Raw genomic sequence first — 72,089 nt, 5'->3', positions numbered from 1 at the left:
TTTGAACAAGGGGCTTGGATAATGACCCTTTCCCCCAAATTTTACATTGGGCTCGTGAAAGTCTTCTCCAGCACACATCACTGGGCATGTCCATATAACGGTCTTGGTAATGAAATTAAAATAAGTAATTATTATTATTAATAATAATACAATGAGTAGTTACTGTTTCCTTCTGCAATATTTCATCAACATATCTCTCCACCACAGCAAGAATTCTACACTTGCTTGCTAACCTGATTTCCAGATCAAAAATGGAATTGAATGTTGTATTCATATTGTATTCATTTCAGGAACTTCATATAAAAATTATGATTTATTTATTATTAAACTTGTATGCCGCCCATCTCCCCCAACGGGTGACTTAATATGCTGTTTTTAATTAGGCAAAAGGCAACCAGAAGTGCATTATGTAACACTTGGTTCTTCCTGATAATGTTGATCAAAACTTCCTGTTCTTGCTGATTTCTTGCCAGAAATGGACATACCCACAAGCTTATGCCCTCAGATTTATCTCGAGAGGGCCATGAGATGGCTTTAAGGGGAAATATTCAGAAGTCATTATCCTCCCCTCCAAGAAAGGGGGGGGGGGGGCAACGCAGAAGCATTGTTTGAATCCTGGGAAAGGAGATAGTATTATGAAGAAACTCAGCTGACTCCTCCCTGACTCAGAAGGTAGGAGCAATAATACAATCAGACTTGTAGGATCCTGTTAATACAGCTGATCTCAATCAAGCTTAGCTCTACTCTTCTTGTGGAGTCAGTTTCCTGGTCCAGACAACCTCAAAGGGCTGACATTACTGGATGGAAACTTGCAAACAGTCCTAACAAAAGTTGATGAGACTCCTTAGATTCTGGTCTGAACAAATCTGAACAAACAGATTTTCAACAAACTCTGATGAGACTCTTTAGATTAAGCTGAACCCATCACCCTTAGTAGCTGATATCAAGAAGTATATTTTGTTTTTAGTGCTGGAGATAATAGCCTTTGTGAGTACTAGTCCTGTGGAATATTCAGTCTTCCTACTCCATTCAAACTGATTTGTAGCTTCAGATTTATTCAGGCTGCTTCACATCTTAAATCTGTCTGAATCGAATGAGGTCCAGTTTGAAGAATCAGTCCAAATTGATTCAGACATCCAAATCTAATTTTCCAGACCAATTCCAATGTTCAAAGAGGATTTGATTCATTTGTCCCTAACGCATGAATGCCTTTTCTCCTTGGAAGTTATTTGAAAATAAAGAGTTCTATCTACATGTTGACTATTACATGGTCACTAGTGTTGGGTTAAGTCTCCAGCTTTATTTTCTAGGAGGTTCCATTCAATGTGATAAAAGGGATGTTGCTTTCAAATTTTCTTGCAAAGGAGAAGATCATTTTGGAGAAATTCTCATAGCCAGAGTGTGATTTCCTGCTTTTATTTCATTATGAGAGGCCCAAGAGGAACTTCAGGAAGGGGTGTCAAAAAAGTCAAGATGGCAGCTATGACTATGCAATTGAAGTCTCACTCCTTTTTCATTGTATCACATGTGCAACGCATGAAAAAGTAGGAAGGGTGGTGGATAAATTGCACGATAGGTGGTGGATAAATTGCACAAATCATAACAACAATAACAACCTAGGAGTTAGTCTCCTTGACCTTTTCTCCACCCACACAATTTCAAGGCCATCCAAGTAAAAAAAGGAATTATTCTCCTCTCACATGTCTTCTATAAGCCAAGTGGCTTCATTGTCACAGCAGCTGGGGAAAAGGCGTCATGCGTTGATATCCTGACAGTAAAAATACAAGGATGAGGTAAGGAATGGGAACGAACAGTTGGCTATCTTGTGATGAAACCTGAAATCGACAACATGAGAACATTCTAAGGTAATGGTGGGATGCCCACAAATTACTCCCCTGCCCTGTGATGGAAGTCAAAGAGTCACTGGCAAAGCTGGACAGAATCTGAAGATGCAATTATGGGGTTTGAAGCAGCAAAAATGGTTATACTTTGACCCCCTTCTTCCCTTGGCAAGTTGCATTCTGTGGAGCTTCACAAACATTCTGAGAATAAATATTACTAAGCTGGAAATTTAGGTGACTCTTGATTGGATTATGTGCTATCAAGTTGTGGCTGATGCTTAGCAACTACCTAGACAGATTTTCTCCATGATAGATATAATATTACCATGTATTAAATTTTATTAAATGATTTGCTGCTGAATCATTCCAACTCCCAGTGGCTTACAACAAATACACTAAAAATATCCACTGTAAGAAATACAAAAACAGAAATATTACAGAATAAGAAAAGAAAAAAAACAAAACAGCAGGGAATTAAATTTTACAACAGAGGCCAAAGCAACTTAAAAAAAGATCAAAACCAACAGTAACAATAGAAAAATGAAGTCACAAAAACATCTAAAAGTTATTAATAACATTTCTATGCCACTCCCAAAAGCTCAAAGTAGCTTACACATGCAAAAAAAAAAAAAATCAGGTAATAAATAATAATTAACAATATCTATTATAATGCCACTAATCAACAGAGGCAGATACCAAAATCTAACATTTCCTAAATGTTCTTTCCCAGAGCCAAATTTATAGTAGTTTACCAAAACTCAATAGGGAAGAAGTTCCATAAGAGGGAATAATGAAAAACAAACTGAGATGGCAAAGCTTTGCATCCCAAAAGTCTTCTGAAAGAGTTCTGCCAGCTTCTGAAAAGCCATCACCAAGGGGCCAGTCTAACTTCTAGAATGAGGTACTACAAGAGTACAAAGTCAATTAAGCTGGAAAACTTGGATAATTTCTGGCATCTTGTCAGGTAAAAGATTTGCAACAAAATGTGCAATCTGAAATTGAGGCAGGTGTGGGTCTTCCGGGCTGTGTGGCCGTGTTCTGGAAGTTTTGTTTCCTAACGTTTCGCCAGCACCTGTGACCGGCATCTTCAGAGTGCAGGAGCACAGCAGGAGCAGGAGCACACAGCCCGGAAGACCCACACCAGCCATCGTATGCCGGCCGTGAAAGCCTTCGACAATACATTGAAATTGAGGCAGTTAATGGGAGCAAAAGCATTTTCCTCTCTTTTCACCACTTGTCTTCTCAGTCTGATTTCTTGAGTGAGTTTCTGCTGCCAGGAGAAACTTCTTACTCCATGGTCTGGGTAAACCTTCCCAACTCAGACTGCAGTGTTCTGTGGCGGCTCTGTCTGTGAAAATGACTGTTAGCAGGTGGCCCAGTCCGTTTTTGTAGCATCTCAAGGCACCACAACACATCACAGTTTGACAGAATACTTGCCCATAACCCATGTTTCTGTGGTTAGGTGTACCAGTCAAATGCAAACTTGTTTTCTTCTTTTGAACTTCCTATGACGAGAATGGGACCTGCCCAGTAGCAATAACAATATCCAATCAACTGCCTTTCTTTTCCTCTCTGAATCACACTCTGAAAGAGAACAAGGTGAGAGTTTGCTATCCAAGGCTGACTTTTCTGCACACCCCGCTTTTGCTGATGTTCGAAATGAGGTAAGGCTTTCAGAATTTGAAGTGTGGGATACCAGGCAAGAAACATTTTAGCAAAAAAAAAAAAAAATTGCAGTAAAGATCTTGTTTTCTGTGATCCTTTGGGCTGTGCCAGAGGACTGCTCCTGTGAAAATTGGAAAGAGCAAATATGCCAATTTATGCCTCTCCTGAAAATTTTGAGAGACTGTCAACAGGTTAACTAAATGAGTGAAATGGTTGTTTGGTTGAGGTACAAAGGATAAAAATATGGCAGAGAGAATTTACTCAGTGTCACTGTAGGCAGGAGCAACTTCTCGGTTCCTTCCTGAAGTTATTACTGGACTATAATTGGCAATGTGTTAAGAGGAGCAAATCATCAGTACCTGGGCCATAAGCATATCAATTGCAGTATTTGATTTAGTGTTAATTACACTGAAATCAAATCAAATCTATATTTGTCCTCTCTCCCCCTTCTGGGGTTGTGTGCCTCCAGTATACCCTTCTAAGGTCCGTGAGATCCCAAAAAGGCAGGGTACCCCTATTTTGGAAGGGTGGGTATAAACCAAGGAGATTACATAATGAGGAAAAGGGTTTTCCTGGAACATGAGGAAGGCTTCCATGGCTAGAAGTTTTCTAAAGCAAACGTTGGTTAGCCATTCAGCAGGTGGATCTCAGCTGCATTTCCTGCCTTGGTAGGACCGCATAAACACCCAGAGTCCTTCCACTCTAGAAAGCCACAATGAAAGAGGTGTCTTGGTGCCCCCCAGCTTTTTGAAAGATCTTGGTGGCTCTAGAGAGTAAGGAAGACAACCTTGACAGAGATACCCAGGCTTCATTCCTAGGCAAATGAGCTAAAGCATTTTTAAGTCCAGAGAAAACATTTGGAAGTGGCCCCCGACAGACACTAATTCACGGAACTCTAAGATGGAGGAGGAGGTCCAGCACAATCAAACTTGCAAGAGTCTGTTGTTATAGCCAATCTCAATAAAAATAATTTTAGCTGTCCTGTGGAGTTGATTTCATGGCCTGGTCTACCTAGTGGGGCTGACAGGACCTGATTATCAGGGCAGAACAGGAACAACTTAACCATTAGGCACAGTAGTGCCTAAGTGTGGATAGTAAAGAAGACGTCCTTGATGGAGATATGCAGGTTCTGTTGCCTAGGCAACAGCACCTTGATGGAGATATGCAGGTTCTGTTGCCTAGGCAACAGCAGCTGTTTATTTCCATCATGGCCATCTTCCTTACTCTCCACACTAAGGGCCCACGAAAACGTTTAAAAACAAAACAAAACAGGAAGAATAAAAATGAAGACGTTATTTACTTTCATGGCTTTTAATAAATACTTATTTTCATGCCTTTTAATTTAAAAAAAAAACAGGCAAGAAACACGCCACATTTGAACATCAAACTGACAATCTTATTTGTAACTCGTAGGTATACCATGAATGGTAATTTTAATCATGTTTTATTGTGAACCGCCCAGAGTCACTTTTTCGTGAGATGGGCGGTATCTAAATTTGAAATAAATAAAATATAAAATAACTGTGATGATACACAACGGACCTCCTGATTAATTAGCACACAACTGATTATTATTCTAAAATAACACAGGTAGTATATTATTTATTATTCCCCATTTCTCTGTAAAAATACAAAGAGAGTATGGAAAATCATATGAAATAAAGTGTTTAATACTTTTGTTTTATGGAGGGAGGGGCCCATGAAGGCAAGAATGCCTAGGCCCCACAAAAGTCCTAATGAATCCCTGGGTCAAACTCATCTGGTTCTACTGCACAGCCATATCACCTTCAGGAGTTTTTCTCACCGGTTCTGATTTATTTAGTTAGTTATTTTCAAGATTTATATGGCTGCACATCTTGGAAGACACAACTTTGGGCAGCTCACAACAATAATAAAACCAGAAAGAAGAAAAGCAGGTGCCTGACCCACAATCACTAATCCATCAGATCATACAATCCTCAGCCTCCAACCTCACCCCATCTCAGCACCTGGGGGAAAAGTCAACCCTTTATAGCTTTCTGGAAGGCTAAAAGGATGGGGAGAGCCAATTGGGTGTAGCATTTAAGGCTAGAACCTGGGAGACCATGAGTTCTAGTCCTGCCTGAGGAACAAAACCAGCTGGGTGACCTTGGGCCAGTCACTTCTTCTCAGCCCTAGAAAGGAGGCAATGGCAAACCACTTTTGAAATCTTGCTAAGAAAACTGCAGGGATTTTACCAGGAGACAACACTGACTTGAAGGCACAAAAAAAAAAAAAAAAAAGGATGGGGGGCCTGCCAAACCCACTGGGCAGGGGCTGTTATGGAAAAGGCATGATTCATAAGTCCTACTAGATGACTTTAAGGGAAGAGATCTGGAGCACACCCACGAGAAGTCCAGTTCTTTGGAATAGATGCTCACCAGGACTGTGCTTTGCATTTCTATGGGCAGAAAAGCACACCAGAGGAAGGCTTATAGTATGTGGCACAAAATTGGCTCTTTCTGTCCAAAAGCTACATGCAGACCTTGCTGTATTCCAAATGAGAGGTCTGCAAAAGTTGCCTGCATCCCCAGTTTCATTGCTCCTCCACTTCTCACTTTGAGGCATGAACTGATTCCTGGAAGAGAGATTTTGAAATTAAACTGCAACTTCAGTTAGTTCCTGTTTTAGAAAATAAGCGTGCCTTGGGCACATATCCTGCCTGTAACTTACATCTTACAGAAAATCTCTGTGGGTTGATGCTTGAGGTAAGGCCATCTGTGCCTACTTGCTATTCAAGGAGGCATGACTCCATTTCTTTCTCACTTCTGCTGGCTGAGCCTTTGTACAGTAGAAACTCTGAAGCACATGATCGTGCTGACACTGTAGCTCGGCTATTGGTAAAACCAGCTTAGAAATAAACTCAAGCAGGAGACATTTGCGGTCAATCCCCAGGGTAGGCTTTGACGACATTGAAAGTATTCATTATAATTTAATGCTCCAGGGGTGGAGAAACCACAGAAGCCCTTTCACCAAAATGCACTAAGAGTCATTTTCCCCAGAGATGTCTTTATGTAGAGCAGAAGCTGAAAATCTGATTTTACTGACTTTCTGCTTGAGTGAAGGAGATGAACTGCCGACTTAATAGGAATTAATTGGCAAAGGATGCTAGGACAGGAAACCATTGAGCAGGATGAAGGAGCTTCTGGATTTGCCCTGTGCAAGAGCAGTTAAGTAAATAGGAAATGTATGAACCAGGCAGTGCAACAGAAAGGAGGGTTGCCACGGTTCACAGGCTGGGCAAAATAACTCCCCATTCTCAAGCAGCAAAGGGGTTTTCTTGCAGAACTGAATGGCAAGAAGAGTTCCTAAGGGACTTTTTTTTTCTTTTTGCCCAAATTTGGAAGCTTCATCTCAGAATGGTCACTGACAATTTCATGAACGTGTTTGATCTCCCAGGAAGTTGTGTTAGTGAAGTGCCCAACTTTGGGCAGTGATTTTTATGACAGTCTCTCCGATCTTGCGCACAGACCATGGATTAACCCATCCTCTAGGAAATATGCTTCCTTGATGACCAAGTTTGAAAAGAAGCCAAAGACTAAAACTTTTTTTTTTTTAGATTTTTTTTAATCCTGTCTTTATTAGTTTTATAAATAACTCAAGGTGGAGAACAAACCTAATACTCCTTCCTCCTCCTATTGGCATTGTCTCCTCTTTGCTGCTGCTGCTTCCTCTTCTTCATTCTCCTTGAAACAGTTTTGGCTCCTCCAGTGAAAGGGCAGGAAGGCAGGTTGTAACTGTGTTACCCAAACACAAATTTCATTTACAAAGCATTTTGCAATTTAATAATGCTACCAAATAATATGCCATCTTTTCATTGCAGGGTACAGAATTACTCAACGGGAGTGACCTTTCCAGGTCCTCCTGATTTCAATGCAACTGAGAAGAATTGCTCTGAACCTGGGATAAATTTCCAACACACTTTTTATGCCGCCGCGTACTCCATCATTTTCATCCCGGGCCTCCTATCCAACAGCATAGCTCTCTGGATGATATGGCTCGTCATCCGAAAGCAAAACAAAACCATCGTATTCCTGTTGAATCTGGCCACCGCCGACTTCATCCATGTCCTCTCCCTCCCTCTGCGGATTTATTATTACATCAACTACAAGTGGCCCTTCGGGTTCTTCCTTTGCCAGCTTTGCTTCTACCTGAAGTATCTCAACATGTATGCCAGCATTTGTTTCCTCACCTGTATCAGCCTACAAAGGTACCTTTTTCTGCTCCACCCATTCAAAGCCAAAGACTGGAAAAAGAGCTATGATGTCGCCATCTCTGCTGCCATCTGGCTGGTCGCTGGAGTCGCCTGCCTGATATTTCCATTGCTGAGAAAGACCCACCATTCCGAGGCTTGCTTCTCCGATCTCAGCATTGCAAAATTCCAGAGCCAATCAGCTTTGGTTGGGATGCTGGTGGTCGCTGAATTGGTTGGGTTTCTGTGCCCTCTTGGCATCATTGTCTACTGCACTTGCAAGATTAGAGCCTCCCTTCAGGAAAACCAAATGCCTTTACAAAACACTAGTGAGAAACAGAAGGCGTTACGGATGGTGGCCATGTGTGCTGTTGTGTTTTGTGTGTGTTTTGCCCCTTATCACATCATGTTTTTCTTCTTTATGTTGGTAAAAGAAGGTGTTCTGAGCAGCTGTGCTGTAAAGCAAAGTATCTTGTATCTTCACCCCTTTTTTTTAAGCCTTGCAAGCTTTAACTGCTGCTTGGATCCATTCCTATATTTTTTTGTGACATCAGAATTCCGTGATCGGATATCAACATACAGTAGCTTGTCCTTCAGAAGTCGTTTGTTAAGCAAGGAAAGTGCTTCTTCTATGAAGGAATAAATTAGTTGGGCTTCAAGTTGGACAAAAGATTGGAAGATCTACAGGAGCTTCCTTAGGCTCCTATAGTTCAGAGCTGAATTCTCTTATGTCTCCAGATCTCCTGTAGCACAGGAGTGGGCTCACATACCATACTAAGGAAAAGTTTGCTTTGTTCTGGTTGGTTGATTATACAATAGTTGGTTGGGTTCATACAAAATGATAAATCAGTGGTTCCTAATCTGTGGTCTGGGGACTACTGGTGAACCTTGACTGTTCTGCAAATGGTCCTGGTACAAGTGCCCTAAATTAATATAAATATATTCAAGTGATAAGCATCTCATTATACTGCTAAACCTTACAGGATTTAGGGGTTCTAACTTGAAATCTTGCAAGATATTGGTATTCTCACTTGAAATCTCCAACTGCTGTTTACAAATCATTCAAGATTGCAGGCAACAACATCAACGACTTGTAAGATATGATGATCTTCTGAGCTTGCAACTATTTAATTCGGGGGTCTCATGGATGCCATCTTATGGGAAGTTCCATGAACCAAAGTAGCCATATGTGCTACATTGCTGGCCCTTAGCTAATGTGGTGGTCTTCAAAAGCTTTCAGTGACCATGTTTTACAAATCACAAGGGTGGGATTCGCACAGCTAAGTCATAACATGATCTGTTTTGTTTTCATTTTTTCTATGAACTCAGTCTGACACTCATCGTTCCCAACCAGCAATTCCAAACTGGGTGGGGATCATCAAGTGTTAAGCTACCCAAACCAAAAACAGCTCTTCAGAGACAGGAGTTTCTTTTTCCCAGACCTGTCTGAGGTAGACAATGGCTGAATCTGTTTTATTTTGCTTTATCACATCCTTTGGAAGCACTAACACTTTTTGCTGCTCCTACTAATGCGCAATAGGACATTGCTTTGGGGGTGCAATTTCTGACTGATTTCTAGCTAGAATCAAAGGTGTAACTTGCATTAAGCCTTCAGATAGATTTAGCATACTGAAAACTTGCAAAAGAAAATTGGAATAAATTGGAATAAATTCCACAGTTATAAATAGAAGTTCTCTGGACTTCTCTTGATCTGCAACTTTCAGCTTATGGGTCATATGAATTAATTGCATGGGGGGGGGTGGTTCCATTAAAAAGGATAATTTAATCAATGAATTAACTGATCACATCTTTATAAATATGTACATACCCTATAAGTAAAGTAACTGTTCTGAAAGGGAAATGAAACAAGGATTCTGCTTTCAGTTATGTTCACTGCTTTTCAAGGAAGAAGATTCCTATTCAAGTATTTATTTACTTTATTTGCATGCTGCCTATTTCCAAAGGCTCATTTAGTGCAAACCTATATTAAACTAAGTGTGCAGAGTTATGTGCAGATGTGCATCGGAACTGATTCAATGTTCTTGAAGAATCTCCCTTGCCTGCAACTACTCTCAAAGACCAGGTGGCAGCTGTGGCCAGGAGGGCCTTTGCCCAGGTTCATCTTGTGTGCCAGTTGTACCCTTTCTTTGATCAGGAGGCCCTTCAGACATGCCCTGGTCTCCTCACAATAGGATTATTGCAATGAGCTCTACATGGGGCTGCCCTTGAAGACCACCCAGAAGAGGCAGCTGGTTCAAAATCCAGCGACATAAGCAGTAACAGGCACCTTTTGGTAGGCTCATGGATCACCACTGCTACGTGAGCTGCACTGGTTGCCAATCAAGGTGCTGGTTATTACCTATAAAGCCCTGCATGGCACAGGGCCTGGATAACTGAGGGAACCTTTGTCTCCAATCATTTCTGCCTACCCAGAATGTTCTAGCAGAGTGGGTGCACTCCTGCATTAAATATTGTTGTCTTGGGGACCAAGGACATGTGCCTTCTCTGTTGCAGCCCCTGCCCCCTGGAACGGCATCCCCTCAGAGGTAAGGACTGCACCCTCTCTCCTAGGGTTCCAGAAAGCTCTGAAAACCTGCCTTCGGCCCCAGGCCTGGGGTTGACATATTAATGTACCATTGTATTTCTGGGAGAGCCGATTTTGTTTGATTGCCGTTGTTTATGAGGTCGTTGGGTGCTTACAACAAATTCAAATAAATAAATAAATAAATAAATAAATAAATAAATAAATGCCTTCTTTTTCTCGACGTTTGCAAATTGTTCAGTAATCCAGAAAGAGACTGAAACTCTGTTCAGTGAAACCACAGCTGGACACTTGAATAATTAGTGTCCAGTATAAGAACTGGTGCCCCTGTCCTCATGCCTATGGAGGTTCTAGTTCTAGTTCTAGCACAGTCTGACTTAACGTGATGGGGTAAGCCAGTGATGGCGAACCTTTTGGGCTCGGCGTGTCAAAAATTCGGAAAATGCCTAAATTGACTCTGCTGGCAGGCCACCCCCACCCTTGAACAAAAGAGAAACAATTCTTTACATATTCATTTATTTAAAAAAAAATACAGGCCAATCATGCGTGGTGCTATATGTTATATAAAGAAACATCAAAATAATTATAAAAATGAAATACCAGTAAAACAAACTCAGTTTCTTTGATAACTCAAACAGGGAGAATAGTTGTTGGGTGTTGGTGAACGCCGGTGTGTCACCCCAAATGTCGTGGCATGTCACCTTTGACACGCATGTCATAGGTTCGCCATCACTGGTGAAAGTGATTGTGAAGACTCTGTGAGTCTTTCAGATTGAAGAGAGAGAGAAAGAAAACGTTAAAAATATAGGAGATGCAAAACTCCCATGACTAGGAAAGTTTGCATAAGCTGACAATCTAGTCCACGTTGCAACAATTCATCCCTCTCTTAATAACGTGATCTGGATAACAATGCACTTTCAAATATAGAGATGCATTCTGATTTCTGTATGTTTGCATTTGTGTGTCTGTGTGTGGGTGGGTAGGGGGTTGTCTTTTTTTTTCCATTCAGGTGCATCCTGTTGGCTATTTTTATCTTTTCATAGCCGACTGTTGGCAGGAAATACTTGCCATCTTGCTTTTACAAAGAAAAAAAGTCACATTTTTTGCATCCCACTGCTTATCCATAGCCAGAACTTTTAAAAAGCAAATCCAATCAGTGACAATGGTTTAATATTATGAATATACACCAATAGGTGAGAAAAACTGAAATTCCAATGTCAATATTTTAAGAAAACCTGATTGTTATCTGTACCAAAATTAGCAAATCATGGAGAATACTCTGAACCAGTGTTTCTCAACCTTGGCAGCTTGAAGATGTGTGGACTTCAACTCCCAGAATTCCTCAGCTAGCATGGCTGGCTGGGGAATTCTGGGAGTTGGTCCACACATCTTCAAGCTGCCAAGGTTGAGAAACACTGCTCTGAATGATGCCACAAACCTACATCATGCCTATACAGGGGAAGTAAAAGATCATACAAGGACTTTATTCCTTTAGATAACTTAGACTCTGAACTACTGACTTATGGGGAACCTATTTAGACAAATACGTTTTACTTGGACATAAATCCTGATCGATTGATTGATAGATTGATTACACACCTTAAGCTTTTTCCCACTAGTGTTTGACCCAAACACCTGGCTGCATCCTTTTTCAGCTGAATTAGATGACCTCCATATGATCCCCAGCCCATGAGTAAGATAGCCTTAACTCAACCTTACCCACCTTTCATATTGCCATTCTTCTGATTCCATCCAAGGGCGACCACAAGATTTATAAAATATGGGGGTCTGGAGAAGTCTCCTTCGTTCATCAAAACAATGAAAGGCATCTTGCACTGCAAATTCTGCCCCTTTTAGAGGTGTGTGCAACATTGCGATGCACATCCAAAAAGGGTGGGGTTTCTTACTGGGTGGGCCAAATGCTGTTCATGCCCTCCCACCCTCCCCTTTCAGACACCACTGGTGCCAAATGTTAGGTTTCATCATCCATTGACTGGCATTGACTAGGAACAGAGGAAACTGAGGCAGGAGAGGAGTAGTGATGGGGACCACAAATGTCATGCCTTGTGGAGGCAAGCTGAGCACCGATTCAGCAGTGGGGAAAGGACCACAGACCCAGATGCATACCCAGTTCTCTGCTGTGGTGAAAAGTATTGATCCTGTCCTTGGAGAAGACTGTCCCCTTCATTCACATTCTCTTTGGGTCCCATTACTTACAGAGGGACCTGGAGTTAAGATATAAAGTGGAATTATTGCTGTCCACCAAGCAAAACAAGAATGCCAGTTTGGTGTAGTGGTTAAAGGCAGAAACCAGGAGGCCGTGGGTTCTAGTCCCCCTTTAGGCACAAAGCCAACTGGGTGACCTTGGGCCAGTCCTTCTCTCTCAGCCCTCAGGAGAAGGACGTGACAAGCCACCTCTGAAAAGCTTACCAAGAAAACTGTAGGGACTTGTCCAGGCAGTTGCCAGGAGCCAAGACTAACGTGAAGACACACACACAAGCAAAACATAGGGGATGTGACATTTTTCAACCTTTATCCATGCTCTGTCCTTGGTGCATGTCTTTGTGCGCTAGAGATCAGAAAAATGCCTGGAAAGCCGTGTTGGGCTTTTCTTTCTAAAGCTAAAGAGACTAGTCTTCTGACTTTTTTTAAACACCCCCCACCCTACGCCGGTCCTGATGACAGAGAATTCTTCTGGAGTTCTGTTCTATGCAGGTACGTACTTAAGAAATATTTTAAACTCCCTGTATGACCTTGTTAGTGGAAGTTTATCTCTACCCTATTGAAAAAAAATCCCAGTATCTCTGATTTCCCCCCTTCTTGGTCTTCACTGAAAATAAAAGCCCAAACCAGGGGAAAATAATTTTTACGGACTTCTGCTTTTTCCTCCCAGTGATACTTCGATGCTTTTTATTTATTCAGGATGGGGATGTGGAGGAGAAAGAAGTTTGGGAAGGCTTTAAAATATTGGTGATATTTTCCTTTCTATTCTGCAGTTACAAGAAACATATAGATATAAATTAAGCATTGATTGATTCATTGGTTATGTGCCATTAAGTCAGTGTCAACTCTTAGCAAATACATAAATAGATTTTCTTCAGGAATCAGTTAATTTCATTATGACAGTATTAGCAAAAGCAAACATTTAGAAGCATATCTCTTAAAAAAAAAAAATCTTCTAACTACTTACAGCAAGCCCAGAATCAAAACAAATCTTACAGGATGCTAAGATTTCTGTTTGGACGTCCTGATTAAAATAGTCATTTCAACAGGCTGAGAAACAGTTCCAGCTTTCAAAACAATGTCTTATTTTACTTTTCCTTCTCTCGTTTCCTGGAATCCAACTAGATATGTAACACTGACTATCTGAAATATTCCAGAAAATGTTTGGGACACCTTCTGTATTTATTCCTAAATTAGGTTTCCATTTCTTTGTTACTACAGTTTCTGCTGTTATCCTATACATGAATATAGTAATATAATAAACTTGTTTCACTGATATAGACTTTTATGTTGCCAAAATGGTGCTGTTCATGCAGAAGAGAGTAGAGCCCTATTGTTTCTCCTATAGTTTTGAGATGACATTAATTAAATTAATCACATTATTAAAATAACAAATATTACATTATAATTGTTTCTTGATGAGAAGCAATTACATTTAAAAAAATTATTGCCATTGCTTACTTTTCCTCACAGTAATCCAGAATCTGCCCAGTGTTTGTGGTTTTAAACTATGGCTAAAATAAAGGATAACTTAAGTCTATGTGTGAACCAAGCCAGTATATAATACAGCCTTCTTCAACCCAACATTCTCAAATGTTAGACCATCCTAGTTAAGAGATGATAGGAGTAAGTCCAACATATCTGAAGGGCATAAGGTTGGGAAAATCTGCTCTAACATTTCCCAGATGTGTTACTCATTCCATGGATAACTTTTCAGTGGTTTTCACAACTGGAGTGGGCAACCCGTGATCTCAGGGCTGCACGCAATTATGAACTTCATTTCTGTAGCTTCTGAAGGCCCTCTTCCAACTACACTGATGAAACTTGGCAACAAGAATGCTGAACATTGGTGGGAAACACCCCCAAAAGTTCTCAACTAGGTTTAAAAGCCCAGCTGGTTGGCAACGCTTAACCAACCCTGAGGGATTTTGATAACAAAGCGTGATCTGGTGAGTACTTGTCCTTAGACCAGCAGAAATCCCAGTAATGTAAGCCAATCTGGGCAGTCAAAGAAATAATCCCTGAATTTCAAACCATTTCTGATTCATGCCAAGAAACCTGCAGGAATGTGTCTGTATAAGCTATCAAGGCCAAACGATGACTTAATTTTTCTAATTAATTAAATAAAAAAGAAAAAATGCCACATCCAGAACAAAACAAAACCCAACCAGAGAAAGTCCTAGCTTCCCCAAGGAATTCAACGGCAGCTCTCAGGCCCTAAAATGTTATCCATCCTTATACAACAGCCCTACAAGTTCCACCTGCATTCATAGACCAGATTTCTATTTCTCTTCCTCCAAAGAGCTCACAATGGCAGGCGTGATTCTCTCTCTCTCTCTCTCTCTCTCTCTCTCCTGCTTTCCTGTAGCATCGCCAACCTGTGTTGCAAATTAGATTGAGAGACAGCCCCTGTCTCCAAGTCTCCCAACAAAATTGCACAACCTCAGAGAGCAAGTCTGGAAGATGAGTGGCTGAAGGTGGCCAGATGGGCCTGTGTTTGAAATGAGATGTGCCATTCGTAAACACAGTTCCTCTCTCTTGGGCGGGCTCTACAGCACAACCCGCTTCTAATGAGAAAATAGGCAGAAACTGTAAACTTGGACATTGCGTGAAGAAGCAGGCAGCTTCTCAAGGCTGGTGATGTCATCTGTTATTTTGTCTCCTTTCCAGAAAGCTGTGGCCGTATTTTAAGTGGAGCAGAGAAACGAGAACCAGGATATCCTTTCACAGAGTCTCAGCTCTGTGTGGAGCACCACTCGCCTTTCTGAAGAATTTTCAGGATGATGTTCTGCCTGAGGTTGAAACTGCATGAGAAATCTCGCAACTGAAACAAGTAAAACAGCCAAGCTCAGAGGAAGCGTCTTTCTTCTTTTTGTTTCTCATTCCTTTCTGCGGTCATCAACCTTTCAAAGAATGGAAACTGCTATGAGGTAAGGTTGTTCTCCCCGAATCTAGAATGGGCTTCCTCTGGTATCAAAGGTCCTGATTTCAAAGTGAGTGTGCAGGACTGCAAGCAGGAAGGAATTCTGTTCCTGGATACACAGAAATGTGATACAGCATTTCTGAATACACTACAAATCAAAGGCAAGCCCCACCCTCAATTAATTAAATCCATATCATAGCTTTAAAATGGAAAACAAAGTTTTCCTGCCAAGGAAATCAGCTGAGCAGCAAGGTTGTTTCTTTTCTTCAAAAAGATTGCCCATTAGCAGAGACTGCCACATGTCACTCTTTCACTTAAAAATGTCCTGTTTTAGATTACTATAATCGTTATGATTTTCTTCAGTTGTTGTTTTTTTTTAATCTGGTGGAAAACAGCACTTTACAAAATAAAAGAGGAATCTTTACCAAACCTTTAGAAAGAGTTCTGTCCCATCCTTGTTGGAATAAATAGTTAATTGTGACTTCTGTTTATTGAGCATCAGAGGAAAAGTGGCATTTGGCTAGAAACGATTCTGGTTTATTATTTTCGTGGCAGTTAATGTTAATTTAAACTGTGTCTCACTGAGCTTCTAAGGTCTACCAGATTTGGGGTGCAAAAATGCAGAAGGAAATATTAGACAGCAGTAGAAAGAAAGAAATTATACTAATTCTCTTCTCCCTGTTTAGTGGCTCTGGATTTTTGTAGTCCAGATGTGGTAGCCCTGTCCTAAAATGTCTGATTCATGCAGGGTTGATCCTTGAGGATAATGGCCATGACTAGAAGCTATCACAGTCCTTACTGCTGTGATCTTCTTAATTCAAAGGATCCAGGAACTATGCTTGGAATGGCTCCTACGGCTTGATCCTTCCTCATGCGTGCAAAATGGCACTTCGGCACACGTCCATTTCTTCTTTTGAGTTTCTTTTGCTATGTGGTGGTCAAGGAGGTCTGAAAGTACCCGGAGACACAGCCATACAGCTGTATTAGTGCTTTTCTCCTGTGAGCCAGCAGAAAACTCTGCTGGTTTGATTTGCGGCACCTTCATTGCTAATCCCCATTCAGCCTCCGTAATGAGCTGTAGAGAGTGTAGAAGGACAGAGGGAAGATCCATTTCCAAGGCAACGATCAGATAAATGTGGCTTGAGTCCAGACCAAGAAAGTGGTTAATGAAAATGCCTCAGACAGCACCCCCCTCCCCTTAATTCTCATAAAGATGAAGGAGAGAGAAAGGAAAGCACATTCAGACTTACAAGACTTTGCTACTATAGCTGTTCCAGTAAAAGTAGCTTTAGACTCACCTCTTTCTCGAGGATCTCGTCCTGCCTGCTTGCTTAGGTTGAAATCATACTGAGTTTCATGAGCCCTGAGTTTAGGTCAAGGTTCATCAAGTTCCCATAGTTTTCCTGAATCTTTGTCATTATCTGAGTCATCATCTTTTTGGAGGAAGGGGTATACGACTGTTTATTTACACACTTTTGGAAAAGATCATAACCCCACATTGCAGAAGAGAAGCTATCTCCCAGAGCGGTTGCTGATCAGGCAAGTGGGGGAAAACATCTCTACAAACAGTACAGTGAAAAACATGCCGCTACGAAAAATATAAACAAATTAAAACCATCCATAGAAATCTAAAAGTGAAAATAGCAGCTTAGAAATGTCAGAGCATTGGGCTATTTACCAGAAAAGAGATGGGAGGACCCTTCAAGGTTAAGCCAACCCCCAACTGTGGCTTCTTTGCTCTTGAAGGGTTTGAATGAATCAACAGCAACAGAAAGAGAAGGAACAGAGGTAGAAAGTTTCAAGCAATGCTGAACCTTTAGACTCACATGCACACAGCACTGAGATACGAAGGTATAAATATAGTCTGTAAACAGACCCAAATGGAAATGGGTTGACTTGGATGATCCCTGCAAATACAAAGGACCTCTGCTTCTAAAGGCATTTTTATTTATTTTTATTTATTTATACATAGACTTATCCCTGCCCATCTCCCCACAATGGGGGACTCTGGGTGGTTTACATCAAGTTAAAACAATAAATACATCATTAAAATTTATAAAAAGACAAACCCATCTACACAGATTTTATATATTTATTACATTTATATGACCACCCATATCACTTGCATGTGATTCTGGGCAGTGTACATAGTTAAAACAAACACAAATAAAATCATAATTGTCTACCATTAAAAAAAAAATAAAATTAAAAGCTACATTTAAAAACACAATAATAAAAAACAGAGGAGAGTCCACTTTAACTATATACAATATAACTATTTAACAGTCTCCACTCTTGGGATCCCCAAGCCCGATGGCACATCCGAGTTTTGAGGGCCTTCCGGAAGGTTGGTGCCAATCTCATCTTGGGGGGAATGATGTTCCAGAGGGCAGGTGCCATGGCAGAAAAGGCTCTCTTTCTGGATCCCGCCAAATGAAAGTCTTTGGCTGATGGGACCCACCACTTGCCTCTTCTGCCAGACCTGATGGGATCGGTAGTTGTAATTGGGGAGAGGTGAACTCTCAAATAACCTGGCCCCATGCCATATTATTATACTTTTTCCAGAACAACTTCAAGTAGGGATGGATAAGCTTCAGCCCCAGGACCACATGAGACCCCTTTTTGTGGCTTCTGAACCCCCCTCCCCTTGACCATGATGATTGACACTTCATGGCAAACGTCCTTGCAAAGTTGAGATGAGCAGCACCCAAAAGCCAAAGTGTAATTCAGGGTTCAAAAATATCTACACTTGTTCCCCAAAAAACTAGAAAAAGGAAAAGACCACTTCTACCCATGTGTAGAATGTGGCTCCACATTCTGCAATCTCTATCCTTCAAACAGTAAATGAAGTTTTCAGCCATCAATAGACAGAACAGAAAGAGATCCTTCACCACAGCTGAGAGTGCAGGCTAGCTTAGAGAAACTCCAGTATAATAAGAGAATAAGGAGAGCAAGGCTAGATCAGATTAGAGGCTGATCTTGTCCAGCATTTTGCTCCCACACTGGCCAACCAGATGTCTTTTGGGAAACATATAGAGAGGACACAAGGGTAATATCATCATTCAGGCCCAGCATCACAGAGAATGCCTGACTTTTATAGAGGAGATGAAATGTAGGCTGATTAACCTATAGCCATCCATTGCCTTAACCTCCATGGATTAGGTGGTTGAGAACAACTGTCAGGCCCAGCCCAAGAACAACGATGAAATGGTCCAGTCCAGTCCAGTTCCTTTATCAGCTTACACCCTAGAGAAAGAATCTTGCCAGACTAAATCTATACTACGGCAACTAGTGGATATACCCTGGGAGTTTCTACAGAGTGGCTATCCTGAACCTCTTTCGCTTCCCGCGCTCCCCCTGTGGACTCTGCTGCCTCTTGCCTCCTTCCCCCTCCTGGAATGCACCCCTCCTTCCTGATAGCCTTGATCTCCCACATCACTCTTGTCCTTGTAGATACATTCCATCACCACAACTCTTGCCTCCAACAGTGAAGAAGAGCCATTTTACTGGTTGGTTGGCTGGTTGGTTCATTGGTTTAATGATTGATTTTCAACTCCTAGCGACCACAAAGGTTTTCTCCATGATGATCTGTCCCCAGCCTGGTCTTTCAGGTCTTCCAACAGTGCACTGTAATGGAATCCTTGCTCAGTCCTTGCTCGGTCCCCTTGCTACTGGCCATCCTCTTCTTCTCTTTCCTTCCACCATTCCCAGCATAGAGCCTTTTCCAGAGAGGTAGGTCTTCACATAATGTGTCTGGATGCTTTGTTTAATACCCCACCTTATTTTATACAACTCAAAGCAGTGTAGATAATGCTCCTTCCTCCTATTTCCCCCACAACAATCCCCTTTTAAAACTGGATTGGGCTGAGAGAGAGAATAACTGGCACAGGTACCCAGATGGCTTCCATATTTAAGTGAGGAAGGAACTTGCAGTCTTCCAGCTTCTAGTCCACCACCTTAACCACCAGCCACAACTTCCCATGTCCAATATCTACCAAGCCATTTATATTATTTTGCTTATGCTGGCTGGGGAATTCTGGGAGTTGAAGTCCACACATCTTCAAGCTGCCAAGGTTGAGAAACACTGGTTTAATAGTTGGCTGGCCCCAGATGTGTGTCCTGATCCAAACCAGGCCACTTGAGAGAACCTTATGTAAGCATCTGAATCAGAGCTTTGCTGACATTCTGTGAAAGTTTCCCCGCTTCAAGAGGATTCAGAAAGGCTGGTAACGGTATTGCTTTTGCTTTTTAATGGGTTTCAAGAAGAAAAGGAAAGAAAAAATGCAATTTATTGTAGCCCAGGGTAGGAGGAGAGGAATGGAAACGGATGAGTCATACGGGATGGTTATCAGCACTCGTTTTCTGCTTTTGTAATTTTTTTCTCATTGAAACAGGAAAGATGGAAGAGATTTGAGCTTATCAGTGGGATATGAGGGCTTGAGAGGTTTCTTTTTGCTGGCTTCTGACCCTCCCTGAGTTCTTAGCCTTCCAGCCAATTCCTATGCCAAAGTCCCACTCCCTTTTTCTAAAATCTTTCTTTTTTGATTTCAGCCCACTCATTCAGACCTAATTGTTCCATTAGAACAAGGGTAAAAATTCTTCAAGTGATCAGGAGTCATAGCACACTAGGTGGAGGGAGCAAGATTCTCAATGGCTGGAGCAACGTTCTTGTGAATGCTGAAATAGTTAATTCTTTTATTCTTAAATTAATGTGGATGCACTCATTTTACCCTGGATACTTTAACGGTAAATGGTATATGGATATTATAGTGAATAGGTTTACCATGGACATTTTACCTTATGGTATATTTTTATCATAAAAAAGTGATAAAAATGATGCTTCTACTAAAGATAGTTTAACTGGGATCCCAAAAGCTGCCATAAGTTGAAATGGATTTGGTAGCATATAAATTGAGTACATAAATAACTCCATAATAAGCAATTTAATGTGAGTGGGGCTGCATTACATGCTTGGGTAGGGCAAGGATTTTCTGGGTTTTTTTCCCAGATAACTTGGGGAGGGGGGTGTCTATTTTCTAAACTCTGTAAATGTTATTGTAGGGCTTACCACAGCCCTCAACATCCATCAGCCTTGAATTTGATGGCTAAAGCTGTTGAGAATTTTAATTTGACAGTAACTAGAAGACTACTATCAGTCCTGCTTATTTGGATTTGAAAATGTTGTTCCAAAGAGGAAGAGCAGAGTAGAGAGTTGAAATGTTCCCCTCTCCCCCCCACCCCACCAAAAAAAGACAATTTGATTGACTGTGTGCGTTTTGCTCCATGTATTTTTCTGATAGGGGCCATCGTCTCTATTGTGCTGATTCTTCTGATGAGAGTTTGAGACTTCTGCTATATTACTCATACAGCATCCTCAGGAGGAAAAATCATTACAGCATCTTAGAATCAGCAGACAGGAAGGAAGAGAACTTATTTAAGGCTGGCTCATCTGGAAATGAATGAACATGCCTGCCATTCATACTCCACCCGTTGACATATAACAAGATTTTAGCTCCCTGGTTAAAAATAATTATAACTTAGGTTCCTTTTCCTACAGTGGTCACTCTTTCCCTTCCCTCTTGTGATTTAATCCATGGAGCTTGCAGAAACAAACAAGCAAGAAAACTGTGTCTTTAAAAAAAAATTGTGAATAGGAACATGGATAGCAGCTTTCTCAACCTCCAGATGTGTTGGACTTAAGTCGCATATGGACTTCCCAGCCAGCTTGGGAAAGGTTGAAGTAAGGTATGTCTAGCTGAGCAGGGTTTTCTTTTTAAGTGACAACATGGTTTGATCAATGAACTTAGTATGTGCGTTCAAGGCTACAGCCTTCTGTCTTTCCGTAGAAGGAAATAAATATTTGCTCCTGCTTCTTCTGTTCTTCACAGGGATCTTCTCAGCCACCGCTGTGTTCAGGAAGCCCACTGACCTGATCAAGATGCCAGGTGACAATTCTTCTGAGAATTGTTCTGATCCTTCGATGGGCTTCCAGGCCTCCTTATATGCCTCTACTTATGCTATTATCTTTATCCCTGGCCTGGTGGGAAACAGCCTTGCTCTCTGGGTTTTGTGTTGCTTCATCAAGAAGGAAAGCAAAGCGGTCGTTTTCATGATGAATTTGGCCGCTGCTGATCTGGCTCATGTCCTCTCATTGCCTTTGAGGATGTATTACTATGTCAACCACAACTGGCCTTTTGGGGGATTCCTCTGTCAGTTCTGCTTCTACCTGAAATACCTCAACATGTACGCGAGCATCTGCTTCCTCACCTGCATCAGCGTCCAAAGGTATCTCTTTCTGCTTCACCCCTTCCGAGCCAACAGCTGGAAATGCAGGCATGAGGTCGCCATCAGTGCTGCCATCTGGATAGTGGTGGGAGCAGCTTGTCTCTCCCTTCCAATCCTAAGGCGTCCTAGCGCCAATACCTGCTTTGCTGACCTGGAAGTAAAACAGTTAACGAGGGGAGCCGCCATAGCACTGATGGTAGTAGCTGAGCTCTCTGGGTTTCTTCTCCCTCTCGCAATAATCATTTATTGCACGTGGAAAATGAGACAGTCCCTGCGGGATCCACAAGCCCCTGTGCAACAGGCCAACCAGAAGCAGAAAGCTTGGCGCCTGATCTTGGGGTGTGCAGCCGTGTTCTTCATCTGCTTCACCCCCTATCATGTGAACTTCCCCATCTTCATGATGGTCAAGCAAGGGGTCTTTGGAAGCTGCTTGGTCCATCACCACATTATGTATTTCCACTCCATTGCGCTGTGCCTCGCAAGCCTTAATTGCTGCTTGGATCCCATTCTCTACTATTTCATGACATCAGAGTTTCAGCAAAGGCTATTCCGACACAGCAGGGCTGCCATCCTGCACCGCTTCACCCATTTTGACAGCAGCAGGACTGCAGGGCCCACTGCCAAGGAGCAGGAGGAGGAGGAGGAGAGAAACGAAAATGTTTTAATGGCCTATTTCCGGTCCCTTCGGCCTCAAAGACTTGAAAGTGATAGCATGGAGACCCCTTTGTCTTCTTAGCTAATAGATGATTCATGGAGATCCATATCAGATGATCTCCCATCATTTGACTACTCAAGCCTTGATGATTCTCAGCTGGATATATGGACTTGGATCTACTGAAAACTACTGTGTTTGGTTTGTTGATGTGTGAGGTGCAAGTTCCATTCAGAATGGTTCACAGCAGATGGTTCAAAGTGGTCATTGCTTGATATAACAACTAGGGAATGAAGTTTTGGAACCAACTTCTGATTCTTGAAGTAGGAACCTGGTTCATGATGTGTGCTCTGCAGCCCCAGATAATGTAAGAGACTGGGGGTTTGCTTTACTACAAGGCTTTAAAATATATCAGGTAGGTCAGGGAATCTGTGAGATCCTAAAGGGGAATCCATAAGCACGTTCAGATCCACAGACGTCACATGGGCAATGTTAATTTCCTTGAACCCCAAGAAAAGGTTTCCAGTCAGGTTTTACTGGGCAAATGCATTTAGAACTAAAAGAACAGCACCCTCTAATATGGACAGATAAGAAACAGGTTCTGTCAAATTGCTTACATAAATATAATGGCTTCAGATCCATCAGGCAGGTAGAGAGATCAAAACAGAAGGGAGATTATTTGTATCTTTTCAGAACTTGTGATGCAGTCTGCAACTCGGAAAAAAAAATTAATCCAGGGAAATGCACACACATATGCAAAGGTAAGAGCTGAAGAAAGAAATGCTTACCAAATTACCACATGCATTCAAGCATACAGAACTATATCAGGGAAGTGTGCACAAAACACAAATATATCCTTGTGCAAACTTTTCCTGCAAATCTGTAAATGGTCACTATGGTGAGAAACTTAGGAGAAATGAAATTGGCCCCTCCTATTTTTACTACTACGGCTAGCAAAAATTTCTCACTACCATGTTCCAGTCTAGGGAATCAATGGTAACAAATGAAGAGCCCAAACCAAACCATTTATTTCATTCTTCAATCCTGAATTAATCGTCCCTTTTAATTGTGATGAGACAGAACTGCACTATTATAATACCCTGTATTTTGTTCTTAGCTCTGAGATGCCAGGAAGTTGAAAAGATTAGTGTAGAAAACTGAAAATGCAAAGTGGGAATGCAAAGTTTCTGTTTCTCATAACAACACAATTTGTTATGAGAACGGAAATTGTGTTGTTATGAGAAACAGAAACCTATCAAAATTCTGTTATCCTCTTGATTAAGATGTTGGGAGGAATTTTCTTTTCATATATACAAATGTAAGTGGAAAGCCACAGCAGGTTTGGGTGGAATTCTTGGAAAAAGAAAGGAATTGGAAAGAAGGCGTTACAGGCAAGCTGGATGCCAGAAAAAGGAGAGACTAATTTAACTGGCCAATGGATAAATCCAGCCATTCCAATCTGTTACTCTACAGATCTGTTAGGACTACATTTTCCCCAAATTTTGGAGAAGGCTGGCCACTAAGTATGGATTTACATCAAAATTGGTGGTGATGGTGGGGGAGATTATTTAATATACCTTATGGTAAGAATAGATTCAAATTTCTCAGATCCGTCTGTGAAATGGAACACGGTCTTCAGCGTCTACACTTCCCAGAATTTTGCAATGCAGTGCATACCTAAACATGTATATTAGGAAAAAGGTGGGAGAGGTGCTTAAAACTTACTTACAAACATGCATGTGTTAAGCAAGCCTGCATTCAAAGTACAGTGGTACCTCTAGTTACGAACTTAATCCGTTCCGTGAGTCTGGTTGCAACTCGAGTCGGTCTCAAGTCGAGGTAAATTTTCCCATAAGGTTCAATGTAAATACGGTTAATCAGTTCCACCCTCCGAATTTGGTCGCACTACGAGGCAAATTTCCCCATAAGGTTCAATGTAAATACGGCTAATCCGCCCTCCGAATTTGGTCGCACCCCGAGGTAAATTTCCCCCATAAGGTTCAAGGTAAATACGGCTAAACAGTTCTGAAACATATGCATTTTATTTTTAAACCTCAAAAACCTTCCAAACGCCACAAAAACCTTCCAAACGCCACAAAGCACGCCACAAGCCTCACCGAATGTCTCCTTGCTACCGCGATCTCGCCCACAGGAAGCCGCGACCGCATGGCAGCAGGGAAAATGGCCGCAGATCCGGTTTGTAAGTAGAGGCGAGTTCGTAAGTAGAGGTAAATTTTTGGGGCCGGAGCTGGTCGTATCTCGAAAATTTCTTAAGTAGGGGCGTTCGTAAGTAGAGGTACCACTGTAGTTACAAAATGTATATGAATTTACAAGTGTCCTTTGGGGGGAAAATATAATGGAAACATTTGTCCAGTGAACCTAAATTTAGATGGATGGTTTTTCTTACATCATTTTGAAATGGCCTTTATGATTTACGGCCAAATCAGTTTGGAGGAGGAAAAAAAAAAAAGGAAAACTGGACTTTAAAAAATTATTGCTAGGAGATGTGTCGTGAATGACCGTTTTACAAAACCTATAATAAAATAGACATTTGGTGTTGAAGGAAACAGTCGTCTATGGCCTTCATTTTCCATCTGGTGTGATACATTGGTGGCTTTAGTAAGTCAACGACTGGCGGTGCTGGTCTTGTCATAATGGAGGTGGTGAGAAAATAAAAATTTCCACTTGATGGCAGTGGTGTGAACATATGGAGTTAAGTGAACTTGATGAACTTCTTTCCTGACAATGCAAGCTGCAGTTCATCTTGTCACCGGAAGAAATGAAAAGGTTTCTAGAGGTTCAAACACTTTCAACAAGAGCAGCAAACCCTAACAAATGTATTATCACAGAGGTTCTTGCATGTCTCTACTGAAACTATTTCACTGGATGAAAAAAATCTCCATTTATTGCCAATGTTTTTCCAGGCTAAGGTAAGGGAGGCAAAAGGGAAGACTTGGGGATTGGAAATTGAAGAGATCCTGAGACTGTGGATACTATAATAAACTCATTTTCAGGGCAGCCATTAACTTCATCTACCCCCAAAGAACTCTGAGTGATTTGGTTATAGATCCCCAACCATATTTGATGCCAGAATAATCAATAGGTCCCTTTGCCATCACAACGGCTCTAAAGTTATGCTGATGAAATGAAGAAATTGTGGGGAGAACTCAGAGTGAATTTTTCATGGAAGAAAGGATTTTTGATCATATTGTCAAGTCCACAAAGTCCAAACCCCAATTCAGAAGAATTCTCATGAAACCAGGCCTGGTTCAGATAAATGCTCCTTTATTGTGTGGTACATGCAGCTTGAAACAAAACATTGCTAAAACTAAAGCCTGGGTAAACTTCCCTCTATTTATCCCCCCTCCCCTTGTTGCCCTGGCACCTCAATTCCTTTTCACCTGGTGGTGCCTCTTTCCTTCCTTCCACGGATCCATAGCTCCTTCCCGGCCATCAGGCCCCCCACTGGCCTTGCCTACAATCAGGTCCAGCCTCATTGCCCATATGTCAATCAACTCCGATTGACTGCTATGCTTTGTGAATTAACAATTGTTGGTTGATGCAGTTCTGACACATATCCTTCTCCCGCTTCACATGTCACATCAAAATTTCCCACGGGGTTAGTCAAGAGTCAAGATGGTGACCACAACTATTGGTTGAAGCTCTGCACCTTACCTTGCTCGGCATGTATATGGAATCCAGCTACAAGCCAACTGGGTGTCAGTTTTTCATTGATGATAGTTAATGGCAAGTGAAGCAAGTGAAGTAAGTGAAGTAAGGGAGGCAGTGAAGGACAGGAAGGCCTGGCGCAATATGGTTCATGGGGTCACGAAGAGTCGGACACGACTTAACGACTAAACAACAACAACAATGGCAAGTGGAGGTGTTTATCAGTTTCTTTGGAATAAAATCTGTTACATTTCTAATCTTATGTAGGATATTGTCTACACACTGCATGGATCACTTCCAGCATGTTATTAAGTTTAACTCAAAAGTTCACCCCTAAGTCTCACATTCATACCATTCCAGGTAATTTTTCATATAGCAACTTCTTTTTGCTAGCTTTTAACTTTATATAGAAGATTGTTTCCAAGCAGTTTCTTAACAAAATTTGCTGACAGACTGTTTACTATGGAAATCCCCCAGCCATCAGCACCACTGCCGATGTTTTATGTAGCTTCCGAGGTCACACCAATACTCCAGTGTGGTTGGATGAGGCCTGTAATGGTTGCCCGTTGCTGCTGTAGAGGAGAATCACATATCTTGAAAATCATGTATTTTGTTCTTTGCGAAACACAGTTTCAGGTCTTGGGTTCTACTGCAAGTAGTATGATCCATCACTGTTTAAACAAGAGATGTCTCCTGTTAAATGCTGAGAAAATTTAGCTGTGTGCCATATTAGCAGAAAAATTGAGCCGTAAGAAGCAGGGGATTGGAGATTTACTGCCAAAACATGGTCTGAGAAGTCTGACAGTAGGATGCATGAATGTTACATTTTCATACAACCTTAACATGCAATATTTTATCTGAACAAGATTGATCCAGCACTCCTAGATGGCCCTCATATCATGCTAAGCAATAGTGGTTTTTTTGAGCCATGGTTTATTGAATAAACTGCAGTTGGTTGGGCTTGCATAATGTATAATATCCATGGTTTACAAACTACAGTCTATGGATTTATCCAACACATTAAGCCCAAAGCAAAACAGATCACATTTGGATGCAATGGGTGAAGCCAGCCATCATCTGAGCTGTTATGCTACCTATATTTTCTACAAAGTTTTATTGAAATCCATTCTGATGAAAAGTGCCTTGGGGGCTGCAGACTCTTCCATCCAGCAAAACTACAGATCTGTGCCTGATGTGATGTTAGGAAGAGAAGGATGTGCTTGGGTTAGTCCCACTGATCAACCAAATGCTAATGTTTTGGGAGGTTCAATGAAGGCCTCCATCTAAGAGAAACCATGTAAAGCAAAACAGGATGACAAATGCATTCGTCTTTTTTTTTTTTTTTGATCATGTATTTTCATTTATCATTGCCACAGTAAAAGCAGCTAATGTTAAGTCTGCCACGGTGCTCTTCATTTTAAGAGAAACCAAATGCATTCATGAACTTATTTATTGAAATGATTTCTACAGCCACCCATCTCACAACAGTGATTCTGGGCGGCATACAAGAATTAAAATATACAGACCACAGCATACAACCCGTGGCACCCGAGGATAAAGCAATGATTCCAACCTCACACGTGCACAAATACAGCAACAGCAGCAGAGCCTCCCTAACCTCTTGTAATGGTATGTGGGAATGTCCTTGGGAGACAGGGGGGAAGAGATGCTACCTAGGGAATGGTCAGATAAGAGGCAGCATAGCCCACAGCTGCATAATGGAAGGAAAAAGAGGGTCAGACGGGACCCTCCCTAACTTATCACACTATAAAGGAGAGGGTGGGAGATTTGTACTTTCAGACTTGCAAGTTTCTGTTAATGTAGCCTTACAATAAAGTAGCATTGGCACATTTGATTGTGTTTCCTGCCTGGTCTACCTGGGAATGCTGACACCTCCTAACCCAAACTCATGGAGAAACAGCGAAGTTTTCAACACCTTGCAAAAGGCTAACAGGATTGGGGCCATCTGGAATGCAAACAAAATTCCTTTTAATGTGAATGCTTAATATCTTATTCTCACCATCTCTGCTTTGAGTCTCAGGAATCAATAAAAGCATCACGTGACATCTTGGAAATGTTGCTCCCTAGTTCCACAGTTCCAACCCAGACATGCCTAGAAGCAACGTTTGGTTGTAGAGAAGGTTGATCCTGACCTAGATATATAGGGCTGGATAAGATCTTTTAGGCACTAGAGGTTAATTGGCTCTTTTGCTCTGATGTAATACTGTATTTATGAGAAGCAAGGCAAGAAATTGAGCTCTTGAATAAAAAACGGGATAGAAATCTAACAAAGAATAAGTTACTTGTGAACCTATTTTAGCTTGTCTACTATTTGTTTTGAAGGAAGGCAATACTTGTTCCTTGAGAGACATGCTATGAGACCGAATCCAAATAATGGGCAGTGCTGGAACAAAAGCTTCAACATAATTTAATGTCTGCTTGCATTTCAGTTTTTAAAATGAAATTACAATTCTACTTGAGTTTAAAATAATTATTTAAACAAATGAATATGATTTCTCCTAAATCATTTCCCTGTTGGTCATATAAAAAGATTCAATTTGGCAGCAACTTTGGGCATGGCCCTGGAGAATTGCACCCCCAAGACTTTGGAGGGCTCCATGCAAACTTTACATAAATTCTTGGGTCAACAATGACTGAGAGCATTCCAAGTCCAACTCTGTTTTCTGATCCTTTAAGTGGCAGTTCTGAAGCTGTGGCCTTCTGCATGGAAACAGATGTTCTACAGCTGAACTATAGCCATCCCCAGAAGTATGTTTTGGAGTTAGAGATGGACGAGCATGTCATTGTCCTTACTCTTTGATCAGAACTGGGTAACCTTTGCAAATTCTTTCATGAATGGGAGCAAAAAAGCTTGAGATTTCAATGCGTGGGAGAGAGTGAAACTAGCAGATTCATCAGTCAAGGCGGAGGATTTTCATTTCTTCGGAGTCTGGTGTTGAATTCCTGGTATTCAGCCATGTTTCTGGTGCTGAGGCAGGGTGCCCATTTCTTTTTTTCCCTAAGAGTCTCCTCTTCATTCACTGCATCATAGCAAGTGGATATATCCTGCCACGCTACTACCAGGATGGTAGCAATAATGACATGTACTGCATTGGGCTAACAAGGAGAGGTAAGTTTTGGGTTTTTTTTAATTCACCTGAATTTTGTAAATTTTGTGCCTTCCAGATATGTTGGGACTACAACTCACAACATTATCACCTACATCAGGTTGAAGGAGAGGAAGTTCAACTTGACTAACAGGATGCTTGTGTATTAGGCAACAACTAACTCACAACAACTGCAAAATTGCAAGGGATCTGTTTTAGCCAGATACCTTCCTGAAACTGCCTGTAGCTACTACCTCAGACAATGCCCACATATACATGCATTTATTGGGGCAAAAATGCAAGACTTTGTGGCAAATCCATCCCAGGGGGGCTTATAGTGGAGAATCCATACCCTCAATGATTAAACTAGAGCTGAGAAATGTTATTCTTCTGGGGGTCCTACCTTTTTCCCCCTGGCTTCACAGGGACAGAATGACTTGTGACACGGTGACATCGTTTTCTGTTCTTTTTAATTAATTTATTTTTTATTTATATTTCAAATTTGTCACCGCCCATCTCACTGCAGAGCGACTCTGGGTAGTTTACAGTAAAAAAGAATAAATATTAATTAAAATAGAATAAAAATTAATTAAAATACACTACAACAAGATTCCTATATAATGCTTCCAAGAGACTGATGTTAATTAGGAGTTATTAGACTCAGAGAGCATCTTCAAGGCGCCAGCCATCCCCAGAGTTGGTTGCCTCTCTTTTCACCCCACGTGAGTTGGCAGAGCCAGGTCTTCAATTCCTTCCTTTTTACACGTTTAGTGGTTGCAAGACTGCAGAGAAATCAATGAGTGCACCTCTTTTATTGCTTAAGTTGTTGGCATCTGTTGTTAAAGTGAGCCACCCAACTTCGTTTTGCCCCTGAATTTCCACAGTGTTAAATCCAAGGCCCCTGTTGGCCTACAGGCTGGGGAATTGCCCAGCCCTGATATGAGACAATTTAGAGAGGAGGAACAAAACCAGCCTTTGAGCATTTCATGGTTGCAAGGACACCTTTTGCAAGTGGATAGAAAGAAGTCTCATCATCAAGCATGTTAAAAGCCCAAGCTGCTTTCAGTCTGAGGATCCTAATTAAGATGCATTAAGTAATCACCAGGCACCAGCCACAAAGAATGAAGAAAAGCCCTAGCAGGGTCAGCTAGCTGAGCATCTAGAGGGCCTCTGAGTCCATCTCAAAGCAATAAAGTCTTGACCTTTTCCCTGGAATTGACTTTTTAAAATAGATTTAGAACGTGCAGCTTACAGTAAAAGAATTGCTGTATCGAGAAGCTGGACACCGATGCACTTCTAAGAAGCAAAGCAAGGATTACCCACAACCCAGCACAGGGTTGATTTGCATAACATTTGAATACGTTAGTGCTCTCTGTAAGTTTTCTCTTTCTGGAGGTGTACACCACACATACTGCACACACATACACAGACACACACACACGGCATTTTGTAAGCCACACAGAGCAGCACCTAACGTTTTCCTATAAAGTAAATAAATGAACATGACATAAAGTAATGAAGTCTATCAAGTGGAAGAGACAAAAATAAAACAAAACCTTTAATCGGAATGATAAATATTAAACAGTGAGGTATTACTATCAGACCATCAGAGAGAGAACTGAGGCACAAGAATATTTGGTGTGATGGGGTTTTTTTTAAAAAAAAATAAGATCCTAAAAGGACAGGAGAACACCTTCAGCTTAGTGGCAAAATGCACATACAGTACCAAGTTAAACTGTAAACTTAGGTTCCCAAAGCCCATTTTCTGGGTTCACATAGTATGGGGTGATGGGGTGCAGGGACAAATAAGCCGTATTATACTTGAGCCACAAATGATGCAATCCCATTTTACCATCGCCTAGCATTCTGTGCAAATCCAGCCATTAAGGAAGACTTTAATCGCTCAGCTGCCTCCCAGTATGGTAGAGGTTTCCCGCTTTCTTTCTTTTCCCCAAGCATATTAGGTTGAGGTGAATATATCCCCACATTGTTTATTCTAGTAAAAGTGAGAAGAAGACTTGAGGTCAGCTCTTGGTCAGAAGGTTGAACCTAAGGGCTTCCCAGATGCTATTCAGGGGTGATTCTAAAAAGGTGCTCTGACATGAATTGGCCCATCTTTGTGGCTTATGCACCGCATCAGTCAGGGACCCATTGCTCTCCCCCTATATGAGATCACCAGCAAATAGGAAAACAGTGGCCTATATATAGAATCAACCACGTTCCACCTCAGACACGCCGCAGGAGCAGAACTGTAAACCTTGGGTGTGCTCTGCCTCACACTGCTTTCTGAAAATGGTCATCCCCCAGTATTAATCACAAGGCGCACATTGCCCCCTGGAAAAAGTACATCTGCCATGCAGCTACTGTGAGAGGTTCGTGAGTGTCTCGCTCTGACAGTTTTAACATCAGTGCTTCTTCGTCTGCTCTTTCAGCCACACATCAAAAGCCTTCAGGAGTTGCAGTTTTGCATTCTATAATAAGTAGAGGAGGAGGAAGTACGGTAGCAACAAACTTTTGGTCTTACTGAGGACTTCAAGAATGCATCTGAAGCCAGGAGAGAAATGGTAAAGGTAGGATCTGTGCTCTTCCATTTTATGCAGTGGTTATCTAGCACGCCGGTATTTCTTGTAAGGAGTTGGTGATCCATTTGCTCGAACTCCACTGGGTTTTCTTCAAAGCATTTATATTTGTGAATGGAATAAAAATTGGTGGGGGTGGGAAGAAGACCTGGGAACAGTTCATCAGGAAAGGGTAGAGGGAACCCAACCTGGGAAATTCTAAGATTTCACAACCCCCAGTTGCAAAGATCCAACTGCAAAGATCCATAGACTGTGATACATTTCAACGCCTCAAGTATCTATGGACGCACATCTTTTTGGAAAAGAAAGCAAACCTATGTGTAAGTATAGTAGCATATTTCCTATGCCATGTTCTGTTTCTAAAATGCTGCAGACATTTTGAGTTGGATTCTTTCTTTCTGGAGGGATCAAAAATTAATTTTGTGTTGGAGGGCAGGAAATGTTTGAAGTAACATTGCTTAATAGTTGCTATTTGCTTTCTTCATCCCGTTAATATAGATATACTTTCCTTTAAAAATAGCTGTAATGAGTTCCCTGCAGATTGAGCTATGCTTAGAGTAGGTCTGTCTAAGTCGAAATGACAAGTCAGTTACCTGAAGTTTTATGAAATTAATGAATATGCTGTAAGCCATGATTAAATCTGGGTTAAACTCAAGGCTTTCCCACTTGATAAAGGAACTTTGGAGAAGACATTGCGCACTTGGAAAAAGGTTGACTCACAGTAGCTTCTTTTTGTTATACTTGTTTGTAATTTTGCCATAGAAGCATAGCAGAAGAGAATTCCATCTCTCCACAGTTTCATAGCCCACTTTCTTTCAATAACATTACTGTTGCCACAATACCAGTGCGGTTAGGAGCCACACATTTAACAAAGGAAAAAAATGGATAGAGGACTCTTTAAATTTAAGCAAGCATTTGGGATGCATTTAATCACTAGAACCTCCACGTAGTTGTCATAAGTGAAAAAAATGCATTCATGATATGTAAAATTGCTTCTTAGACAGTAGTCTAGGTGTCAACTGTAGAAATCAGCCCGATTTTTACCACCGCAACAATCAAGTGAGGTAAATTAGCTTGAGAAGTAGGATCTGGCCCTGCATGACCCGATAACCAAGGGCCCTTTCTTACCGCTGAGTTACTCTGCATGAGTCTGCAGAATAAGGTACTGGCATAACTGGCTGTTATTCCCACTGCTCTATTGCCCTAGTAACAAGACTAACAAATAGTGTTGCTTGATTTAGTTTTGGTAGATCAAGTTAAGGAAAGGGGGTGGCAGGAACACCACCACCAATCCCACTCCATACCAAGGGTTAGACCAGGGTTTCTCAAACCTGACATGCTGGCTGGGGAATTCTGGGAGTTGAACTCTACGCGTCTTAAAGTTGCCAGGTTTGAGAAACACTGGGTTAGACAGACCTTTAGCAAGGTGGGTTTAGGGTCCCGAGCAGAAGATGCAGGGAGAAGTGGGAGGAAGCTCTTCCAATGTTCCTCACACCGCCTTCTTTGTAACCATGACCTATGAGCTGGGCTATTTCTGAACCTAGGTATACAGCTGTTGGAAAACTGCACCTAATCTGTGTGTAGAAGTAGCCCAGTAGACAGGTAATGCGTGCAGTGGAGGAGGAGGGTGGATGACACAGGAAGGAGCCATCCTGTTGTGCTAACAGCAAATGACCAACAGGTCCAGTTCTGACCTTCTGGCCAGCAGCATCCAGAAGTAACCAGTGAACAGTAACCATAGAAAACATGGGGTAGAGTGGACATCCAGAATCACACAATTGTTGTTTTTACATGTGTGTCAGTCATCAACCTGGCACTTGGTGTCACCAAAGTCAAGATGGAATGGACAAAATGATGCCCACCCCTGACCAAGAAGTGCATAAGACATTATAGGGTACAGATAGTCCTTGTTTAGCAACCACAACTGGGACCGGCAACTTGGTTGTTAAGCAAAGTGGTCTCTAAGTGAAACTGTGACTGTACTTATGATCTTGCTTCAGCTTTCCTTTGCTTTACAGATCTGCAAAGGTCATAAATGCAAGGGTTGGTCATAAAGTGACTTTTTCATCACTGTCATAATTGCAATGGCTGATAAATGAGGCAGTTGCTAAAAAAGGAATACCTGTATTGCATGAGCAGCTGTGGAAACTGCAGCTTTATCAGGCTGTCGCCAGAATCCTTGCCTCATCAAGGTGCTCTTGCATGAGTTCTCAGAGATTATGAAAAATATAAAAAGAGCAAAAAATACAGCCACAGAGAACCTTAGAGGAGGCGGGGTGGGGGTGGGTGGGGAGGATTGTACTTTCATTCTTGCAAGATTCTGTCCATGTAGCTTTACAATAAAGTAAAATTAGCTCATCTGGTTGTGATTCCTTTCTGGTTTACCCTACGAGGCCAAAATCAATCTTGCACGTATGAAAGTACAATTCTCCCCATCTCCTTTACAGCCTGAGAAACTAGGGAGGGTCCTTTCTGAGCCTCTTGCTCCATCCACTATCCAGCTGTGGGATATGCTATCTCTTATCTGACTGTTCCCTAGGCAACATCTCTTTGCCCAGTCTCCCAAGGCCTTTCCCATATACTATTGCATCAACTTAAGGTTAGACAACTACAGTTTTAAATGGGGCTGCCTTTGAAGACTCTGAGAAGCTGCAATTAATGTGAAAATGTGGTTGTGCACCTTCTCATGTGAAAGAGTTGCTTTAGGCATATAACAGTGATTCTGTGGGTACTGTATTGACTACTGAAAGCCTTCTGGATATAGTTCAAAGTGCTGGCTTTAAACTGTGAAGCCCTCTATGACTTGGGCCACAGGTATCTCCATGTATCATCTCAGGTACAATTGGCCCATGTGGTTGTCCCTTCATCCCAGAAAAGAGAACTTAAGGTCCGCTCCATTCAAGATATGGGGCAGAGGTAGAGAAATGTTTCTCTGTCTTTCTCTTTCCCTCTAGAATTGCTTTTCCCCAGAGGTCGAACTTGTTTCTGCCCTCTTGCCTTTAAGAAAGGGGATCAAAATAATGTTGCTTAATAGAGCTTTTGGAATGAGATCAAGTCATAGAATAATTACCAGTAGGGAGTGTGTCATTTGTCTGGTTTTCAATTGTATTGGTGAAAACCAGTGGGAGTTGTGCTGGAGCTCAGTGATGTACAGACACTAAGAAATGAATAAATAAACCTAGGACTTTGCTGCTTGAAAATTCATTTTATGGATGAACCAGTCCTAGCCAATGGAACCTACAGCATGTTCTCAACATTCAAAATGTATCTATCAGCCCCCAAAAGACAAAGTAGTGTCAGTTTATTGAGTCTTTTACCTCACATTTGCCAATGTTCCACCAGCTCATTCTTGGCCCAGCTGTCAAGTTAGGAGAAAACACCTTTCTTGAATTTTAGATTGTTGTGCATCTGTTAAAGGCAACCCAAGTCTGTCCACATTGCCCTTGGATTCAGCTTGATCTCTCTTAAAAGTGTAACAAGGCCATTTTGAAGTTACTGCTGTATAGTAACAGCTAAACCTTCTTTTTTTCCCCCCCTTTATTTCTTTCCCTGCCAAACTCTTCTTATCTCCCTGCTGTTATTATAATGAGCAAATATCGATACCCATTTGGCAAGAGGGCTTCGACAAAATGTGTTTTACGGTAAAAGGCCTGTAATTCCCAATGGCAAGCATGTGAAAGTTCAATTACTGCCCTTTAAATAGGAGAAAAACGGGAGTAGAGTAGGAGGAATAAATTCAATATTGGAGGAAAGCCATAGAATGTGTATAACATCAAATAAACAAAAATGATGCTTTTTGTAATCACTGCTGGATTTTCCGTTGCTCTGGATCTGAAATGCACACATCTATTTTTAACTTAAGGCAGTATTGAGATTTCAAGCTTGGTAGGTTAACCATACCATTTTGTTCAGTTTAGCATTTAGTTACTCTGAGGTCATGAAGTGTTCAGACTAGGTCACCCATGTTAGCTGGAAGGTTAAATTCTTTCTAACCAACAGCTCTTCAATCTTGCCAGTGTTCTAGAGAGAAGGGGGATTAACATGACGAGCCCTTAACCCATTTTGGGGGTTCACAGTAGACTCAGTGAACCAAACAAGCTGGGCTCACACAAACACCAAACCGTGAAAAAGTGAGCAAGTTCAGAACAAGCCCACTGAACATGCTATGGAAATCAGCTGCTGGTTTGGTAATTTCCCTGATTAAGCATTCTGGGAAGTCTCACATTCAGATCTATATGAAACCCGGAAGCTTACTTAGTATCACCCTTCAAAGTAGGCCAGGCCAGGAAACAGACACCACAAGGATTACAAGAATGCTGCTTTATGGTTATAGGGTATAATGACATGATCTTGGAAGCCTGCTACAGTTTCTATACCAAACAGAATCAAGGCTAGATGATTTTGATTTTCTTGCCTATGCCTTTTTTTACTGAGTTGTCATTTTTCCCTTAATAACTCATCCATCCCTTCATCCACATTCCTTTTACACTTGGTGATGTTAGTCTAGTCACTAGCTTAACCTAGCTTGCTTGCAGGCTTGTTATGAGGATGCAATGATGGAGAGAGTGCAGAAGACATTTGTATTCTGACTAGACCTCTTGAGAGCAAAAACAGTGTGTGTGTACTAAACAAAGGTGTCTACTGGGGGGTGGGATTAAAAAGAGTTGATATGGAGCCTGTGACCTTGTGATCATCTTGATTGCTGCACCTCAGATCTGGTAGCCCTACATATGATGATGCCTGACATTGAAAAAGATTGCTAATTTGTGCAACTGAGAGAGCAGCACAATGACTCTGTTCTCAGAATATGCTTAACCAGGTCAATTACAACATGATAAGCTTGCTTAGTTTTAAAGTTGATTAGTTTACAGGTATATGTGTGCATGTATGTCTTGAATGTTGTGGAAATGGCAAATATTTGGTTGATCTGTGGTTCTACATATTGTGAAAACTCAGTGAATAGGTTAAGGGTGTTGTATGAACACAGGCAAAGTCCAGGACATTTTGGAAAATGCAAATAGCAGTTCCCAGCAGTTCAGCTACCTGAAGCAGGTTTACCTAGCTGGGATTCCAGTAGTAGCTATAGGATGCTGGATGACCAAGTCTTGGACCAGTGGAAAGTATGAGTAAGCCTTACTGTATCATCTACTTTGTCAGCACAAGCTCTTACATTTCTTCTTCTCCCTATTTCTAGAGAATTTCATGGGTGATTTTGTGCTAGGAGAAGCTAAAAAGGATTTGGATAGTATGTGTTTCCATACATTGTGAGAATACAACCATCATCTTAGCATCTTCTGTGAATCAAACCATCATGATAAGCCATCATATGATTTATTGTTATTGTTTTGGGTGTTACATATCATGTGACAACAGCAGCTCTATTTTCTTAATCTGGGTTTAGTGTTTTGCAAATGATGTGAATATAACTTATGTGTATGACAGTGTGTGCTTGGTGGGGGTGATGGCGACAAAGTAGCAGAAAAATTATACCCCATTTCTTTATACTTAGAATTATAGGCTCATAGATGCAGAGTATAATGCAATGGAGTATAATCTTTCTGCTGCTTTACATTGTTCCTTATAATCGAGATCTAGGAGACGCTGTTTATGCTAACTTTCCTCATGCTGGATCCCTCCAAGTGGGTGAGACTATAATTCCCAGTCTCCTCAGCCAGGTGCTAAGAGCGTGTTTGAAGGGCACCCTATTGGGAGAAGTGATTTTAGTAGGGTAATATGAGATACAGCATCTTTGCACTTTAATTTATCATAGATGAAAAAAATTCAGCGGGGGAATCAGATTTTACCCATTTATATAACAGAGGACTTTACTACGGCTCGGCTAACTATATTTCAGGAATTGGAAGGGTCATTTTCTGCTGTTCTTAATGTTTTCTCTCAAACCATTGAACGTTAAGTAATGGGCTTTATTTATCACAACCAAAGCCACCTGAAGGGCATACATGCAGAAGCTTTTGTTACTAATGGCACTGGAACATGCTGCTAAAGTCTTGATAGATCATGTATTCTGACTCATGCAATAAAGCAGAATAAGAAATACAGCAAGATTATATTTACCCTGCACATGATTGATTGACGAGTTAGATGGAGACGTTTGTCTGAAGTTCCATCATGAATTCAAAAGATACGTTTCTTTTATGGAAGTTGTACTTTAATTCAACTCTTCTCATGCCAGACCTCATAGCATTGCTTGATCAAACTGGACATGTTCTGAAGCTTACCACCCATCCACCGGTAGAAGCCTAGAGAAGTATACCAAACCAGGACTAGTATATCTGGGCTGCAGAAATCTGGAAGACCTTGTGGCAGCAACATTTCTGTGCTCCTTGGCTACCATCTAGCAGTCATCCAGATTGTTGTGGGCCAGAAAGGGTAGACCTAACACAAAACAGTAATATTATAAAGCACAACAGTAGTTGTACAGCAATTTTAAAAAGTCTTGCCATGAGATTAACAAAAAAAGACTAGGTAATACAACATACATCTGTCTTAGGAAAATTTTATTCATGGTGTAATACAAGTTGGCAAATGTTTGGAGATGTCATTTCAAACTGGACTGATTTTTTAAACTGGTCTGGTGGTTCACTGACAGCCAGTACAAGGATTTAAAGATTGGTATTACATGGTTCCACTGCACTTTCACAAAAATTTAATAGTAAGGTGATGTAATGGGCTGTGAGAATAACATTGAGGAACAGGAAGAACCTCAGCCAAGGCAATGGTCAGATAAGAGAAACCAGAGTCCAAAGCAGGAATGTAACTTGAGAAAGCATCTCAGACTTGACCTTCCCTAGTTCTTTTGAACGTAAACGCAGGAGAGGAGAGGCACATTCAGAGTGGCAAAATTCTGTTACTGTAACCCTATAATAAAAGTAGTTTTAGTATACATAATTTTGGTAGTCAAGTCTGGTCTATCTTAAAGGGCTGACAGGCAGCTGTTTCCAAGCAGCACCCAGAAAGTGGTGATTTTTTAATGGTCCGTACTAATCAGCAAGAAAGTGCAGCTGAGAACTGCTTGGATACTTGAGAAAAGGCATCTGATAGCTTTAATGGTATGCATGTGCATACGTTTATTGCAATTCAAAATGACATTTGTCATTATTATTATTATGGTTGGTCGCACAGTCAGCCAGATGTTTAGATTGGATTTGGCATTTTTGTCCACCTATTGAGTCCTCCCCAAGGACCTGGAGTAGGCAGACGTTGCTGTTTGAAGGTGTTAAAAGTGTCATCACAGGATGTAAGCTAGACCAAGTAAAGCTGCCTTTTGCAATGGACAGATGGTGATTTTGTCAATGCTGAAGGTGTTCAAGTGGTGCTCCAGATGTTTTGGGATTGCACCCAATGTGCTATTACTATTGGTGCTATCTTTGCTTTCTTTTGCTTTACTTCTATTTGCAGGTCTTTATATTTTGTGATTTTCTCCAACTCTTTCTCTTCTATTCTGCTGTCTCCAGGTATTGCAATATCCACTATCCAGACTTTTTTTGTCTTTCTTATAAACAATTGTTAAGCCTGGGGTGTTATGTGGCAGGTGCTTGTCTGTTGGAATTCTAAAGTCCCAGAGCACTTGAGCTTCTTCATTTTCTATGACTTTGTCTGTTTTGTGGTCCCACCAGTTCTTGCTTGCAGGCAAATGTATTTCTTGCAGATATTCCAATGCACCATTGTTGCTACTTTGTCATGCTGCTGTTTGATCTTCTTGCAGCAGCTAACTAGATGGTATTATTATTATTATTATTATTATTATTATTATTATTATTATTATTATTATCTGTACTTCTTGCAAAGGAAGAAGTACAGTAAATAATGTCCAGAGCCCAGGGCAATACAGCACAAACACAAGATACAAGCACACAATATAACAAGAACTAGGTAACAGAGATGATGGTGATGATGATTTTCTAAAAGGTCACCACCATTTTTAGAGTACTTTCAGTATGTCTCTAGTTGATCTCCTCCAGCAAATTTGTAAGCAAACGTCCTCATTAGTGCAGAGGGAACAGCCTGCTCCAAATCAAATATAGTGATGTCTAATATCATTACTGGGGAGGGGGAATCCTAAAACAACATGGTGAAATGATTCTACTTCTCCTCTAACAAATCTGTTGTCTATTAAGGTAGATGTATAATAGCCTTCCAATGGATAGAAGAAAAATAATCCAACTAGATAAGATGCACAAAACAGTTAAGAAATAGTGATTTTACTACAAGAGAGTTCATTCTACTACAAGAGACTTAAAGAAAACAGAGAAGTGCATCTTCTGCACATCTGATAAATCAATTTGTCTATGTGCCATCAGGGGCCTAGAGAAGTAGACTCAGGGAGGGAAATTGTCTGCTTTGAGACGTATAACTGGAGCCTCTCGAAATATAGCTGGGCTGGCTTATCACGCTTGAAAGATAGTGAAATAAGACCCACCTGCCTGTAAGACTGCCTGTTACATCTCAAATCTAAAAGGATTTAACTATTCAGCTGCCACCCCCCCCCCCCTCATACTATTACATGATGATGATGTATTTTGACCAAGAGGAATGGAAGCTGCAGGAGACAGTTTGAGAAGGGTACATGAGTATCTCCTGGGGGGTAAGGAACACCATGTGTCATCATTGAAACAGCAAGTATTACATGATCTGTGGCAGTCATGATGCACCTGATATCAGCATGGCTTGTATGGGATGCTTTTCAAAGGGGAGACATCGAATCTGATCCCAAGCTGAATAGAAGCAGCCTTATTTTCTCACCTTTCTCTCTGATGCAGGCAGATGGAATGTCAACTGACGGAGGCAAGCTTGGAAGGGGAGGAGCCAAGTAGCCACTGGTGTAAACTCTGTCAGTGGAGAGGACCTTGAGGTTCCAACTCTTTCTCTGATGATCCATCAGAGGCGAGATGAGTTGGTTGAACTTATAATCGAGCCATCTTTGATCAGAACGCCTTGAATAGGAACTACACAAACTCTTATTTGTATTTTCTTCAATTGCAGGTGTTCAACTCTCCTGTACTGCAGAATAACAGCTGTGAAGGTCCTTTTTGGTATGACAGTTGAAAAGGAATAGAAGATCTTTGCACTGGTGGTAGCTGTGATGTCTCAGATGATATTTGGTTCTCCTTGTCTCTTGTTCACAATGTACATTTGGGGTTTATCTGTCTTCCCTTTACTCAAGAGAAAACCTATTTAAGAAAGAGGACTCAAGGCTTCTAATCTGCAATAAAGCTTCTTCAAAAATCGAATGGATGCTGTAATCAAATGAGGTTATTTTAGGCAAAACTCAACAACACAATGAAGAAAGCTGAAGGAGGATTCAAATATAAGCATCTAAGATTTAGAGAAGCAAAAAGACCCTAAATGCAGATTTTGATTTTTTAAAATTTATCCCCTTACAAAGATACTGCAGCAACAATATCTGTTTTTGCAAGCTTCCAAGAAGAGATGATGCAACAAAAACAGACAATATTCAGGTTTCACATCTGCAGTGCCTCAGATCACGTAATAGGCTTTTCACATCCTTCCCCTGAGAGTTCAAGATACCTAGAACTTTAGTCAATCCCCTTACGCTTTACCCAGCCACTCCACGCTTCACAAGAAAAAACATGGCAGCCAATAACTCGAATTTCAATGATGATGAGTTTTTGAAACATTTCTATGCCATCATGTACACAATCATCTTGATTCCTGGGCTGATTGGGAATATTTTGGCTCTCTGGATCTTTTATGACTATAGGAAAGAAACTAAACGAGCAGTGATTTTTATGATCAATCTTGCAGTTGCAGACCTGGCACAAGTTTTATCTTTGCCACTAAGGATTTTCTATTACCTGTCTAAAAGTTGGCACCTGGGGAAGGGATTCTGCATGTTTTGCTTCTACCTCAAGTATGTCAACATGTATGCAAGCATCTACTTTCTGGTTTGCATCAGTGTGCGGAGATTTCAGTTTCTCATGCACCCTCTGAAGTTCAGTGACTGCAAGCGCATCTATGACATGTACATCTGCATTGCTGGATGGATTGTTGTCTGCATTGGCTGCCTACCTTTCCCCCTTCTACGTCTTACCTCCAACGAGACTTGGGCCAGCGATAAATGCTTTGTGGATCTTCCCTTGAAGACTGCGGATGACCCCATCTCAATAGCAATGATGTCCCTAGGTGAGCTGGTTGGCTTTATAACCCCTCTGTTCATCATCTTGTATTGTTCGTGGAAGACTATCTTATCTCTCCAAGAAAAGAATTCTGTTTCCCAGGACCTTGGGGAGAAACAGAAAGCCTTAAAGATGATCCTGACTTGTGCCATTGTCTTCCTGATTTGCTTTGGTCCTTATCACATCAGCTTCCCTTTGAATTACTTGGTCAAGTCCCAAAAGATAGAAGATACTTATGCCCGAAAGGTTATTTTGTTCTTCCACGCATTTGCCTTGTGCCTTGCCAGTTTAAACTCATGTGTTGACCCTGTAATTTATTACTTTACTACAGATGAGTTCCGAAGGCGGCTTTCGAGACAAGATTTACAGGACAGTATTCAGCTTAATAACATGCATTATGGAAATACAGATAGTCCATCCCAAATAAGTATAATTGGGTGATTGGTAGGAAACCCATATTATGCTTTTTTATAACACCTTCATCTGATGCCCTGGCAACTTGGGAAAAGCACAGATTTACAGCTTATTTTAAACATTTGACTAGAGGACGTTGACTTTGGATGTCAACTTTTCCTTGCACATCTATCAATACTACTAATTTTAAATACTTTTCAACATTTATTGTCAACTGCAACCAATTGTAACCTGAAATATTATAGCTGGATAAATAAGCCATAGTAGATTATCCAAGGGGACGCAGTGGCGCAGTGGCTTAATGACGCTGAAAGTTGCTGGCCAGAAATGGTTGACACTTCAGCGGTTCGAGCCCAGCTCCGCGCAGCAGAGCGAGCTCCTGCTTCCTCCCCAGCTCCTGCCAACCCAGCAGCTCGAAAACTTACGTGAGTAGATAAATGGGGACTCTCACCCCGGTGGGAGGAAAAATGCTGACGGCGCTTGCATGGGAGACAGGAGCAGTTGCCAGTAACGCGTAAACTGCACACGCCCAAAAAAGGCGCAAAGCAATGGAAACCCCGCCTCCTGCGCTTGCCAGCTAGGCTCTGCTCTAGGAAGGAGCCAATGGCAAACCACTTCTGAAACACCTTGCCTTGAAAACTCCAGGGACTCATCCAGGCAGTCGCCACAGAATCGGTTGTGATTGAGTGCGGATAAAAAAAAAAAAGATTATCCAAAACTGACAAAGTGCCAGTCATGAAGTTCCTTGAATCTACTTCTTCACATCTTTAGCCAAGGACATGTGGAGGTGAAACTGTTGCAGATTCAGATACAATTGGTGCTTCTTGGAAAGCAAGTCCTGCAACCATTGCAGTGGTAACTGGTGTTTCCATGGTTGTATCAATCAAAATCACCAAGACTCAGTAACTGTAGTTACTCTGGAGATCCCAGTTCCAAGAAGGTATTCTCTATGCAAACATATCCTTAGACATATTACTGAATGTCACTTGGAAACCAAATAGCCCATCCAAAGTGCCCTATTCCTCAAAGGAGAGTTATTCTCCGGTATAACTAAATTAAAAGCATAGCACTAAAATTAACCAGGGAAAGGAATGATGGAGGCAGTGATGAAGCCATCATGATAATCCTATATCAGATATTAAAGCCTTTTGATTATATTTGTAGAATCATAACCACACCAAGAAAGCATAACTTTTTTTTCGAAATGAGGACCCTGAATGGTAGTTTTTTGGCATCCTAGTGACCCATCTAAATACTAACCTGCCCCAACTATGCATAACTTTTGAACCTACCCAAGATCAGCCAGGTGCCCCCTGAGTCATTATAATCCTGAATACAGTTAACATGAATATATTTAATACCAACACTCCCTATTTAATAAATAATGTTAACCTTTGTTCAGATTATAAGTTGCAAATCATCGGGAATTCTAGAGAATACATCTAAATTGTTGGGGAAGCTGCAAGCAGCCCTGGGATCTCCATTTCTAATCTTTGACATAGATATTGACCGTTGCTCACGTCAAGTAATTTAGAGCTGGCCTTGGGGAAGCTGTTTAGGGGGGAAGGAAGAAGCGAGCCGTTGAGAAGGAACTTGGACAAGGGATCACACAATCCAGGGATAGAAGAAAGCATGGGGGAAAACTGCAAAGCAACATTTAAGATGGGATAAAGAGAAATGTGGACAGTCTTTCAAACATTCTTTTATTATAACCTACAACAATAAAGTAGTATTCCAAGAATCACTGCTGTGTCTGTTTCTTGACCTAGTCTATTTACCATAAAGGGTTCACATCAGTCTTAAGAGACTGTCCAAGTTTCTCTCTATCCCATTTTATACTAAAGAAAATCAAGATGGAGTTATTTTGAATTCCTTTCTCATGCTACCTTCTACTTCTGGCCTGTGTAAACCCTAGTTCAAGTCCCTCCTTAACAGCTCACTCCTTCCTTCCCCCTTTAAACAACTCTCTCATACTTTATACCTCATTTATAACAACAAATCATTCAAAATATTATTGGAAGGATAAATCCTCTTGAAGGATAGTCCCACATGGGATGGAAAAGAGATTGAGACGAAAAGACAGAAAATATATGCTTCTTCTGATGTCTCCCCTGATCGGGGTATGAAATAATGCACACTGTTTTTCTAGAATTTTAATTTTATTTTGTACATACCCAAAGTACTGTGAACTGTTAATTTAATGTGTCTGAAAGAAATAATTTATAAATTCCATTTTTTTGTACTTTAATAAATTTGGTGTATGTGGTGTTGTATGTGTATGTAAAGTCTTTGTGAAATACAGTTTGTGGATAATGGAATAATAGATGAAATAATTCGTAGAAAAACAATGGTTTCACCCCAGGAGAACGTGTGCACTCTCCTCTTTCCTGATGCTATCTATTTTGTCTTTCATACCTTTTTAGGCTTTGATGTTTTGTTTTAATGTTTGTTAGCTGCCTTGTAAAATATATACACACACATAGATACACATATGCATACATGGACACACATACACACACCTTTAAAGGGTAGGATCTAAAAAGCCATTAATTGTCTACTCTTCCAGACTGAAAAGATGATCTGTGCCAGTGCTTGAGTTTTTTATTCTCTGGGTCCCTTCCCACTTTTAAAAATTATGGAGGACCCCAAAAGAGCTTTGGTTTGTATGGATTATATTTATTGATATTTACCGTATTAAAAATTAAAACTCATGCATTTGTAGAATATTTATTTACTGAATCATGTAAAAACAACATTAAACCCTTTAGATATTAACATAAATAAAATATTTTTCATGGAAAAATCCCAATTTTCTTTTCACAAATAAAAAATAAGGAGAAGAGTGTCATTGTTTTCAATTTTTGCAAATATCTTCAATAGCTGGCAAATAATTTGCTGAGAAGGTCTTGGGGTCTATGCAAGAAACACTGATCTATGCAATCTTTTTGGAAGAAGAGGAGGAATCAGAGATTACTAGTGCAATGTGGTAAAAGTCTCTTTCCTTAGCAGGCATAGAATGAAGTGGGATCACAACATGGAGCACCAAAGCTCCCTGCTCAGAATTCCAGCCACTCTTTCCATTCCCCTTCTTCTATCTCTTGTCCCCAGCTATTGGTCAGCGTTCTGCAGTCCCTGAGCATGCTCTGCCCTCATTTAATTATTTTGCTAAAAAATGGTGCAACTCTGTAAACACCAGAGCTTTCCTGAGTCAGCTGATACCTCATCCCTTTTGCTAAATGTCACCTTGGAGAATTGAGGTGAACTGTATGTAAGGGTTGCGTACATGTCCTTAACTGTTTTGGCCACCTTTAACTTTCACTTGAAGAACTCAGACCACAGACTTCTTCCCTGCTACCTATTCATCTATTCCTAACTCTTGAACAAGTGTGTGACTAGCGCAAGGCCACCGGTCATGATGGGTTTCATGGCTGAATGTAGATTCCAATTCAGAATCTCTTTGATGGTCTCTCCAAACATGGTGCTCTCCTGCTCTTTCATACTTATTCCAGCATTCACTGCCAGTGTAAATATTTGGGAGATATTCTAGCATGGTCTAACCTGGAGACAGTTCCATCCATACCAGATAATCCCAATGTGCTTTGCATGACAGTGCATTTCAAAAGTTTCTGGAGACCCTCTGATGGTTCTGAAAGTGGCAGCAAGTCACAGACTGGTAGAGGCCATTTGGAAAAGATTGTGTTTATTTTACAACAGCTATATTACCTTGGAATTTCCGGTCAGGGTTCTGATTAAGCACTGTTAAATCTATCCATTGCTTTCCCAACTTTTCTCCATAAAAGCCCACTTGGTCTTTGATATCTGCTGTTGTGAATGCCATCAGTGATGGAGGTGCAGCACTGGCAGAAGGGAGAATCTTTCCTGGTGGCTGCACTAAGACCATGAAACTCCCAGATGGATTCACACAACATGCTCAATCTTAAACCCAGGTTAATAAAACTTAAAGGCTGTATTTGCATAACATGATATGCCCAAACAAGATGGCTTAATGTGATAGTGACACGCATAACAGGATTTATTGACTTGATGCTATTTTAAGACTGTTTTGCTTCTTAAAACCTCCCTTTTCCGTTTTGTGGTTAAATTATATACATATTCTTCATTGTACCATGTTCTGAACATGGTTTCATTTCCTTTGCACTGGCAAAGCAGTTTAGAAATGTTTAAAATGATGCAGTGAAATGAAGATGGGAAACTTAAAATACTACCCAAACGCTCTCCAAACGTATGGACTTCAACTCCCAGAATTCTCAGCAACAGCTATGCTGGCTGGGAAATTCATGCAAACATCTGGAAAGCACTTAAATTGTGGAAAGCAGCAAGAACCAGCTGCATTCTTTAAAAGTGGAAAGCAACTCACTCTTTTTCTGCTGTCTGGGTCTACAGATGGTGCCCTGATCTCTTTCAGCAAGCAGAAGTCAACTTACAACTAGATTTTACTTCCATGTCAAGGAGAGCCCTGTCTTCCAACCACTTCACTGGTCCCACACCCAGCGTTTTCGATTTGAATCAGCTGCTTCATTCTACCTTATTATGGGCTGCATCTTCAGAGAAATAACACTGTTGAATCATTATAAAACTAATTCAGAACCAGCAAAGCTCTCCTTACACATTTACTCCACCCCCACTTGCCAATATTATTTTTGGATAGAACTAAAAAAAAACCCACCTCCCACCAGTTCTAGCCCACCAAGACAATGTGACAGATAATTCTTACTTCATTCTGCTAACAATTAGTCTGTCTTTGTCACCACGATGTCAAGTGAATGGAAACCACAGCTCAGGGGAATGGTGAAAAGTAATATCGCAATAGGAAACAGAGATCAAACGCGCCATGGCTGAATCTGAAGGCAGGAAACAAGATAAGACGGAGCACGTTTTACAATGTAGACATGTGAGATAGGCCGTGTGTCTGAAAAGAAGGTGATTTCCCCAGCGAGATGCCTACCGATCTGTCCTCACTTGCTGGATTCTGCATTTCTTGGCCATTTGGTGAGAGGAAGAGAGAATATCAAAGATCTCAGTGCAACTAGTAGAGGCCTTTCTGAGAACCTGCTTTTATTTGCCCAAGTAATATGGCAGGATTCAATAGAAGCAAATATGTGTAGCTCAGGGTTGAACTGCGGAGTCCTTGGGGTTCTCTGAGCTTGGTTGTTTTCTTGCAAACATTTCGTTACCCGGCTAGGTAACATCTTCAGCTGAAACACTGAAGCACTGAAGATGTTACCTAGCCGGGTAATGAAACGTCTGCAAGAAAACCACCAAGCTCAGAGAACCCCAAGGACTCCACTTGGCAGGATTCCTTATGGGGAGCCAATTGAGTTCTCACTTTTCTCAGTCTTTTCATACTCATTGGCTGAGTTTGCCCAGCACATTAAACTATGACAGAGGGATCAGGTACAGTAGTCTGGGATATCTTTATGTTGGGGAACATGGCCACTGGTTTAATATTCTGTGTGAAGCAAGACATCATTTAAATTGTTACTGGCATGCCCCAACTTATGGTTACATACATACTTAAGCTTAACTTGATGGTTGTCTCAGAGTTATTCATCTGTGTGCCATAGTACTTTGCACTGCACACACAACACATCTTTTAATGTGTGTTGGAAATTTAGATGTGGCTTATGAAAACATTTGTCTAAAGTGTGATGGTGATTGTGTTTCGTTAACCAGGTGCAGAAATTAATGTGTTGGGTGAATCCAACCAGGATTCCATCTTCTGGGAGAATCTCATAGTGATACATGAAATGCCAACCATTCTGTTGTTGTCAATGACTGTATTATTTATTAGCAGTTTTCCCATTTAATTAAATACACACCCACAAGCATGTTAAAATTGCAACACTTTTTAGGAGTGTGCAACCATTTTCAGGCCAAGAGCTTTCTACTGATGTGACATGGGCCATGCTGCAAAAAGGAGGCCAGGACAAAGAAAATGAGTTATTTACCTGTTTTCCAAAGGTCAGCTCTTGCAGCAAAAAGAGGAAAGATTAACCTTAAAAAGTCTAACAATGTTATGGCAGCATAAATTCACTGTAATCGTAGCAGAGGCATATCTGATCATTCCAAAGCCTAGCCCAAATTATGGAATCTGCTGCCATTAGAAATGGGGATGGCCATCAGCTTAGATGGTCTCAAAGGAGGGTTCCTCCTGGAAGATCAAGCAATCTTTGACAGATTCCCACCTCCAGGTCTCTGGGCAGCATGCTTTGAATACCAGTGGCTGAACAGTGAGAAAATGCTACTACCTTCCTGGTCCATAATTGTGAGCTTCCTGAAGGCATTCAGTTGGCCTTTGTGTGACACAAAATGCCAGACCTGGATGTGATCTGATGCAATCTGCCCCTGAAGGTCTTATGCCCTTATAATCATAAGAACCACTACCTGGCTCCCAGGTGGGCCTATCCTTTTAAATCAGTAATGGACCACATTTTGGTGGCTGAGGATTACAGTTAGCAATTTGAACAGAGTAAGGGTCACAGGAAGTGAAATAATAATGTTAAAAGGGAGCAGGGCTCTAGCCTGTCTTTAGTGGACCAAAATAGTCCGTATTTTCTTGGGTCTGAGGAAGAATGTTGTGTTTCTGCTTTTAAATGATAATAAATCATACGGTCATCTTCTAGCAAATGAGGCTGGGCAGCTTCCCGTGGCTGTCTGCATTAGTCACAAGCTACATAAGTAAATTAACTTCATGCTTCCTCATAGATCTATGATCTACAACAAACTAAAAACAGTTGGCCAAAACTGAATTCAGGTTTTAAATTCACCTAAGTAATGCTACTGCTGCTCTGATGTTAAGTACGTTAGAAAGAGCTGTAGAAATGAAGAGACGTCTACCCCAAAGCAAGTGGGAAAGATGGTTTAGGATAGAAGTGAACCCTGGATTCAGAACAATTCTGAATCTGCAGCACCAGATGCCTGCTATGTCTGAAAAAGCTAAATAGTTCTCCTTCCAAATATTTTCAGCATTAATCTGACTCCTCCTGAAACTTTCCAAGTGATCCCATGTCCATTATGGATTCCCCCTCCAAACAGAGCACTGGCATTTCTTTCTCAGCTGTAGGATCTCTGTGGTTCATGCAGCTGGCACACACTACAGACATGTTCTTTGATGGTGGAAGTTGCAAATCAAGCAGCCAAGCCTATTTTTGCCAGAGAAAAAAAGAGCAATTAAATGAACCGGACCCAGATGTTGTCTGCTGTGTGTGATTCTATAGTCAATGCCAATCTGGTGGCTTCAACTCTCCTGGCATGATGCAGGAACTGCAAGCCCAGGGGCTCAACTCTACAAAAGGTCCGGTAGCCCTTTCAAGCCAGACAGATCCCTTTCTGGCAGAAGATGAAGGGAGCTGGAACAGCAGGATGTTTTTGGGCAGAGTAACTGGAACCCAAAATGCCCAACCTAACCATCAAGGTAAAACAGACTCTGGTAGTACATTACCCAGGGGAGTAAGGGAGGACATTCCAGACAAATCCTATGCTCAAGAGTCAGCCATCTTTTCAGGCACCCATTGCATTTTCTCACCCAATGATTCTGGTACCCAATTCTCTCCCCCACTCCCCAAAGTCACTGAGATCTCATGCAATGTTGGCATTTTTACATCAGATTTCACAAGACTCACAGATCCTTGGCTATTCCCACAAGAGACCGAGATCGCACAGAAAATCGAGGACTGGAGCAGACAGGAGTGCCTCATGGGAGTTCACTAGGGGCCCTGACTCTTACAAATGCCACATTGCCAACTCCTGCCCATGTATCCTAGGGAGCCTAAAGCCAGCTGTGCCACATCTCTCAAATTGCTCACAAGCTCTAATCTTGTATGCCACTCCATGGTCCAAACAAAAGAGTGCTTTGAAAGGTGAACAGCACTGCTCTAATCACCATAATTTGGAGGATAGGCTGATGAACCACTGGTGCTTCAGAAGGCTAACATCCTACTATGGACGTTCCCCATCCAAATGTGTCTAGGTGCCACTTTCACATTGGAACTTCTGCACCCCAACCCCTTCCCTCTCTTACCCCTGTATTTCGCTCAAAAAGGCAAAGATGCCATCAAGTCAAATTTGGACCCTGAGAGACTACAACCATACAGTTTTTGTGGCATGATACAGAAGTTATTTCCCATTGCCTTCTTCTGGCATTTCCTTTTCAGCCCCAAATTCCCTGGAGGTCTGTCATCCATTTACTAACCAAGGCTAAGTTTGTTTAGCTTCCCAGATCAATCAACGTTGACTGCTACTCACTCAACTCTAAGCTGAACTTGAAATCTGTGATTTTTCAGTACATTGCCACCCACCCCAATGGCAGACAGTGAAATGTTTTAATTCATTTTTAGTGCAGCACCCCAATTCAGAACACACACTTTCCACTGTCTTGACATGTGTAGCTGGTGCAGTGACTCACTCTACAAAGCAGACAGACAAGCCTACAGTGCCACTGTGTTCAGAACTGTCTTTTGATTGCCCCAGCCAAAATACAAGCAGCAAAATGACTTCTCTTGGTAGGGTTGGCACAGGGCAGTGATGAGTGCCTTCTGGTTTAGGGACTACAACTACCAGGGGGCCTCAGAAGGGATGCCCCATTTGGTGGGTCTGTTTTTACTTGGTTTGAAGGTTAAAGAGAGGAAATAGGAACATTTTACCTTACAGTGATTTACACTTCTGTTTCTACCCTTAAAAGAATCCTGTCCTCCAAACCAAGCAAAAGTAATTTGCTGAAAAGGGGCCACTTTGCTGGAGAAATCCAGCAGCTTAAGCTTGGGGTACTACTGTAAAAGAAGTTTTGGTGCCCCATAAAACTGTAGGTTGCCCTCCCTGGCAAACTGGTTGGCAATATTATGGAGATCACCCAGAGCACAAAAGCGTGCAACAGATTTCACCCTTTGATCCTCATTAACTCATTAACGTTGACCTGCTGAGAGATATAGCTAAGAAGAATTCTTCAATGCAACATCCCCCCTATCTATCTATCTATCTATCTATCTATCTATCTATCTATCTATCTATCTATCTATCTAATCTATCTATTCCATTCAATTTCTATGGCCACCCATCTCAAACAAGTGACTCTGGGCGGTGAACAATCATAAAATCAATTAAAAACCAAATTACAATCACAATGCTAACAATTAAATACATACAGCAGCCAAGAAAAAACTACAATCCATAGATGTCAACTTAACCAGGAAACGGGCCTTTCATACACTCGGGACCCCAGGCCTGGGCACATAACCAAGTCTTCAAGGCCTTATGAAAGGCCAACAGAGATGGGGCCATCCTAATCTCCAGAAGAAAGATGTTCCAGAGGGCAGGCACTATGGCAGAAAAATACACCTCCTGGTCCCCACCAGCTGACATTCCTAAAAGACTTTGAGAAGGATGCCCATCCTGTCAGACCAGATTGGACAGGTAGAAACAACTGGGAGAAGATGGGCCCTCAGGTAACCTGGTCCCAATCCATGAAAGACTTTAAAGGTGACAACCAGCACTCTTGAACTACACCCGGAAACATCCTGGCAGCCAGTGAAGCTCACAAAGCAGTGGTGTTATATATGCCCATAGAATGGAATGTGAGAATGACTTTGGAAGATGGGGGGGCGGGAAGAGATGCTGCCCAGGGAGCAATCAGATAAAGGGGGGGAAAGCCCACAACTGAGAAACGGGCAGAGAAAGAAACCTAGAAAGGACCCACTGTAATTGATCAGGCGGGAAACAGGGACAGCGGGAGAATCGTACTTTCAGACTTGCAAGATTCTGTTAACGTAGCCTAACTATAAAATAGAATTAGCTCATCTGGTCATGTTTCCTGTCTGGTTTACCTGGGAGGGCTGAAAGCTGAGTAACCAACACTATTTACTACCCATACAGCTGCACAATATCCCCTAACACCCCACAACACCCAAAAAGTTTCCTTCGAGTGGTGAGAAAGATGTGAGTGTTCAACCCTCGCTTTTCAGAGGAAGTGGAACAGAAGCGCTTATTTTTCTGACTTAGGAAATTCATGTTGAAACTAAATTCTGTCAAAGTAAAATGGTTTACAATAAAGTGTCAGATGGACGGGGGCTATTTTTACAGGAGGTTTAATCCCCACTCTAGTCCCAAATTTTGCAAAGTTGTAGCAATTTCACTCATTGGAGATCTTACATGAGGTGCCCATATACAAGATTTGGCTATACTATAAGATACAGGTTATTCTAATTTCAGTTTTTAAGGGGCACAGGAGCCATTTGGGGTGTGTGTGTGTGTAAACAACTGAGAAGGTTGTTGCTTGCCACTAAAATACGCACCAGACTGCTACAGCAGAATCTTTCATGCACAATTTTGTCTTTTTTTCCCCTTTGCAAAAGCATCCATGAAAAAAAACAGGCTTGTTTTGGCTTGTTTATGTAGTTTTCTGGGTGGAAGGCCAACTGCGCCTGAGAAAAGGCGTTTCCCCATCAGAATGCAAAAGAATGGGGTGTCACCGCATCCAAGGCAATTTGTATCTTATTTTGCAAAGGACTGGACATCTAGGTAGAATGCAGAGGGCCATTGATGATCAATGACAATATGTATCTAAAACCAGTTTGAGTTATTATTGGGCCCTGCAGTACTATTGCTCGAGGTTGTTTACTGTTACAATTGTCAAAGTAATGAAGTTACATTTGATGAGATGTAAGGTGCTGCATAAATGTAGGGTTTTTAAAAGCATTTAGGACAGGGGACCCCAAACTCTTCAGCTCATTGACCTCTTCATGTAGTTTCAGATTGTTCATTGACCCCCAAACATTTATTATATGAAAAGAAATTAATACTTGAATAGTACTACAAATAATATGAGCCCTGGGGTGGGGATGGGGGTGAATATTGACCATTTTGGAAAATCCTGATTTAGGGGAATATCAAGGGGAATGTGTGTCAATCAGAATTGAATTATCAGGCAATGTATGTCAGGATTTAATTAACCCCTGGATTTGACACTTCTTGAATGCAGGGATGCACTTCTCATGGAAGGAAGTCTGTTAGTTTGCATTTTGAAAGATAATGTGATTGTCAATGTCAAGATGGGGCAAGTGGTGTCCTCTAGCTATGCTGAACTACAACTCCTATTCTTGCCAGTTGGCAAATCTAGAATGGGCACAAAAATGAGAAAGTGGACCAGGCGGGAATTAGTTAATTTTACATTGCTTACAAGTGATGTGCTTCAATAACCAACATGCAAATCAGGGTTGCTATTTTTATTTATTTATTGTATTTATATAGCCGCCCATCTTGCACAAAGTATATGCAGGTTGGGCTTTGGGTCCATGAGGGATTACTTAATTTCTTTTATGCATCTCCTATCAAAGAAACAACAGATTTTGGAACTGGCAAACAAGCTATTTCTGCACTCTTTCACTGGCTGCATCTGAAGGACGAGTGAGGCAGAGAAGCCTTCCTCTCAGCTCTTCTAGCACCAGCTGCTTTTGGGCTCTGACAAAGTGGCTACCGAGACCTGTATCTGCTTTTTTCCCCCCTTCCCTTTTGGATCAAATTGGAAATTTGATTGGGCCAAATTTCCTCTGAAGTGCTGGAGCTGCAATTCCGCTGCTCAACCTTTCAGAGGCCTTCCAGTGAATTACATCACCAACAGCTGTGGCCAGAGTTTTGGGCCATTTGAGCAGCTTATTGCTCAGTGCCCTCTATCCAAAAAAGTGTTGGATTAAACTTTTTGTTGAATCCAAGGGGCGCAGCCCCAAGAATTGGTGATGGTGGTGTGGATCTACAGGGCCCTAAAGTGTGGAAGGAACTATCATGTGGAAATGGACATCTGCTATTCCTACCTTCTCAAGATAACTCTGCCTTCACTCAAACTGTTTATTGCATTTACACCCAGCCACATTCCAGACTACTGGCCCTCCCGTTGGTGAACACAAGCCACCTATGTTCATGGAATAGGGAATTGATTTCCTTTTGCTTGCCAATGCCACCATCTAGTGGGCACACAGGATTTTTTTCCCCTACTTCAATGGAAGGACTGGAGGAAAATTATACTTAAGTTACTAGTAGTTTGCAAAGTGTATGACATGCTGAGCAAACAAGTTCCAGCAAGATGACTGCCCAGATCTGCAGTTGTTAGTCCTATGAAAAATAATATAATTGATCCACAAACCGTCACCTGTGGCACAAGGTCATTGTCTCCTTATACCCATGGCCCAAAAAATTCCCTTGAAAATTACCCTGGAATGGTAAAGGAAAATCCAATTTTAATTCCACCCCACCAGAATTATTGTTAGCAGAAAAAGTAAATGCAACAGCTCATAACGCACAACTACTTCTTGGAAAGCGCTGGCTGCTGCCCCTCCAAAAGTTGCCATCAAATTATGATTAATTCAACAGGAGGCAGAATTACTGTGCGCTCGGGAAACTATGTAAACGATTAATCAAATTAATAGTAAACCAAACTAAATTAAGTTCTGCCTTGCCCCCTTCCCTGGAACAGATCAGGAAGTTCCAAACTGGTTAACAGAAGTTGTTTACTGTCTCTACACAATAGAACAGGCACTGTGGAGCAAAGCAGTTACCACCTTTAATTCCCTCACTACCAAGGCTGCACACTCCCAAAACAGTAGTGAAATCTGGAACATCTTTTAAAGGACCAAAGGAAAGCCCGAAGCTTACGAAACTTGCATGCTCTGTTGTGGCTAAGCTGACCTAGAGGATTTTGCATTTGTATTCAAGAAAGGAGACAATGACGCAAATCTACTGGAGAGGATTTATGGCTAACAAATAAATCACAGTTCTTCCCAACAACAAACTGAATTCTGAAACATTATATAAATCACAAAGGCATACTTTTTTCTCGAACTATCTACTAGTAACTTTTTTTGTAATCAACTGAAAAGGCAAGTAAATCTGATACTTAATAACTAGAAGTGTTACTCAGTCATTCCCTTGTCATCCAAGAACTAAGCAATAATTTCAGAATGAACACAATATTCCACTACAGCTGTGTGCGCCAGAACCTTTCCGAGCACAACACCTTGCATACAGGCTTCAAGACGTGGACAGTATCGTTCACATCCTGTTCAGGAGCCTCTGGACTCACACTAAAATTGACAATTTGACACGTCAATGCACATGAGAACATCCTGAAAGAAAACTGAGAACTGCACCAATGCTATTGAGTTCAAAACCCTGTAAAATGTGCTTTCCCCAATTACTTTTGCAGCCAGAAAATAATGGAAGCCACCACCACAATCTTAAGAGAAACATTTATTAGAGGGTTGCAGAATCTGCGTGAAATATAAAGTCCCTTATAAAATACTCAGTTTGCAGCTCTCTAGGAATCCCTTTGCCATCTCAGACCACAATCCTAAGCAAGGATAAGATCTCTGCAGTAATAGTGGTAACTTGCTTATAAGGTCTGCTCTAGAAGTTTCACAAGATAGGAATTTACAGCTATGGAAACGCTGATAACTGGACCTAATAAAAATGTTTATTACATACACTTGCATTTAAGATGTTAAGAAGTAGGCCCAGCAACCCAAAATACCAATGTAAAAGCTTTTAAGAATAAATGTGCTCAGCTATACAACTAAATATCACAACAAACGAAAGAGGGAGGAATTAAAGTAGCAAAGTCAGCTCAAGATAGGTTCCAAATATACATACAAATTTAATACAGTAATTGCACAGAATGAAAAAAGCAATGTTAGCTGCTTATGATTACCAAGGTTAAAGTTACATGCTTCACAAATGAAGTTTAAATAAACCCTTAAAATCTTGATGTGTCTTTTCTGCTTCCCTAGTGGGAAACCAAGTGCAGAACAATTTTATGGATCTAGAAACCAAAGTGCAAACTAGAGATTAATGCATTAGTTTTTGTGAAGAGTCAAGTAATGATTAGATTATATGTTTATGCAGGAATTGGTATTTGGATCTCAATTTGTTTCGTAAGTCTGAAACAGACATACAGATGTTTAAGAGGATAATCAGTTTTTAAAATGTTGCTATTCAAAATTGAAGGAGCTGAAAAATTTAGCAGCACCACAAGTTTCAAAGAAAAGCCTATTGTGAATTTAAAGGGTTTTCTTTTAATCTAAGCAATCCACAGAAAGGAAACATAAGGCTTTTGATTATCACTGCACATTTAATTCTGAAACTGAAGATGTAAAGCTTGGATTTTTAATGGAGATGCGTGATTGTCATTTTCCAGCCTATACTTTTCACTGCAGACAGATCTTGGTCTCAACAACAAACAAGTTTTCAAAGTGTCGGATTATGTGGCACTTTTCAGCTGAGCGCTTTTGAAGGCCTAGAAAGACAGAGAAAAAACACAATGCCAATTACCCAGGGAAGCAGAGCAGCTCAGGTAGAACAGAATTTTCTTTCCTGAACAAACTTTTATAGGCTACATATGATGCTCCAAACCCAATCACAGCATGGAACTGAAAGGGTGCTCTTCCAGAGGAATGACTTGTTTTGCTACAGCATTGACAAGATTTTGCTAAAGAACTGAAAGATTGTTATAATAAACTGTTTTAAAGTTTCATTTCCCTTAGAAACAGTACTTTTGATTGCTAACAGGAATCTAGAGTTTCATTTTTTTTTTTTTTTAAGAACATTAGGGAGAGGAGGCAAGTGCATGAAGAACATAAACATAAGACTTATTTCTGCAGGAAAGTATTTTTCTTGGAATTATCTGTTAAAACGGATAGATTGAACGTGATACTACAAATATAGAATTTTAAACTGTCTTTGATATGCAAGAAAACATTGCAGAATAATTTACTTGTTTCCAACTTTGCAAAATGAACCCCTTAGGATCGGTTATAGCAGTGTTTTTCAAACTTGGCCACTTTAAGATGTGTGGATTTCAACTCTCAGAATTCCCTAGCCACCCATGCTGGCTAGGGAATTCTGGGGACTTGAAGTCCACCCATTTTAAAAGTTGTCAAGTTTGAAAAACACTAAATTATAGTAACTAACTGTAAATGCTTATCAAATCATACTGGAGCTTTAAGTCAATGAAGGAAAAAAACAGGAAAACCATGTTCAGTTGTTATTAAAAAAATCATTACCATGAACATCATTCTTTGGACATCCATGGGGCTAAAACTGCAACATGGAATGCAAAATGTGCTCTTCAAGCTGGCATTACCTTTTTATTCTTTCCAACTTAATTGGATGTTAGAAGTCACATAAAGGGGCTCAGGATGCCAGCTGTAGAATAACTCTCCAAAAACAGAACAGAATGGGACTAAATTTGGGGTAAGGGAACAAGCCAAGCAAAAGAAAGGCTGAGTTTAAAAATAGGGGCGATCTGGCCCGGAATTGCAAAGAAAAACATCCCTCCAATGCTGTTCTAAGAAAGAAGCTGGGCAGAAGCTCAGAATTTGGCAAATGACAATTGAAGCGTACCCCCCCGTCACATGTCCAAAAGCAAAGCCTATGTAGCCTGCCCCATGCTTCCCAGTGCACACCTACAAATGCAATATAGAATGGGAAAGCAGAAAAACACATAGAGGACACATTAACTTACCATGCAGAAGAAAAAAATGAACCCCCCCCCCCACCACTGCTGGTAAAAGGGCTAGAAAGAATTCCAGAAATCACACTTTGCAGATTTCCCCTACTTTGTTTTACTATACCATTGATGATTGATTGGTTAGCACAACTTAAGAACAATTAAAGGACTATTCTAAGAAGGCAGGGGTCAGCAGTTCTTCCAGGCCACAGGCACTACTGCACACTTTCACAAAATGTTGCAATACATTCAAAAAATGAGCCAATATACCAGTAAACAAATACATTTCCATACGTTAAAAAAAAAGGTGAATAAATCACCAAATCTTGCTAGACCTCACAAACAAGATCTGGGATGTATCTATTTCTACGATCCTTAAATTGCACCTGAAGGTGCCATGGACAGCATGTAGCAAAAAACAAAACAAAAGAACCCACTGTTGGCCCTTGTAATAAGAGAATGAAGATGAACTTGTAAATATGACTGACCATATAGCTGATACAATATTTGCCATGTTTGTCATGCTGTTGCTACTATTCAGTACTCACAATGAGTTGACTGTGACCTGCTAATTCCATCCGACAGGAGTAACCCTGCAGTAAGCCTAAGTCCATTCTCAAACATTAGCTTTCAAGAGGCAAGTGCCAATTTCCAAAAAGGGATGGATTAAAGTAGTCAGCAAAGATGCAAAAAGGATTTAGGGAAGCCATTTGGAGCATGAATATGAGTGCCGACACTGGTAAAGTGGCTGTGTAAGTCACCTCAGCTGTTTGGAATGCGTATGAATACATAAAAGTACTTAAAATAGGAGCGGCAGGATTACAGATCTAATAAAAAAGCTCCTAGATCAAAATATTTAAAGCACAACCAAGCACTTTGCTCTTGGTTTAAAAGTCTCTATTAGCTGAGGATGCAGAATGGCCTAAATAGTCCTACTCTCCAGTATCCTTCTCTACTCAAGGTTACTGAACATTAGCCGTAGGCCCAGCAAAAGATATGAGTGACAATATAAAGGATGGGTGCTACACTGTTATGTAACATGCCCTTCATTTCATTAGCTAATACTAAGGAAATCAATTCAACACTACATTCCTTATCACCACACCCTATCCCATCTACACAAAAAGGATCAGTCAGGAAATCACTGCTAATCTACTTGGCACCACAACTCAAATCTTAAGGCAGTCTCACATCCTGGAGAACATTTGCTCTCTTCTGCCTGCCTGAAGACAAAGAAATGGTTCTTGATTCTGTAAGAACCGGGCTCAACTGCAACTAGAGAGTAGAATTTGGGCTTTAGTAGAGTTTAACTCAAAGTTTGGGGCTCAATATATACCCACTAGGAATGATAGCTGGCTCCTAGTGGGTAATTCCTGGTGGAAAATTCCTCCATTTAATGAACCAAAAAGCTTACTGAACTTTTATCATTCCCATGTCAGCTTTTCCCTTTAAGACAGAAAGTCACACAAATGCCAAATCTAAAATACTCACCAATGATCTTTTCCCTACGCTGAAGTCTGAAAGTTTCCTTCCCTACACAGAGCTGGTAAATGAATACACCCAGATCTGACACATTATCAATCTTTTCAGTCACAACCATTTCTTCACGAACAAGGTAAGTCTGAGGCAAGTAGGAACCAGTCTGTGGGGAAAAAATACCATTCTTAATTCAGACATTTGCAGTTACTTCAACCAATGCCTAAAGTTACACCTGAAGGCAATTAAAAATGTTACAGATGGGTGGGGAATGAGGACAGTATAAAGGACATACGCTCAGCAATTGGTGAGCACCTACAACTTCAGATGCTCTAGACTTTTATGAGTTAAAAATGCCAACTCATCAACTTACACAGGATCTGAAAGGGCATAGGTTCACCAACCTTAGATCACAGCAATCCTGGAAATGATGCGGGAGAGTTATTCGAAACTTTCTCCATGCAGACATGAGTTGAAGTAAGAATATGCATATATATCCACTAAGTGTTACTTACTGCTAATTTTGCAAAAAGATCTATCAGGTTCCGTGGCGGCATAACCACCGAGGTGTTCAGAGGGATCACATAGCAGTTACCAAGCTGGAGATCAAGGTAGGCTGTCAGAAGCTACAGGAATATAAGGGAAAAAATCCAGTAACAGATGATAGATTTTCACTTCTGCCAATTGTTTCAAATCACCTCCTTATAAAAGAGTACTATGTGCTTTACAGATTACTGTAATGAAATTAATATAATTGATCTGAAAAGCCAATGCAACGAAATTTAAAGCATTGTGCTACATCCAAAAATTGCTTTTTCAGTGAAATGAGGTTCTCAAGTAGGAAGCTGTTCTCATGGCAGCAATCTGTGAACACATTTCCTTTTTGCAATCCAGCACATGTGACCAGTAAAATGATAAAACTCCTGAGATAAATGTTGAAGATTGATTTCTATGAATTATCTCGTGACTTAAAATTCAAGTTTAAAAGAGAGAGAATTAAGAGGTCATATTAGTAGCACTTTCATGTGAAACAGCCAGAAAATCTGAGAGTTGCAGATTCAACATATCAAGAAGGTGCCAGGAGGGACAAGCTGCATTAAGGGTATGGGATGGTATATTTAAGCCTCACTTACTGTAGGATTATCAGGTCCAATTGTTGCATGAGAGATTGCAGGGCAGGTAAATCCAAGGTAATCAAGAAAGAATCAGATTAAAAGTAAAAAAGGGAAAATGGGAGGATAATACTTGATCTTTTCCACTTGCAACATCCTCAGTCACTGAAGAATGCTGAAACTGAAAGGTTCCCCCACTCCTTCATATGCTAGGGACTAAATTAAAATAAACAAGGAAGTGAAGAGGAGAATCATTTCTTTTCTGGGGTTCCAAACTAGTAATGTTGTTTTGCAGAGTTGTCCTCTTAACGCTGACTGAAAACAACTGTAAATATTTCACAGGATTACCACTTAGGCACAATAAGACAGCAGCCCCATTAAGGCTATGCTGTTTGTCTAAGAGTGGGCACAGTCCCAAGGTATTTTGTGAGTTGTAACTATGCTTTCAGAAATAAGCATTGCTTATTCCCAGTCAACTGCGTATAGGACTGTGGTGTTAGTCCTTTAAGGTAGACCAGATCAGAAAACAGACTCCACAGGAAGACTAGAACTATACTTTACTGAGACAGGCCAGAATAACAGTCTTGCATATCTCTCTATCTTCCCTTCCCTCCCTCTTATCCTCCAGGGAGGTGGAGGGGAGTAGTGTGAATCCCTTTGTAAGATTTTCCCCCACCTCCCCGCCCTTAATTAAACTGATCTCCTCCAACTAATTTGGCCTGCAACTCCCATCATCCATAAACATTGCCAGATCTGGCTGTGATCGGGAACGTGCCAAGTTGGGATAGCTGGCCAGTGCCACGTGTAGAAAGCCAGGGAGATGACCTTGGAGAAGGAAGGGAAACACCAGGTAGAGAAGAAGCATTCCTGAAAGCTTCCTCTAAGGTACATAAAATCTCTACTTTGGTGAACAAATCATTCTTCCTTTATTTGGGAATACAATTTCCTAGAATGAAAGTTGTTGGGCAAATAGGGTTCCTATTTTGAGATTTCTCCCAGAAAGAATAAATATTATTTTACATTTAGTATACACATATCACTGGCACTTGAAAAGCAAGGGGTAGGTGGAAAGAAAAGAATACCAGAATTTAGTACTGGAAGGGGAAAAAGCATAAAAACCCAAATAATCACATAGTAAAAAGCAGTTCTCATCCATCAAAACTGTTACCAAAAGAAAGAGTGAAAAGAACCCACAATAGGGTTGGGGTTTGATATATTTTTTTAAAGAACTCACTCTGTCAAAATCATGCACAATAGCTGCCGGATCACTGTCAGAGAATTTTGGGACAGGAACATCAATGATGGCAATGTTATCCGCCACTCTGATATCAGCTTCTTCAGCGATGGGCAAGAAGTATGGTTCCGCTGCCTGATTCTGATTGTCTTCTCCCACGTAACACATTTGGCCACGGAACATTTTGCTCTTTAAAGACATAAGTCACCAGCTATAATATTTATTTAGAGGCACATTAATTAATTTAACTAAACTGTCCCGGGATTGCTCAAGCAGTTACTCCTGAAGGAGCAAAGAAAGCACTACTTAACATTCCATTTCTCTCAAAACTAGGCCAGTGAAGCAAAGGTTCCTCTGAGAATACCAACCCCCAGTTTAAGGCTTTCTGTTACTCCTGCTGAGCCACTAGTACAAAACTCTTTCTCTACCAAGGTGATTTGCTGGGGCATGCACTGAGTGCCAGCAGGAGCTGGAAACAACACAGCCTTCTGCAATTCCCAAGCAAGAGACAGATCTTGCAAAGGGCTTTTGAAATCAGATTAAGGGCTGAATAAAACTGAGTTGCTCACCCCTGCCCTAGTTTGTCCCCATAACAATTACTAAAAAAAAAGGGAAATGCTGCAAGGAAGCCTTCTGTTTACAAAAACAGTATTCCTATACCACAACTGGAATGCACACAAACATTACTATGCAACATATACCGAATCACCAATGTATTATAGATTAAGATACTGTAACAGATATATTTAACATTAAACAGAACTATGTGCCATTAGATAGCAGTATCTATCCACTTGGGAAAATCCTAGTACAAACATGCTAGAAAGAATAATTTTCCATATCTAGAGGCAATGCAGAACAGTACCATGATCCTGGAAAGTGATAACTGAGATCTGAAACATCTTAATAAATCCCTCTTGATTCAATGTTTCAATCTGCTGGATTCTGTCAATAACATGGAAAGCTATGCCTATCTAAAATGCAGCCATGGGCAATCCACAAGTGCAAGATTTATGTTTCTGAAACACACCAAAGCAAAAAGTAGGGCTGCTAATGTTAACAAGGATGATGTCATTTTAGATTAAAGTGAATGCAGCCTTTTAAAATGTAACTACCTCAGGATTAAGTCATGCTTGCATATACTGGCAAACAAAAATGTGTGTTTTAATTGGACAGCTTTTGTAATTTATTTAGGATGCATTTATTTTAGAACTCAAGCTGGTTCTAGCACCTTCAAAGATGGCCATTCCAGGCCATCTCAAAGGCAGACCTGCATATTCCTGTGATGTGCCACAGAATGAGACCTGCCAAGGCAGCCATGGAAAAGAGAAGAATGCTGCCAGCTTACTACTGAAGATCCTGGGAGACCACAAGAGGCATCTGCATGTTGTGCACTGACCATTAGCTGGAAAAGGACTGGGGTATGTCAACGTACCTCTGAAGTGAGTCCTTGGGACACAAAACACGAAGGAGGAACACGAAGGGAACTTCCCCTTCTCAAGTCATTCATTTTATGCAGAGAAGACGTAGAATGGGGAGAGTAACTAGAGTCACAGATAACCTTGTCACTTCTTGATTCAATCACTGTAATTTGCTTTGTATGGAGCTACCCCTGAAGATGATCCAGAAATTTCAACAGGTGTGGAATACAGCTGACCACTGGATAATGTTGCAATATTACACCTCTGTTATGGCAAATTCTTTGGTTACTGGCCATTTAAGGTATGAGTTATCACTTACCAAGCCTTGTAAGATTGAGAACTGGCTATTTTTGAAACTGCCTATTTGGGTAGAATCTGCTGCCCAATGTATATAAACAGTGAGGATCTCCTCTTATCAAGGAATGGTCACCAAAAAGGAGGCATTCTTTGTTGGTGCCCCCTCCTAAGGAATAACGTATTCCCTGAGATCATGGTGGCCCCTTCCTTCATTTCCTTCCAGAAGATTGTAAAAACTGAACTATTTTGGAATACTTTCAAGGACTACTTGTGTATATTGTTGAATATATGCTGCCTAGAGTCAGTCAGATTGAAGCAACTAAAAATCAGGGGGAAAGCAGTCAGCTCTGAACTGCTGTTTCCTGTTGGGAAGGTAAAGATAGGAGAATAATCAACTTTCTAATACCTTTGGCATGAAATACTTGTAGATGCAGGCTCCCCCAACCACTACTCCAGCTAAAATGAAGGCAAGTCCCAAAAGAGTCAGCAGACATCTTCCAGAGGAATTTTCACGGTTGTGTGTTGCAACTTCTGGATCCTTTAAAACACAGAGAAAAGGTTTAAGTTTTCTATTGTCTTAGAGAAGAAATTATTCTTTTCCTTGAATCAATAGGATGACATCACATTCCCAAGTGAAACAATGCGTAAGACAACAGTGTTTTGTCCCAAGATCACAATATTTGTGCCAAATGCAAAGGTAAGGTTCAACTCACATTCCGTATCACTCTGAAAAGCTACTTCAAGGGGTGCCCAGATGCTATGCTTGGTGCCAAGGTTTATACCAAAGCAATTGGTGTAAAGGTCTTCTTGGTAGAGGACAAGTTACAAAAATATGTTTATTATGCCTTCACAAATCCAGCTGCCAAGTCACATACTGTAAGTGCTCTTCTGAGTTCTCCATCAGAGACTACAGATTTTTCACCATGCTATCTTCCAAGAATCAGAATGGAACAACTAGATTATTGCCTCAAAATTGCTGAATTTCTATTCTTCAACCCAGGAAATTACTCAGGCATTAAATAGTGCAATTCAGTTGTTCTGTTCTTCTGCCTGATTCTTTCTTCAGAAAGTCAGACTACTTTATATACATCACCACTGTTTTTCAAGTGAATAGTACCTAATATGATTTGCCCAAGTTTAAATAGTCTGCAAAAATTAAGACTTCTATATTAATCAAAATATAGTAGTTTGGCTAAAAAAAATCCTTGGCTTAGTTCAACACGTGAACCAGGCTAAAAATTAGGTTCATATGTCGTACTATACATTTATTAGCTTAAATGTTTTCTTGAATAAACCACAATTGGCTGGGTTCACACAACACATTAAGACACAAACCATGGTACATAATAGCTGGATTCACGTAACATGCCAAATCAAAATCAAGTTACAGTACAGTGCAGTATGTGAAATCTGCCTATACACCACTATCAAGCTTATAAGAGGACTGAGTTAAATCTAGAGAAAAATCAGTATTATAAAACTATTCCTATGTCAATTTCCTTTACAGCTTTTTCCTGAAAATGTACCCTATTTGAATCAAACATATTAGGAGAGTATATGAAAGAGAAACAATGTGTTGTTTTAAACCCAGACCAAACCCTTGTGTTCTAGTCCTGCAGAACTCTTGCAGACCAGTCAGTTTGGGAGAACCCAAACCTGGAACATTTTGGTTCTCTTAGGTCTCAGTGGAATGAAATCCAGATGAGGCAAGTTGAGCAATGCAGGTGGACATTACCTGCCCCCAGCAGTTCCCAACATGGCATCCCTACAAGCTTAGCTAAAACATAATACATTATCAACAGATTTATACAAAACCAAATCACAGTATGGGTTAGTCAGAAAGTTAGAGAGTATTCTGGTTGTGATTTGAGGCAAGAGACATTAAAAACTGTTTCTAGTCCAGAACAGGTACTCCATTTCCTACAATCATTATCTGGTTCCCACCTGTCAATTCTGGTCTTTTAGGTATCTAAGCCACAGCACATGTTCATAATGCCTGACCTGAAGAGGAAGCGTTTTCTCACAGTTCAACAACATGGTGTAGTTCAGAATTAAGCATGCCATAATAGAGGGAAGGGACAACAGCAATCTCTTGGAAGATTTCTGTAGAATCATCCCATATAAATCAACTGCAAAATATATCTCTCCATCTGTCTCTGTCCATCCATCCATCATTATCTACCTACCTACCTATTTTATTTAGCAAGAGTAGCAATAAACTTAATCCCTTATCCTAGATTTCTATGTGGACATTCAGATATGCTCATGTGTGTATTCTTTTGCATCAGCTCTGGGTTTTGCATCAGGGTAAGTTAAAAGAGGAACTATATATAATCAAGAATAGAAAGTGAAGCATCACAATGCTATGGAACCAAAAAAAAAAAAAGCTGGAATTCTCCAGAACCTAAAATATGCTGCTGAAGCAACTTTTGTGTCCCAATAAACAATGCTAGAATTGCCAGTCTTCAAAATCTAGAAAAAAGACAAAACAAATAGCCCAATTATTTGAATATCTTCAGCAAATTAATTGCTTGGATTCTACTTACATTTACTTATTAGAACAATTATGGATCTGTTCCACAACTATCAACAGCTCATGAAGAGTCCATATTGGTAAATACAAAGTATGAAGGTGATTTCGCTCAGGTAATTGATTCTATCCTGAAAAAAATGTTTTTTAAAAAATCTGCTTTAAATGTGACACTTAAATAATGCAAATACCCTAGATAATCAAAAGTCAGGCATAAAAAAAATGCTGCAGCTTGTCTAGAGCCATTACACTGAGCTAGAATTAAGCAAGACAAAAGCTAATGAACTACCTGTGTAAGCAAGAAACACAGATTTCTTTATACTTCACTAGGAATTCCCAACAAAAACTTTTGTATCAGCAACTGACACAAATGCTTATGCAGCATTTTACAGATCAGAGTAGTTAAATATCCTTGCCAACAGAAATATTCTATTTGCTTGGATCATTCAATCTGAATTTCCCTTACCTATGCAACTGATGACTTCTGTAATGGAACAAAGGCTCTCAGGAGTAAATTTGAAGATTCATAACAAAATTCCCAAAATTAACACTTGAAGATTAATACTTTTAATTGTTATGCCTTCTTAACTTACAGTTTCTGCAAGGCTTGCATTCTTCTAAACATTCTCAAGAGAGCCAGGTTGCTGTAGTGGTTAAGTCATCAGGCCAGAAACCTGGAGATTGTGAATTCTAGTCCTGTTTTAGGCACAAAGCCAACTGGGCAACCTTGGGCCAGTCACTCTCTCTCAGCCCTAGGAAACAGGCAATGGCAAGCCACTTCTGAAATCTTGCCAAGAAAACTCCAGGCAGTCGTCAGGAGTCAATACTGACTTGAAGGCAAACACAAAACAAAACAAACAAAACAAAAACCCTTCTCAGGACAGGAAACTGGAGTCACTTATTTTGCCTTTACCCTTGCTTGAAAACATTCATGGAACAATGTGAGATGGTTCCAAGTCCATATACTGGAAGTGCAGTTCAACAAAACAATAAAAACAATAGAACTCTTACACTGCACTGATCTAAATTCATATTAGAATGTGATCAGCCATACAGATGCTTAATTTTCTGATCTGTAATCTCATTCATCAATAGTCAGACATATACATCTACTTAATATTTAGTACTAAATGAAACTGCAAATATACCAAACCCCTTGGTATATTCATCTTTCCAAGTATCTGCCAGTAGAGATTCCTTACAATATGAACAGCAACACTTTCAAGTAGCCCAGACACTGTTGAAACTACTTGCATATCCTATGTCTCAAATTAAATGCAAAGGGGGAAGACATGGCTTCAAGTACGTATTTACCAGCTTCATATCTTATATTTTGTTCAGGAACTCATCATATGCACAGCACTCTCTCTCATTTTACCCCACAACAACATTGCTGTGATGTAGGTTAAATTGTGATTGTAATAGGCCCCAAAATAAGCCGGTTCCAATTACCAGGGGGCGGGGGGAGTATAGCACAAACATACTTTCAGGAACAGTGACAGAAACAGAAGATTCAACACCATGATACTTTATTGCAACTCTGCTTTTTTGGAAACCTTATCTATTGCTGCCACTTGCTGATTGATATGAACATTCACAGCTACTGAATTGCAAAGATAATCCCCAGCAATGCTTTTGCTTGCAGAAGCTTCAGATGATTTGCAACATACTGGAAAAGCAAGTCTCCCAATTGCTGTTGGAAATTTGGGGGTGGGGAGGGAGAGAAGAGACATACTACGTGCACATTTTGGCTCAGCATGTTGTCATTTGACTTAAACTGAAAGTAGACTAAGGACACAGGAAACATCTGTAATAACAAACAAAGCAACTTTCCTATCTAATGTTTGACAGGGCTCCCTATAACCCACTTTGCCTCTACTCTGGCCACCAGAAAGGAAACTAAGACTGTCTAATCAAACTACCACTGGGTGAGGTGACATTTGATCTTTATCATGTTCTTCTAAGGGAAATCCTGGGTGTGTACATAGAGTTGGCCTTCATATAAAACATGCTTAGGTACATAGCTTAAGGCTGGTGTTGCAAACATAAAGCCCAAAGGCATTACTGTGCTCGCAGACACCTCTAGGCACGGCCAACCTGCCTGGCCCACCCCACTTTATACGCATTAATTTATTACTTTAAAATGGGAAGTCTGCCTACTGCAAAACAGAGGTCCAACCTCCAGCATCACGTTCATATCCAAGAATCCCTCTCAGCCTTTCAGAAAATAAAAACTGGTAACAGGATTCTACCATTACTTTGCTTGGAAAGCACCCAGCTGTCCGCAAAAAGAGCAAAAGAAAACAGGAATAGAAAGAAGTGTTCAGAGAGACAGTGGCAGCATTTTGACAAAATGGTGCTTTGGAACTATTTATGTCTCCTATGGCAGGGATTTTGTGAATAGGCAAGCTAACCCAGGAGCGATTCAAAAAAAAAAAAAAAATCCCAATGGGACCACTAACTGGAAAAGGCCAAGCATCCCTATCTTAAGATATGGATCTATTTATAATGGTGAGACACCATGGCATATTTGAAGATCTACTCCTAGTTCCCTAGGAGTCTGATATTAATGCATTTTTTTCATTAAAACTAATACAGGGCAATAATCCAGTTGTGGGACTCTTTTCTCAAAAATCCCACTACAAGAATGGGGCTTCTGAAGACTGGGGCTTTAAAAAAAGCTAATTGTGAATTTTATGCACATTATGTTTAATTTTACAACATCCTCTAATCCACCATGAACCCAGGTCCAGTTTCTTAGGTTTAGGGATTTTACTTTGCATATGCTGAAATATGACAATGAAAATAAAACCATTTCCCCAAAATTCAAATACCTATGGAGTACATATAAATATTCCAGCAAATATAAACACAATTACAAAATTGCTTTTTACTCTGTGGTTATAAAAAGGAAAGCTCTCTTTTTTCTATAATTTTTTTCTGTTTCATGCAAACAGAAAAAGTAGCTTCTGATTTTCTATTTCTTTTCATTCTTTTTGCACTTTGTCTTTTTTCTTTTTCCTTTCTTTTTACATTAGTTATTGTCAGCTTTTATCTTCTATTCAAAACTCTTAATAAAAAATATATAGCACATATAAATATTCCCTGTGCTGTTCTTTAGCCTACTAGATTATATTTTAACACACAGTTGTGGCTGTCACATTGCAGTCCTACACTTTTCTCTTTAAACAATTAAAAAATTGATGTTACACAAACTTTATAATTTCCTGAGTTTAAACAGAGCTCTACAAGTTAGTGGAATGTGGTTAGTGTGCACCAGCTGGTAAAATTATTTCATATGTATACATCTTATATGGCTTTATGCCTGTATTCTGCATGAGATTAAGGAATTTAAGCAACTGTTCTTTGCAAGAGTAGAGCAATCTCTGAACTCCACAGAAGCATTTTACATGGCATTTTAAAGAGAACAGTGTGTAATATCAGTCAGGTATGGAAAATTCAGCCATTAGGGACAAAGCATCAATACTTGTCACAAAGCAGAGGCTTTAAACTGCCTGAAATTGTCCTGTATATACAAGCAGCATGAAAAAAATGTTTTCAGTAACTTCCAAATATAATCAGGCACAAACATGTATGCTATCAACAAAGCAGCTTTTACTTTTTATAAACTGGAATGAGTCAGAGTTGTTTTGAAGGCAAACACAGGAAATCAAATAATTTTGCAGATTATACCAGCATTCCCACTGAAAATAAGCACCCTTAGACTCCTAAACTGTTCAAACCAAATGCATAATTCAGACAGCGCTGAACTCTGTGTCCATGCACAGGCACAGATTTGGCATTCTTTGTGCTGTTACTAGTTATATACCTCAACTAATCTTTTAAACTTCCTTTCAGTGCTGGTCAAAAATCCCTACCAGCAATGGTGTTACGTGCACCCCAAAATCTTTCCGCATGTGGGTCAGTTCTGAAGGAAAATTTGTTTTGAGCACTATCAGGGTTTCAAAGCAAAATCAAGTTTTAATATAGGCCTCCAAATTTAAACACTCTAAAGCCAAGAAACTACTAATTTCAATAGTTCTCACCTGGTGAATTATCTCCAGTGAGATTATATCCTAACCAAAGATGGGCTATGGCATTGCCATCACCCTCTCATTAATAGGTTTAAAAAAAAGAAAATGGGATTTTTAATTTATAGATCAAGTTCCTAAAATTCCTTTTGAAGCAAATTATAAACATCACACATTATTCCCATATAGGGGTAGCCAAAAAAAAGTACATTTGATGGTAAAATAAGTTTATCCCTTTCATCCAAATAACTAGCATTTTGCAAAGGAACAGGAACAAGAATAATCTGAAAGCATTCGAAGTCGGCAGGCTGTTGCAATGAAGGGAACCTCAGAAAACAGAGAACTCTATCTGCAATGCCTGTCTCTTCCTGTCCACGGGACTGAGAACGGGACTCTCGCTGCCTTCCTCAATCTGAAGGGTCAACTCACGAACCAGGGCAGGTTCCCTGATGGGTTAAGAGAGATCCTCAAATTGGACAGAGAAGCGCTGCTACCCTACAAATGAAAATATATTTATGTCTATCGTATATCTTTCTCTCTATGCTTACCTACATGACCATTATCTCGCTAACATGACTCTACTAGCACTAGAAGACTATTAGTCTTACTAACACCAGACTCTATTTGTTTCAGTATTATGTATTATCTAACCACATACCACTTCTTTCCCCCCCCCACGCAAGACACAGAATTCAGAAAGTCAATACCAGGCACGGGATTCAGTGAAGCGGGGAAAAAAGATGCCTAAGCAGAGATGATGTTAGGGTGGTGGTCCACTATCAGTAAAGAGGACGTGATAGGTTTAAAAAACATTCTCTAGATAACCATGAATCCCAACAGGAGGATTATTTGCACGTACCCAGCGCAGCCTAAGTTACATTTACGCCAAGAGGAAGCCCACTGATGCGTAGACCCAGCTCTAGGCTGAGAGGGGCTGACCCTCCTGCTCTACACGTAGGGCTCAGTTGCACGGATGTTGGTCTAAGGCGGGCACACTCACATGCGCCCCGGTGGCCTTCCCGGCCAGCAAGGGAGGCGTTTGCCCAACTCGCCCGGGGGCGCTGAGCAGCCGCGTACATTTATTCGATGCATCCCGTTATTTACCCCACACGCCCACTCGGGTGAACCAGCTGGAGTCGGGGGGAGTCAGGGCGGCCCATTCCTCCTTCCGCGCCCGGGGTTCCCCCTCGCCCGGCGGTGGGCTACAAAGCCCCCCGCGGGGGATGAGAACGCGGAGGGCCCGCCGCCATTTTGCCCGGGGAGGGGAGCGCGGCGCAGGGGCTTCGCGGTCCCCCCGACACAAAATGGCGGCCCGCCGCCGCCGCTCTCCTCACCTGCTCGGCCACCAGCGCCTCTGCCGCCTCCTTCTTGGGCTCGTCCTTCTGGGCGAAGGGCGACTGGAAAGCGATCTTCACCATGGCGGCGGTGGGGGGCGCGGCTGCTGTTGCTGAGGGGGAAGGCTCGTTCGCCGCGAGGCCGCCTCCGCTGCTGCCGCCTCCGCCGAGTCCGGCCGCCGCAGTCGCTGCTGCCTCTCCGGTAACTGCGCAGCGGTCCCTCCCTCGCTGGGTGGGCGGAGCCTGCGATGGAGGGGAGTTGGGGGCGCGGGTGAGCTTTATGCGCACGCGCACCGGGGACTTGTCCCCGGCTCGCGCGGGGGCGCCTGCGCGGGAAGGGCAATCGCGTCGGCGACCCCCGACTCCTGCGAGCCAGGGAGGGAAAGGAAACGGGAGGGCGGGCGCGGGCGCGGGCGCACTTCGAGCCTCTCGCTCTTCGGCTGAGAAGCTCGACGCGGACGGAGGGAGACAAGGCGAGGGGGCGGGGGAGGTCAAGGAGGAGCCAGAGCGCCCCCTTCAGGCGGAGGGTTTTTTTTTAACCTTGAGGCTTCAAAACAACAAGGCGCCAGCTGATAACAGCTGGAGAGAGGCTTTGGCACAGCTGCAAACTAAGGCACGGGGTTTCACCCTGCGGTGCGATCTGAGCGAAACCTGGCTCGGCAGACCTAGGAAACGGGGTCAGTTTGATAAGCTGCGGTGGTTTGGTGGCTGGAAAGACGACCACCTGCCAGATGTCAAACTGCAGATTCAGGGGAGGTGAATGGCCCGAGTTCTGGCAGGTCCTTAGACTGTAAAAAGGAAAAGGTGCAGAGTGTCTTCCGTTAGAGGATTGAGCCAAGTATTTATTAATCCTGAACTAACTCTATATGAACCTTTCCC

The 72,089-nt window shown here is 41.1% G+C and overlaps 4 protein-coding genes across 4 annotated transcripts; 3 read left to right on the top strand and 1 right to left on the bottom strand.

The window, feature by feature from the left end:
* Positions 1-3,430: 3,430 nt before the first annotated feature.
* On the top strand, positions 3,431-10,433 carry P2RY10 (P2Y receptor family member 10). The gene is made up of 2 exons (XM_007426612.4): positions 3,431-3,505; positions 7,348-10,433. Exons 1-2 carry the CDS (start codon positions 3,492-3,494, stop codon positions 8,357-8,359), a joined length of 1,026 nt encoding a protein of 341 aa, XP_007426674.3. The 5' UTR covers positions 3,431-3,491; the 3' UTR covers positions 8,360-10,433.
* A 4,366-nt stretch (positions 10,434-14,799) lies between these two features.
* On the top strand, positions 14,800-24,902 carry LOC103065392 (putative P2Y purinoceptor 10). The gene is made up of 2 exons (XM_007426608.3): positions 14,800-15,411; positions 21,293-24,902. The coding sequence occupies exon 2, from the start codon at positions 21,343-21,345 to the stop codon at positions 22,423-22,425; it is 1,083 nt and encodes a 360-aa protein (XP_007426670.1). The 5' UTR covers positions 14,800-15,411; positions 21,293-21,342; the 3' UTR covers positions 22,426-24,902.
* A 6,376-nt stretch (positions 24,903-31,278) lies between these two features.
* On the top strand, positions 31,279-45,069 carry LOC103066595 (putative G protein-coupled receptor 174). The gene is made up of 2 exons (XM_007426613.4): positions 31,279-31,687; positions 40,700-45,069. Exon 2 carries the CDS (start codon positions 41,308-41,310, stop codon positions 42,292-42,294), a length of 987 nt encoding a protein of 328 aa, XP_007426675.2. The 5' UTR covers positions 31,279-31,687; positions 40,700-41,307; the 3' UTR covers positions 42,295-45,069.
* A 10,432-nt stretch (positions 45,070-55,501) lies between these two features.
* ITM2A (integral membrane protein 2A) lies at positions 55,502-71,468 on the bottom strand. The gene is made up of 6 exons (XM_007426609.4): positions 71,211-71,468; positions 63,722-63,853; positions 61,598-61,786; positions 59,767-59,877; positions 59,267-59,417; positions 55,502-56,563 (listed from the first exon to the last, which is right to left on the bottom strand). The coding sequence occupies exons 1-6, from the start codon at positions 71,292-71,294 to the stop codon at positions 56,475-56,477; spliced, it is 756 nt and encodes a 251-aa protein (XP_007426671.1). The 5' UTR covers positions 71,295-71,468; the 3' UTR covers positions 55,502-56,474.
* Positions 71,469-72,089: the final 621 nt, after the last annotated feature.

The sequence above is a fragment of the Python bivittatus genome, unplaced genomic scaffold (genome assembly GCF_059951505.1).
Source record: "Python bivittatus isolate LINGU-HERP-01145 unplaced genomic scaffold, Pbiv_v1 ctg000790_np1212, whole genome shotgun sequence".
NCBI lineage: Eukaryota > Metazoa > Chordata > Lepidosauria > Squamata > Pythonidae > Python > Python bivittatus.
The sequence above is the reverse complement of the archived record's forward strand: the minus strand, read 5'-3'. Positions and strand labels throughout refer to the sequence as shown.

Bases quoted from the DNA above. Each gene is read 5' to 3' on its own strand.
- LOC103065392 (XM_007426608.3), top strand. From the start codon at position 21,343: ATGCCAGGTGACAATTCTTCTGAGAATTGTTCTGATCCTTCGATGGGC.
- LOC103066595 (XM_007426613.4), top strand. From the start codon at position 41,308: ATGGCAGCCAATAACTCGAATTTCAATGATGATGAGTTTTTGAAACAT.
- ITM2A (XM_007426609.4), bottom strand. From the start codon at position 71,294: ATGGTGAAGATCGCTTTCCAGTCGCCCTTCGCCCAGAAGGACGAGCCC. The intron at 61,787-63,721 runs GTATTAGAAAGT...ATGTCTTTAAAG, and splicing joins ACAAGTATTTCATGCCAAAG to AGCAAAATGTTCCGTGGCCA. The intron at 59,418-59,766 runs GTAAGTAACACT...TTTTCCCCACAG, and splicing joins ATCTTTTTGCAAAATTAGCA to ACTGGTTCCTACTTGCCTCA.